This window comes from Peromyscus leucopus, chromosome 8b (genome assembly GCF_004664715.2).
Source record: "Peromyscus leucopus breed LL Stock chromosome 8b, UCI_PerLeu_2.1, whole genome shotgun sequence".
Taxonomy (NCBI): domain Eukaryota; kingdom Metazoa; phylum Chordata; class Mammalia; order Rodentia; family Cricetidae; genus Peromyscus; species Peromyscus leucopus.
Genome location: NC_051086.1, coordinates 40919657 through 40991144, shown reverse-complemented (window position 1 = coordinate 40991144; position 71488 = coordinate 40919657). Strand labels below are relative to the sequence as shown.

The window sequence follows — 71488 nt, the reverse complement described above, 5'->3', positions numbered from 1 at the left end:
AAGGATATGGGTTCACCATTTCCAAAGCTGCCATTTCACAAAGAGCCAGCCTCCACCACCAGATGTCACAATCACACACTGGAAATGCTCACCCAGAAGTGGTCCTGATTGCCTGAGCCTGAGCAGGAGAGAAAAGCCGGTGTTCTCACTTTGAGACAGGAGGAAAGGAGCATGCACAATGAGCACTGGACAGGATGAGCACTGAGGACAGGCTCATTGTTGCTGACTCTTACAACCTACTGGCCATCCTCGCACAAGTCAACATTATACATCGATAGAATCTTAGCGTGAAGCCAAGTGCGCTAAAATGAACTGGCCTGCTAGAGGTAGATACCATGAGAAGAGCTCTTCCTGGACCTCTGGTTGGTGGAGGAAGGAAGGAAGGAAGGAGAGGGATTACAAGGTCCCTGGGCTTCAGTGAGCTATGCCGGGGTCTTCTGGGTTCAAAAGTTATGGAACAGAGTTTGTGCAGCCCACTGGATGTGCCTAGAATCCTCCACATTTCCTCAAGGCAAATCCTAACCTTGCCTCTGTCAGGAGCCATCCCCTCCTTCCTCCGGGGAGTCAAGCTTGCCTCAGGACACATGTGCATCTCTGAGGGTGAGGACTAAGTGCATTTTTCTACATTTTCTTTCTCTTTCTGCCTATTTTTATGCCAAACTCTTGTTAGGGCACAAGTGCTACATTTCTTTGCAATGGAGAGAAAAGGCAAGTTGGAGGGGCTCTCTTCCTCTGTCTTCCTGCAATCATCCAGATCTTGATCACATTCTCTCAAAATCCAGGACTGTGTCATGGAAGTGAGGGCAGGGAGAATCTTCCTGGGAACCCAATATGCTGAATGCTGAAGAAGGCGGGGATGGCAGGAAAAGAGCAGCAGGCATGTCCAGATGCCTCAGAAGTTGGTGTGTAGAGGTATGGGAGGAAGGACACCTTGACGGGTCCGGAGGTCAGGAGACGCCAGCCCACCATCCAGGGAGCAGCATGTCATGGCACACACATAAAGCCATGGAACACGTGGCAACATATAGATTGAGAGAAATGGGCTGAGTTTAAGTATAAGAGCTAGTCAGCAGTTAGCTTGAGCTAATGGCCAAGCAGTTTTAATTAATATAAGCCTCTGTGGGTTTACTTGGGTCTGAGTGGCTGCGGACTGGATGGAACACAGGAAAACTCCAGCTGCAACCCATTCCAAAGAGTGCTAGTTAGAAAGTAACCTGTTGTCAGGGCCTGTAAGATAATGGCCGGGGTTTGCCATACAGATTCCGATGGTTTTTCTAGAGTTATGTCCCCAGAGTCCCTTTGAATATTGCCAGCCTAGCAAGGAATCCCAACTCCCTACCTTGTAGAGAATCCTGAGTTGCCCACACAAGCCAGCCCCAAGCCACCTGCCTTCATATCCTCCCCAGGATCCTCAGTCAGTGTCCACCACTGCACATTCCATTCTTCTCTTACCTGCTCAGATTGTTAAACCTTCTAATCCTGGACGGTGGATTCCTGACCAGCTGAAGGAGCTGGCAATAAGGAAGGATCCCACAAAGAAGATGTGAGGCCAAGAGACCAGCAGAGACTGCAGAGCCTGAGATGAGACCTTGATTAACCTCAGCTGGGCTGTGGCCAGTGGCCTGGATTCTACCCAGCAGGCCAGTCAGAAGTGAGCTCGCTCTGTTGCTATGAACAGCAACCCGAAGCCACTGTGGTAGTGACAGTGAGAGCAAAGTGTGGCACCCCACTGGCCAGGAACCACCCAATTCTGTGCCAACTTCCTGCTCCCAGAGCAAGGCCTCAGTGAAATCTCCATGATGACAAACCATCAGATATGTGCTAATCTGTGGACACTCACCTGTGGTCAAAGAATTTTGGGCGTCATGCTTACTGGGTACCTAGAGGGTTCACTGGGGACCTAGAGGGTTTACTGTCTGATTTATATCCCCTGTACATTTGGCTTCAGAATGGTCCCATAGTCCCCTCAAGGGGCCTCCATTCCCATTCTTGGGACTAGAAACATCATTCTGCAGACTGACAGCAGCCAACAGGGCATCTGTAGAGACCCAGGTGCCCAGAGATGACAGTCTTTTTCATTAGCCATGCTGTGGTGTCATCCTGTGACCTGACAGCCCTGAGTGGCAGAGGAGCCTTTATCCAATTGGGGGTCCTAAGGAGTCCCATCCTGGTAAGGAGTCCTTCTCCTCTCTATGGGTTGCCTATGGTTAGAGGAAGCTGATACATGGGGCTGGAGTCTGTAGAGGCCTGAGCAGGAATAGAAGAGGGCTGTGCCTGATCTTCGGAGCTATCTGACTCCCAGGACACCAGAACTGAGCCTGTGGAGAGGAAGGGTATGAATCGCAGGCTTCAAAGCATATCTCAAGTCATTAAAGGTCAGAGCTTGGCCTTGATAGCTTCAGTCAACCAAGTCTGACACTGATTAACAAAGCCAACTACACAAGGAATTATTAAGAACACACAAAAGAGTTTTTTGTTCATTGTGGCCACACCTGGAAGAGGGACAAACAGGTTTGGTGGCCTACCCTCCAAGTCCATCTTTAGGACCCTGGCATGAGGTTTCTGCTTAAGTACGGTGCCAGTTACATGCCTAGATAAGCAGTCCTGGCCAAAGTGCAGCCCTACCCATCACTGTCTAGGCTCCAGTTTAGCGAGTTGTCAAAACTAAATCTGTTTCCAGGAGATGAGATCCACCTCTGGCTGAGGCCTTTTCTTTCTCTCAGCATCAGATTCCTGGGGGAATTTCATTTACTTGGTTCCTTAGTGGAAGGGAGGGAGCTAAGTGTCTCTTTAGAATATCTTCATTCCTACCCAGCAGACCAGTTATACTGGTATGTGTGGCTGGAGGCTAGAACCCCACTCATCCAAAACTTTACCTGTTCCTAATGGACAGTGGATCCCCAGGGAATGAGGAGAGAGGGCAGGGGATAGAGCAGGGTTTTAGGGATACAGCCCAGTCAGAGGGAGCAGCAAAATCAGAAAAGCCCTCTCTTGGGTTCAGCACCTGCTGCCCCGGGGAAATGCTGAGGATGTATGAGAAGAAAAGCAATAGAAAAGTGGGTCTTCCAGCAAGTCAGGAGCAAGCCGGTGAACTGGGGACAGTGATGGGTTCAGATAAGGATGGGTTCAGAAGACAGGAAATGAGCCAGCCCACCTCCTGGCTTCTAGGTGGTGGCTCTGCATAGCAAAGCCGGAAGGAGCCCTGCAGCCTCAGACCTTGTGATGCCCTTGCCTGCTTTCTTCCTTGGCCACATTTTGATATCTGGTGCCTCAGAAAGTCACCGACGGCAGGGAGCACACTCTGGAGAAAAGCCCCTGGGCCCCACTTTGAAACCCTTCTACGCCTAGCTAGAATCACTCAGGCTCTGGAGGAAAGAAAGAAGTTCTTTGCATGTTTCTCTAAGGGGAGCTTAGTCCCTCGGTGTCCCATGTTAACATTTGGGTACATGGTACCAGCCATGACATCACTCCATACTTGGAGGCCATTACTGCCTCATCAGAATGAAACGCTGCCTTCGGCCTTGGAGTGGTACCCAGCCTCCCTGCTCCTCCTCTTCTCTGATCCTAAAACAAGGGTGTGCTTTGCCACACAAGGACACATAGGAGGGCAACACAGGCTGTGTGGGCAGTGAAGAATCGGCCAGTTAGACTAACCTCAGTGGGCTTCAAGCTGTGGAGTGGTCCCTGGTGGCCTGGTACCTACCTGACCTGTGCCGATTAAGGTGGACAAGTTTCCCCTCTCTGAATGCATAGACCAGAGAGGAGGTGTTGCTCTGCTAGCTTGCTTAGCCCAGGTACTTTCTAATGTGACGCTAATGCTTCGCTGTCTCTAAGAAGTAGTTAAGCCCTCAGAGGGTCAGTGTCTCTCCAGATAAAATGATAATTCTATTTCGCTTCATTTTTAATATGTCAAAGCATGATTATATATGAAATTATGTGTGTACACACACATTCACCTGCGGGTGTGCGAGCACGCACACACACACACACACACACACACACACACACACACACACTACATAGCACCTGTACTGAGTCCCTACAGAAGTGACATCGGTCACCAGCTGCCCTGAGAGTTGCCACAGACTTCACTAACCTCGACAGTCACAGGCAAAAAAGGAGGGAAGGATGCAGGCAAGTTGGTGTCAACAGATATATTTTGAAATAGGAAAAGCTCATGAAACAAGAAAAAAATGATGAAATAATGAGATGGGAAGTGAGGGGGGAAAAAAGAGGAAGACTTCTAATGTTCTTATCACCAAGAAATGACTGATATTTGAGGAGATAAATACTATTATCAAGATTTAAACATAAAATGATGTGTACACTTGTTGAAATACAACATCATACTCCACAAATGTAAGTAATTTTCCTTTATCAAAACCCCCACATTATATATTATATATACATATGTGTGTATGTGAAAGACAGTGGCAAGGGTGTGAAGGCAGAGGGGATGCCATCAAAGGCCACCAGCTGTGTCCAGACAGCATCTTCAGTCCACAGCAGCCACCGTATCAACAAGCTTACCAAAGAAAGGGGAGTGTGCCGGAATGGAGGTAAGTTGGTAGAGTGCATGGGTAGCATGCACAAAGCCCTTGGTTTGATTCTCAGCACTTCATAAATCTGGGCATGGTGTCACACACCCATAATCCCAGCACTCAGGAGGCAGAGGCAGGAGGACCACAAGTCCAAGGTCATCCTCAGATACTCAGCAAGTTTGACCAGGTTGAATTATATGGGGCAAAGTCTCAAGAGAGGAAGAGTAGGCAGAGGATTCTTGACTTTGAATGGGGGCTCTTTTCACCAATGCTTGATGATCAAACCATGTTTGAATAATTCGAAAAGCCACCGAGCTGATCTGCAAGTATCGCAGGTTATACGAGAACATGTCCTGAGGCACCCAAGGTGGTTGTACATGTGTGAGGGGCAGATGCCCTGCCTGCCCTTTGCTCCTCGGGAAAACATCTGGTGTGTTCCTGGGAAAGCGCCACATCTCAGATGATCCTCTAATTTCTGACCTACACGATCACAGAAACCCTCTTCAACTGAATGTGCAGTTCCAGAGTGCTGTGCATCACTAACAAAAATAGAGATGCAGAGGCGGGACCCAATGGACAATGGAAACAGCCATAAGGTGTCACCCCCTCCCTGTGACATCGTCAGAAGACTCGGGTATCAGAAGGTCACGTTCTCCAGGCTTTCACATGTCTGGGATCACTGGGCCATCCAATACATACAGTTCAGCACCACAGCCTGGACTGCTAGCCCACGTCAATAAACGTTCATGTTCAAAACTGTTAAAGTAATTTCAGCCTCAATGCCTGGATGACAGAAATGCTCTCACACTTTGGCCCATGGATGTCCTCTCTCTCCACCTGTATAAAGAGCCGGAGGGAAGTTTGGTCTATTTTCTGCACAAGTGTAGGCAGTTGCTTGCAAAATGGTACCTCAGTTTAACCCCATGCGCACCAGGAACCTGTGTCCCTTCACAGCCTGGTCCACAGACCCTTCATCTACACCCTACATCTAACCCAATCAATCATCGAAGAGGCAGACCAACATCTCGGATTCCTCTTCCATTAACCTGCTCATTAGCTCACAGCCCAGTCCAGAGCCAGTAGCTCATCCTTCTGGAAGCTCACAGCTTTCTGACCACAAACAAATACGGCATTCAGGAAATTTTAGCAGAACTTTAAAAGAAAGCATTTCGAGCAAACTTAAGCTCCCATAAATGAACTGCTTTTTCCATTAGTGAAGAGGCAGACCTTCATAGTACTCAGCCTGCCGTTGGCCTGACTACCAGGCTCCAAACAGTAATGAGGAAATGACTCGCAGCCAGCTCAAGTTCTTGGTTTCAGCTAAATCCACTGAGATGGGCAGACAATGCAGCATCAACCACACTCCTCCTCCCTACAAACACTGCAGCATCTGCTTCCAGTAGTGTCTGTTGGCCTGACTTAAGAGCCTTCCTCCACTCCAGTGGTTCTCAACCTTCCTAATGCTACGACCCTTTAATACACTTCGCCGTATTGTAGTGACCCCCAACCATAAAATTATTTTTGTTGCTACTTCGTAACTGTAATTTTGCTACTGTTGTGAATCTTAATGTAAATATCTGATATGTGACCCCTGTGAAAGGGTCATTTAATACCTCACCCCCGAGGTCATGACCCATAGGTCGAGAACTCATTACTCATTGCCACTGCCCCCATGGAGTCCACAGGTAAAAACTCTCCAGTTCTCCCTCAATTACAGATTCTGAGCTGAAGGTGGAGTGCCCTGTCTTGAACTTTCAAACCTTCTGACTGTTCATAATGGCTGTGGACAGACAGAGCATATTCATTAGCCCATGGGCCAATGTTCTAACATGTTCCCATCCCAATGGTGAGTGTGAATCTGCAGGGTTGGGGCTTCCGAATCTCCATATCCAAAGCAGAATTCAAGGCTCCGAGTTTGTGGAGAGCTCATTGCAATTGTTCGGCCTCTAAGTGGGTGACCACGGCAAGCAGGCTAAGTGTTGAAGGTATTTTGTCACAAAACCCAAACTGTTCTCTGGACACACATCCAAGGTTTAGGAAATTGGCCTGGGAGGGGCGGAAGAGGTAACAGTCAGGGCTGTGCGGTTGCAATATCAGCCCTCGGGGATGTGCACACCTCAGTGTGATTTCAAAAGCACCTAGTGGAAACCTGGCTGACTACCCGGGTTTCAGCACGAAGGTTTGAAGTTAAATCCCGTACGTGCAAAGAAAAAGGGCAAAGTCGTGGTGTTTAAGCTAATGTTCAGGACACCAGCGCACATGGAGAAAGTTCCCGAACCTGTGGAATCCGTGGCCATTCCTGGAGAGGCCTCAGCTCTGTGAAGCTGGTGTCTAAAACACACAGGTGGCAGGAGTGGACTGTGCTGTCTGTTGGGTGTTCAGGGAAGCGGCCCACAACAGGCCAAGCCTTTGATGCCTGCTACGGGCAACGGGTTTTCTTTTTTACTATCATGGTATGTTTCTACATGCACAATGTAATGAGGTTTTGAAACATTCTCACTGATATAATTCACACACTGTATAATTCAATACATTAGGGGGTCCTTACCCATAAGTTCTGCTGTCATTGTCACAGTTGGAAGGAAGACACCTTCATCCTTTGGTAGAGGCTGCCAGCCACCACTCCAGACCAGCTCTTACAAGCAGTATTTTCAAAATGGATGAGACACTATGAAAAGACAAAATCTAGGAATCATGTGTAGAAGAGGAAAAGAATTTCATTCTAAACACAGAAAATATTTTTAGTAAAGCCGTATCATTTAAGTTTCTTAACATTTGGGAAATGATAGTGAAGCAAGAGAGGTAAGAAAACATCAAGCAACACAAAATCTACAAAATTCTAGAAATTAATACATACCTTTCAGTAATTCCTCTTAATACCGGTGCTCATAATTCCCATATTAAAAAAAAAAAAAAGTCTATCCAGTTGGCTTAAGAGCAGGTTTCAGGCCAGGCAGTGGTGGCGCATGCCTTTAATACCAGCACTCGGAAGGCAGAGGCAGGCAGATCTTTGTGAGTTCAAGGCCAGCTTGGTCTACAGAGCGAGATCCAGGAAAGGTGCAAAGCTACACAGAGAAACCCTGTCTTGAAAAACCAAAAAGAAGAGCAGGGTTCATATTTTTATTACCTCAAAGGACATGCTTCTTGATGAAAAATGGATGCTACTTTTAGAGTGAAGTCACAGAAGCGTGGAAAGGGTGTTCCAAGCAAACTGAGCAGCTATGAACCAAGCAAGTGTCTGTCACCATTTTAATATCTGACAAAATAAACCTCAGACACAACTAATCAGAAGAGATCAAAGTCACCTCATTCCAATTAAGAAAATGATCCATCAAGAGGGCCTTAGAATTCTGAAACACATACCGGCAAACATGGACCCCCAATTTTGTAGAACAAATACTACACCCTGATGATCAGAAATAAGGTTTCTTCTTTTCTTCACAACACTCCAACGTTTATTTTCTTGATAACAGCCATTCTAACTAAGGTAGCTCAAAGTAGCATAAGTTCTCATTTCTATGACAGTTAAGGGTGTTGAATACAATTTGCATATCTTCTCTTGAGAAGTCTGTTCAATTCATTAGCCCATTCTTTATTGGTTTGTTTTGTGTTCTCTCTCTCTCTCTCTCTCTCTCTCTCTCTCTCTCTCTCTCTCTCTAGTTCTTTGTAAATTATTGATGTTATTCCTCTTTCAGATATATAGGTATAAAAATATTCTGTAAAGAGGAAGTGTTAGAGGTTCAAAGTCCAGGTAAAGTAATTTGAAAGCTTAACCCCACCTCCACCATGCCAGAGAACAAAACTGCATTTGGAGACTGTCTTCCCAGAAGTCATTAGTGTGGGTCCTTATTCAACACAGCAGGTGGCCTTGTAAGAACAGGCCAGGTATTGATGGCATGCCCTTTAATCCTGGCACTTGGAAGGGAGAGGCAGGTGGATCTCTGTGAGTTTGAGACAGGCCTGGTCTACAGATCAAGTTCTAGGACAGCCAAGCCTACATGGGGGAACCCTGATTTGAACCCTTCACAAAAAAAACAGAGGTTAGTACCCAGATAACAGATACACAACAGGAAGACAATGTAAAGTCATGGAAGAAGATGGTCAGCTAAAACCCGAGGACATAATCCCCAGGGCAACCAGACCTTTCAGTACCAAAGCTCATACGTCGAGCATTCTGAAGTAGGAGAGGATGAGGTCTTGTTTCTGCCCCCCATCTGTGGTACACTGTGGTGACAGTCCTTGCACGCTAGTACTTGGGAAGCTCGGAACACTGACACAGAATAGCTTCAAAAAAAAAAAAATCTCCAGATAGACCCAAGGTTTTCGTCAGGGATATATGACAGATGATCATGTGAGGTCCAGGTCAGTCTGGTCTATGTCTAGTTCTAGGACAGCCAGGACTACATAGAGAGACCGTATCTCCAAAGAAAAGAAAGCAGCATTGGATAACGGTATAGCATATGGTGTGGAGGGATAAAAGGCTGTGGCACTCATGGCTGTGGAAGCAGCAAACTCTGTGAAGTGCCCACTGCTGGCCTGCACTTAACAAGGGTTACTACAGTTGGGACAGAAGTAAGTGTTTGTTACCGGTTTTCTCAGGGAACGGAGAAGGGAAGAGTCGGTGCGTGCACAGAACAATTAGAAGATGAGAGAGGCTGGAAACCTGAGCCTGGGTACAGTAAAAACCAGCCATGGGAGCAGAGCGGCTCCAGTGTTTTCCAGAGTTGGTAGATACTTTATTTTTATGATCAAAGATACGAATGTGTTTAGGGACATTTCATAAGTCATCATAAATCCTGTCCTAATCCCAAGTTAAAATTCACTTAGTGGTGTGTGTGTGTGTGTGTGTGTGTGTGTGTGTGTGTGTGTGTGTTTGTGTGTGCGCGACTTGAGTAAGCAGTTCAAACCAGCGATTTCTAAAATCAAAGATGCTAACATCGTTTATATAACTAGATGCATCTGTGTAGTGGTATTGTGTTTCCCAAAATACTGTGCACCCTAATAAACTTATCTGGGGTCAGAGACAGAACAGTCACAATATTAAACATGAGGATAGGCAGTGGTAGCACACGCCTTTAATCCTAGATATAGAGGCAAGAAAATGGTGGCACTCACGCCTTTAATCCCAGAAAGCAAGCCTTTAATCCCAGGGAGTGATGGTAGAAAGCAGAATGGTATATAAGGCATGAGGACCAGAAACTAGAAGCATTTGGACTGGTTAAGCATTTGGCTGGTTAAGCTTTTAGGTTTTGAGCAGCACAGTTCAGCTGAGATTCATTCTGGATGAGGACTCAGAAGCCTCCAGTCTGAGGAAGTAAGACCAGGTGAGGATCCGGTGAGGTGAGGTAGCTGTGGCTTGTTCTGGTTCTCTGATCTTCCAGTTCACCCCAATACCTGCCTCAGGTTTGATTTTATTAATAAGAACTTTTAAGATTCATGCTACACATCTGTACCATCTAGTGGAAGTCTTATGTCTTAAGGGAATGATCTGGGTCTCATGAAATGACTGTTTCACTTGAGAGGCCAACTTGCTTCTCTTCCCGGGCAACTGCTCCCAGTTATGGGCTGACCTCACTATGTGATGGTCTGCAAGAGTCCTGCAAGGGTTGCAGGGATCTCACGTGATTGCAGAGTCTGGACAGTGATGGAAAAGTGCCTTGGGGGGGGGGGGTGCCTGAATAAGGTGGAAAAGCTGACCAACAGAAGCCTCACTTCTTCTTCATGACAGCAGAGGTCAAGGATGGCAAATTAAGAATTAAAAATGTGCACCACCAGTTCTGAGACCCCCAAATGTGATATGCTGAACTGAGCGAGAATATGACCAGAAGGTTAACATGAGGGACACGGATGCCAACAGAAGGCTGAAAGGCCCAGCTTTATCCTGCTTTTACCTGTGACCTGGGAGTCTGTAAGCTCCGCGAGGGAGCTTTTCAAAGCACTGGGGCCACCGTGATACAAACAAGAGATTGCTTTCCGGCTTCCGGGCAGATGATGTACATGTGGAGAGCAGACCTGAGGAGCTCTGGGATCAGGAGAGGAGAGGAAGGCTAATTAGCTGAAGTGTCAGAAAAGGGACTTACCGTGACACATGTCAGCATATGGGCAGCAGAGAGAGGGGAGAAGCCAGAGCAGGTGAGGAATTGTCTCCCAAAGAACAGAGAGTCGTTCCACGTCTTCACAGATCCAAGGGCTGGTGATCAGGGGTACTCAGAGGAGGGCGTGGCAGCCACAGAGAATGGGCAGGGGCTTCTGGTGTGTCTTAGTTGGGGTTTCTGTGGCTGTGAAGAGACGCCCTGACCATGGCAGCTCTTCTAAAGGAAAACATTTCGCTGGGGCTGGCTTACAGTTTCAGAGGGTTAGTCTATTTTTTTGTCATGGTTGGAAACATGACGGCGTGCAGGCAGACATGATGCTAGAGAGCGGCTGAGAGTTCTACATCTGGATCCACAGGCAGCAGGGAGAGAAGGCCACACCGGGCATGGCTTGAGCATCTGAGACCTCAAAGCCCACCCTCAGTGACTCACTTCCTCCAACCCGGCCACACCTCCTAACAGTGCCACTCCCTCTGAGCCGATGGGGGCCATTTTCCTTTAAACCACCACATGGTGCCAGGCGTGGGTTTGCTGGAGTGGGGCAATGGTCCCAGGCACAAAGGGAGCTTCATGACTGCATGCTTCATGTGTCACTGGACAGATTAGAAGGGTGGGACTGGAGCTGGGAAAACACTAAGCCTTTATTGTAGGAACACACCCAAGCAGGAGCCAGGGGTGGTGACAGAGAGCCCGCTGATTGCCACCACCATGTCCCTCTGTGTGCAGGGAGGAAGGAGTGGCAACCCCCGGAGACAACAGCAAGCAGAGAAACTCCTTCCCTGGTCCTTAGGCCACCAAATCAAACGTGTCTCACCAGCTGCTTGGCGTGACGGTCTATGATGTGTCACACCAGGTTTTGCTGTTTCATCAGGAAATGGAAGCAATGGAAGGGAGCCCTTGTTTTTACCACCATGCGTCATGTCCAGAGTTCCTTGTAGAAAAGCTCCAGCAATAACTCTCTCAAAGGACTGCTCTCCCCATAACCTAACATGCTTTGTGTGTCGGCTGAATTTGCTCCCAAAGATGGCCACAGCCCTTAGTTAGGTTCCCCAGCACAGGACCACCTACAGAACTGCACCCAGTTCCAACCAGCCTCGCTTATGAATACCTTACAGAACGTTGAGACATTTTTTAATTGGTAGGTTGTATGATCGACTGAAGAAGCACACATCCTAACCCCCAACACCAGTTGTGTTATGAGGTGAGAGAGACTTTGCAGAAGTAGATAAGGCTCCTGAGATGGGCACATTCCCTGCATTACACGGGTCAGCTACAAGGGTCCTCAAAGGAAAGGAGGAAGGGCCCCAGAGGAAGAGGCTGTGAGCCAGACTCGGAGCGGAAGGATGTGTGTAGAAGATGCAGAAGAGTGAAGGGATGCGGGTGATCACTGACCACTGTACGGACAGGGAAATGGGTCCCCACGTGCTCAACCACAGAGAAACCGGCTCTGAACACCTGAACTTGAGCTCAGAAGAACTCCTTCCAGACTCGCCTCCAGAACTGTGACTTTGTGCTGTTTCAAATCACCAGTTGTATTGTGATTTGTTATGGCCACAACAGAAATCTCAGTTCACAGAGGTGGACAAAACACCCTGTTCCCAGACTTTAAATTTCTACAGCTCCTAGAGTGGCAACCTGACTCTTTTCCCTAATGGTAGATTAGGCCGAACTCTCAGTTCCATGTCCACTAGCAAAACAAGCCACCTCGCCCCTCTGTGGCTGCTTCCTTTCCTGTTAGCTGGGGATGAGGACAGTACACACATTATTTAAAAAAAAAAAAAAAAAAAAAAACTGTGCAAGCAGGAGCTGAGTTCATGCTTGGAAACTGCAGAGATCAATGGCCAGCTCATTAGAGGTCCCCAAAATACATCAAGAACTTTTACCATTAACAAAATTCAGCTCTCTGGTCATGAGAAAGGGGCAACTGATGGTCAGCGAGCAATGAGTGGGATCCTAGGAGGACCCCACACCGTTCCTGCTTCCTCAACTTTGAGCATGAAACAAGTAAAAGCAATATGCAAATTCTTTTTGTTTGTTTTGTTTTTCAAGACAGTTTCTCTTGAACTCAGAGATCCACCAGCCTTTGCCTCCTGAGTACTAGGATTAAAGAAAGGCCTACACTACCACTTCCAGGCCAATATGCAAATTCTTAAAAGTTTTGTGTCTTTAAAAAAAATTATGTATTTTACATGTATGAGTGTTTCGCTTGCGTGCATGTATATGCACCATATGCATGCCTGATGCCTGTTGCTGGAGGGCTTCTCTCCAGGTTCCCCAAGCCCCGCAGTCCCACAATCCACTTATAAAATAATCACTCAGACGCTTATATCATTTATAAACTGTATGGCCATGGCAGGCTTCTTGCTAACTGTTCTTTTATCTTAAATTAACCCATTTTTATAAATCTATAGCTTGCCACGTGGCTGGTGGCTTACCGGCGTCTCTACATGCTCTTCTCCTGGCGGTGGCTGCAGTCTCTCTCCCTTCTTCCTGTTTCCCCAATTCTCCTCTCTCTTTGTCCCGCCTATACTTCCTGCCTGGTCACTGGCCATCAGTGTTTATTTATATAGAGTGATATCCACAGCACTTCCCCTTTCTTCTTTTTTTAAAAAGGAAGGTTTTAACTTTAACATGGTAAAATTACATATAACAAAACAATTACCAAGCAAGAATTATAGTTACAATATTAAAGAAGATGTCCTATCTATCTTATATTTGTGAGTTTAAGGTTTTATAGCTAACTTATCTTTTATCATAACTGAGGAAATTACGACTATCTAGTCTTCAACCACATCAAAGACCTGAGAAGGAACATAATGGTACTTGAGAAATGGTAGATGGATGCAAGCAACTTTCGGGAATCTTGTAAAAGTAGACCAAGACAGCTGGCAGCCTGGACAGTCACCTAATGTTTTTCAGCATTGTTGGTGCATTCAAATTGGCTACAGGCCTAGAGTATCTGACAGACCATTTTTAGAAGCAGGAATTTTAAGAGACCATCTTACCCTGTCTTGGCAGAGTACAGTGGTCGCTTTTCTTGTGTCCCGCTTGTCCAGAAAGGACAGCATTGCATTTGTACTGTCAGCCATCAAGGCAAGGGCAGTTCTTTGCCCAGTAGGCCATTTTGTGCCAAAAAGACAAACTTCCAAATGGAAATGTCTTAGAAGCCCAACATTCTCTCGGGATCAAATTGGTGCAGCCAGGAGCAATTGTGTCTCACGTCAACAGAATTCTAAGTTATTTAAATGCCATATTCTCCAGGTCTATGAAGTGTTTGAAGATTACCTATCTATCTGAAATATATCTATGTATACCTAGAAGACTTAACTAACATGGCTACAGATATGATTATCATAGATGACTAATTATTAATCTATTTTTTAATTATCCATTACAATTTTAAATGAGTTATATAAACACAACACCTCAAACAAGAATAGAAATATATACATATATAGAGAGAGTATAACAAAATTAACTTCAAGTTTGTATCAATGAACCAAAATTTATACCAATGTAAAACATTTTAAACATAAACTAAAATCTATACCAATGTAAAACATTTTAAACAAGTTATTCTTTAAAAGTAGGTTCATTAATCTACCCTTTTATCTTATCATCTCCATATCCTCCTATATATCATATCCCCTTTTCTTTTTTAGAAAGAGATCACATTTATAATCAACCTGTTTTAAATAAAATATTGGTTTTTCTCTGTCCCACACCAGAGGGCTCTTCTGATTTGGGACACAAGAATCCCTTAACCATTTTTTTTTAAAAGCAATATCTCTGGGTTTAGAGGGGAGTGAGCCAATTCCACCTCTAAAGCCAGCTTGGTATATTTGGGAATTTGGGCGTAGCATCTCTTACTACTTCCTGCTGGAGGGGGGCGCTGTATCTTATGGGGACGCAAAGAAAATTTTAGACCTATGGGGTAGTCCGTGAGGCTGTATTGTGTGAACCAGTTGCCTTGAAACCGATCTGGATGTTGGATCATCTGGGCCATGGTGTCATCGGAGTCCTTTCAGGGGTCTTGGCTGGTGAAACCTGATGTATCTTAATCTGGAACAAGTCCACAGCCTCTGGCTTTCTGTGGAAACAAAAGCAGAACCTCTTTTCCAAAGTAACATATCCTTATATCCAAATTTTGAAGTCAAGGTACCTTTAAAATATACATTTTGGCATAACTCAACAGCTTTTGTAATCAAATGTTTTTCTTTAGTTATGAATATCAAAGAGAACATAATCCAGATTCTCTGTGTGGTAGCCATCTTTATGTGGCTTATGTTTTATAGTACCTTGAGCCTTGAGCCTATTGCTTTAAACTGTACCATTGTAAGCCTGAAACGGTGCTGTGGCTGCTGGCTCCGCCCACTTCAGCTTCCCAAATGGCAGTGGTACGTTTTCCGCCAGCTCTGGGAGTCATCAAGTCTCAGAAATAGTGGGTCTAAGCTTTTATCAAAGCAGTGTGTAGCCCAGAAACCTCTTTTTTTTTTTTTTTTTTTAAATACTAGTAAAGACTGAATCTACCACACAGCTTAATTTGACGCTGGCAGATGCCTCATTTCCGCCATACTGCCGGTCAAACGCACCCGCCAGGAACCCGCCAGTGTCCAAACTTGCATTTTGCCGTATCTAGCTGCCCGTATGAGACAAGAAGCAGGAACCTGGTTTTAGCTCTGTTTAGAATTGGTTATTAAATATTCTCAGGTTTAAGGTGGAAACTCGAGCCGTTGGGCGCCATTTGTTGCTGGAGGGCTTCTCTCCAGGTTCCCCAAGCCCCGCAGTCCCACAATCCACTTATAAAATAATCACTCAGACGCTTATATCATTTATAAACTGTATGGCCATGGCAGGCTTCTTGCTAACTGTTCTTTTATCTTAAATTAACCCATTTTTATAAATCTATAGCTTGCCACGTGGCTGGTGGCTTACCGGCGTCTCTACATGCTCTTCTCCTGGCGGTGGCTGCAGTCTCTCTCCCTTCTTCCTGTTTCCCCAATTCTCCTCTCTCTTTGTCCCGCCTATACTTCCTGCCTGGTCACTGGCCATCAGTGTTTATTTATATAGAGTGATATCCACAGCAGATGCCCAACTAAGGGAAGTCAGAAGGGGAATATGATCCTTTGGAACTGGAGTTTCAGGCGGTTGTGAGCCACTATGTGAAAGCCTGGGTCCTCTGTAAGAGCAACAAGTGCTCTGAACCCCCCGAATCATCCCTCAATCCTCCCTGTGTCTTTTATGTGTATGTGTTGCTTTCTACTTCCAGCAAATAATGAGTGAGTTGCCCTTCCCTGCTTCAGGAAAGATAAGAAAGTTGGGTTTTGTGGCTCTATGGATGTGTAAATTCTGTACTGGGGGAGGAGGATCACTGAAAGGAGTCGAGCACACCCCATGGCAGTATAGGACTTGAGCACCCCCACAATGGTGTAGAAGCCAAGGACTCCCACATCGGTGTAGGAGCTGAGCATACCTCACTGCGGTGTAGAAGTCCAGCACCCCCACAGAGATGCTGGAGCTGAGCACACCCCACAGCAGTGTTCACATAGCCCTGAGGGTAGAGGCTAAGAGAAACTTTCTTCCCTTACCTGGACCAGAACCCAGTGCCTATGTTTGCTCTAGACTCCCCCTGATTTAATCAAACTGTCAGAAATTCCAACTTCCTGGCAAAGGACAAGATTTCTAAGGACATTTAGAGACTGAGGTTTTTTTAGATGAGACCAACTATCTCTGATCCTCCCATTGAAATTAAAATGGGTTAGCCTAGCAAGCTAACGGATATAACCCAAATCCTTCATATCCCACTGGATCAAAGTAAATAGAATTCCCCACCACATACACCATGGTCTATACAGTGGACTTCGTTGGTTGAAACAAGTGAATCGCCTCCAAACAGCAATCTAAGGGCTGGCCTTCTCTCATATTCAGACTCAGCCCCCTCCTGGAGCATGAAATCCACCCCACGCAGATGGATGGAGTGCATCCAGAGTGTGCAGGGCTGTGGACAGGCCTGGGGAAAGGTGCTCCTGTCAGTCCACAGAGGACTGTAGGCAGAGCTTAAAGAAGCCTTGTAACTCATACCAGGAAGGAAAGAGGATATGCAGCAGGAGGACCACAGCCAGGCCTGGTGGGTGCAGAGAGACATTCTCACATATGAAGTAACCACCAGGGCACTCTCTCCTTCAGGAAACCTCAGGAGACATGTTGGGCCCTGTTGGAAACCGAATCCGAGAACTGAGGGGCCTATTTGCGCAGGATTGTTCTATTGGAGGTCAGCACCACAAGAACATGGTAAAGTTTGGGTTCTATGCAAGCCTTTTCTCTCCTGGAGTCCCCTTGCCTCACTGGCATGCAGGAAGTGTGATGGGAGCTAGCAATGGCCCAAACTCTGCCATAAGAGGAGACAGCTTTCTGGGACCTTGGGGAAAATATCTTGATAATTTAAAGCAAGTATTTATAACTTCCTTGACAGACACCCACTGCCTGTACCCTGGGGCCCACCCCTACTATAATATAGAGATATGCAGAGTGAGTAGATGGTGATGATTCCATATTCATGGTTCTGAGGTGAGAGAGTTCTGGAGGTGCCTGACATTTCCTCTTTTATTTGTATCTTATTTTGTTTAATTCTATTTTTTTGAAACAAGGTCTTCTATGTAGTCCTAACTAGCCTGGAACTCACTATAAAGCACATGATGTCCTCAGACACGCAGTAATCCTGCCTCAACATCCTGAGTGCTATGAGCTTATGAACCATCATATCTAGCTCTATTTGAGCTGTGTTATGATAAACTGTGTGAAATGATGCTCCAAGACCCTGAATTATCCATTCAAATTCATTTTTCTTAATAAGAATCAATTACAAATTATGAACAGAAATTAATAATCAGAAAAGATATGTTCCAGGATATGTGACTCAAGGGATGCTTGGAGACAAAAGTAGGACTAAAGAGAATCTCACGAATGCCCTCTCAACATCTTGGACATGCTACGAAGAGTGAAGAGAGAAGCTGTTTCAGAATGGATCATAGGGGGATAGAGAGATGGCTCTGCAATTAAGATCGTGCTCTTACAAAGAGCCAGAGTTCAGTCCCCAGCATGCACATCAGGCATCTCACGACACCTGTAACTCCAGTTGAATGAGATCTGACACCCTCTTCTGAACTCCACCAGCAACACACACACACACACACACACACACACACACACACACACACCCTCACATACAAACACACACGTGTACACACGCGTACACACACATGCATGCACGCACACAATTTTTAAAATTAAGTAAAACTGAAAATGGATTGAGGTTTTTTACGCTGAAATACAATCAAGCCAAGCAATCACCAGCTTTTAATTCTCCTACATTGAAGGAGGCCCTCCGAGTGTGTGTGGAGGACTATGGGACTGCCTGAGCCTGGAAGATCAAAACAAGACTTTCAGCAGGAGGAGAGTAATCAGAATTGGTACTGTTGAGATGGCTGTAGGTTGAAAGCCCATGTTGCCCGCACTGCCCGTGCTATCCGGAACTGATGGTTTGGTTGGAGATACAATGAACTCATCCGAGCAGAAGGTGTGGATGTTTGTGTTGTTAAAGACAGTCACAGACAGGTTGCAGGCGCTTTCTGTCGCACAGCCCATTCCGGCCATCACCAAGGGAAAGAGGTTGCTGCTTCCCACTGCTAAGAAGACCCAAGAGTTAGTTTCCTCTCTCCTCTCTTCTGCCCTCAAACCCACATGCACTGGGAAAGAAAACTGTGGTCAGAATGGTCCAGAGTCCACAACTTCTTCCTCTTGACTGAGATACATGAGCTCATCTCCATTCCATCCATGCAGAGGCCCAGCCGAAGTGTCCTCTGGTCCCCTTGTCTTCTTCCCAGTACAGAAGGAACCTTATAGGGACCGTCACATCTCAGACACAAGGCTAACACTGGGGCCTCTGAATGCCTCACTAGGGGAGATGAGCATGTTGCCCACAGGGAAGAAGGCCAGATGCAGGGCCTCAACTGTTGACGAAACCCCTTCTAAGGTGCCTGTCTTCCCTACCCAGGCTCCCCTTCTTCAGAGGGCTCTGAGTTCTCTATAAGAATAACTATGGAACACACTGGATGTCTATGTTTCCCGGGGTAAACTGAGGTAGAAGCCTGTCCCACTGTGGATGGCTTCAGCTCTCTTCTGTATTCTATGACACCCCATTTTCTTCATTCATCTCAACTCTTCTAGACAAAGGGCCCTTCCCTTGCTCACCCCAGAACCTCTGCCAAAATTCTTTCCAAATAAAAACATATAGCTTGCCTCCAGTCTCATCAAGCTCTCAATCCTCTACTTAACCAGCTCCTAATACACCACTAATTCCATGGAGCTTTTCATGTTTTGATGAGGATTTGCTAGCTCATCCCTGCAGCGTACAGACCAGATCAAAACCCTACAGTTATTTTAGCAGTTAATTCCTGAAATGTATCTGTGTTCCTCACAACAAATACATACTTTTCTCTTACATGGGAAATTATAAATATTTCACTAAAGTCAGTGGCTTTAAGTAAAACTTGAGTGCTTATTGATGGAGTCTGAGTCATCCCAAGAATGATGATGGCTTCTGGAACTCAAGTGTTATCACTCTGTGTACTTCCGAGTCAAGATCCCACTCCAGAATATCACAGTAACACAGGTACCCAAACTTGATTCTTCTGTGGGAAGCAGTTACATTTTTTCCTCTCCTTCCCTCGGTTCCCATCCCCTAGCCCAATCTTCTTCTGTCACCCTTTTTTCTCAGGATAAACGGCTCCATCTGAGGTTTAGAGGGACAAGCAAACACTTGGCCCCTTATTGCCCTTGCTCTATGGAGGGAACAGTTTCTGAGATGATCTGCCCCCATCATGCCCATCTCTTGGCAAAGGTGCCCAAGTGTTGAACCCATGTCACACCCGGGTTAATCTATGTGCCCAAGAGAGCGCATGCTGAAATGATACGTCACTTCTAAGATGAGGGCTTGAAAAATCTCAACTCCACCAATGACTCTATGCCTGCCTCTCATCACTTCTCTGAGAGAGAAGCAGGAGGATATGCTAGGAGAACACTGGCATCCTATGAAGAGACCAGAGGAAGAGAAAGTGTAGTGGGTAGCCATTCCAGCTTGGATCTGGAAGTTCCAACCCCCATTGAGACTCTGGCAACTGTCATGCCTACGAGGCGGGGTGAGGGGAGGCGCTGGAAACCCGAGAGCTGGATGGGCCAGCGCTCTCTTTGTGCGCTCTCTCTGTGCCTGGACCCTGGACGGTGGAGGTTGACTGTGCAGATCTCCAGAGAACACCGCTGGATTGCGATACACCTTCCCCAGACCCCCGCAACCTATCTATTCCTTCATTTGTAAGTCATCCACTAAATAAATCTTCCTTTTAACTACGTGGAGTGGCCTTTATAATTTTCCCCAATAGAAAGTGAGACCCACCAAAAGCAAGAGTGAGCTGGGAAGCATATCCTCCATCTGAAGAACCATGAGACACCCTGGGCATCTGAAGGACCCCAGCTTATACCAACAACAGAACTCAGCTTGATGAGACACCCTAAGATAGCCGCACAGCAATGCCTTTCTCAGTGTATAGTCGTTCAGATCCTGAATGGTGATAACTATGTCCTGTTTTCACCTGTTAGGTTGTGGCACAATTATCTGTATAGTAATAAATGGCTGATACACTGTATGTATCCTGAACAATATGAGCGTCACAATGCTTGAGGAAATAATCATACCTGTGCCGATAACCAAACCGCACTTTGTCTCATTTCCTGTGCAGTTCAGGAGAGTTGGGATATTCAGCATGCCTGGCTCCGTATAGTAGGAGAGACATTGAACACCGTTGGCTTCTGCGGGTGGCGGAGATACTGAATAGAGAGAAAAGGGTATTTATCTTGAGGAATAGGCAGGAAACCATAGCTGAGAAAGAACAACACTACCTCACCCAATCCAATACCATATAGTTCTTTCATGATCGAGGGGGGCGGAGGACCTAAACTGCCATAGGAGGAGGGAGCAGGAGGCAGGAATCTGAGATCCTTTGGAGGTAATTGGGTGCCCATCTATCCTCACCTTTCTTCAGTCACTCGGCTCTCTACTGTGGCAGGAGAAAAATTCCTAGACATTGGATAAGAAGGTGATCTGCCATCTAAAAAGATGCTGACCAAAGGGTGAGGAATTCGCCAGGCGTGACAAGCCCATACATTCCTAGCTACTCTCACTTGAGAGGTTGAGGCAGGAGGATTACTTGAGTCTAGGAATTCAAGACAAGCCTGGGAAACACAGCAAGATCCCATGTCCACAACAAAACAAAGATGAGGAATTAAACAGGTGAGGAAAATCTCTCAGCTGAAGGATGGGGGGTGGGAAGCACATTGAAATCAATAGACTCCACGACAAGAATGAGTACCAACTCACTGTCATTCATTCTCCCATCCAGGCAACAGGCTTGTATCTACCCTTACACTTCCCAAGGACAGGGGCCTCGAGCAAAAGGAAAGACAAGCACGCAGCTCTGAAGCATCCCAGTGCAGGGAGGAGTCCACAGATGGCCAGAGAAGCCATGGTGCAGGTATCAAGGGTGCAGAGACGAGCTGGACTCACATCGTGCCCTCTTGGTCGCACTTAGCAGTGTTACAGCATTGCTGGTTATATCTAAATGTCTGTTGGTCCCCCACTGTTGCCTATATAGTTTGGTCATGCATACCTGTACTCCCAGCTACTTCAACTTTGGAGGCTGAGGCAGGAGGCTTGCTTGATCTCAGTAATATAACACAAGCCTGGATACATGCAAGACCCCATCTCAACCACACAAAAATTCAAGACGAGGAACAAAATAGGGGAGGAAAGTCTCTCAACTGGAGAAGCAGACCAAAGCATTTAAACCTACAGATTCATTGAATCTACTTAGAGAATAGACCCAGGACCAATTACTGCTACCCGGCTGTCAGTCTGTGTATGCAAGTGTGTACACACATACTCAAGAGAGGGGCTTGTATCCAACCCAGACCCTTACAAATGAAAACTTCAAGCAAAAAGGGAAGGCAAGTGTCAGGGCTGCAGCCCATCAGCAGAGAGATGGACTCCTGGAAAGGCAGAGGAGCCCTGAGCAGGCAGGAACTGTACTCACGAGTTATGTCATCTTGGTTGCATGTATCATTTGTGCAGCACCGGTTCACATATGTAAATCTCCGTTGAGCCCCCAGCGTGGCCGAGAATTCCAGTTCTTTGCATGCGTCGTTTTCTTCAAAACACCCTTTATGCTTAAACATTTGGTCTGTATCTGTAGCTGCAGAAAATTGAACCGCCAAGTAAATTTTCCTCCTGAGCTAGAGTTAAAAACTGTCCCTTCATCCCCTCTGCCTTGAGCACTGCTCTTCTCCAAGAGTCCCTCTGCAATGGTCTGTTTCAGAGAAGGAACCAACAGAGGGACCATCTGCTACAAAGGGAGTGACCGTGGTAGAGTACTTGCTTAGCATGCGTGATAGCCCGAGTTTGATCCCCGACACTGTGAAAGTAAGAATGGAGTCACACCCAAATGGTCCTCACCATGTAGAATCTAGGTCCTACAACAAGCGCATGCTCCATCTCCACCACCTCCCAGAAAGAACCCCAGGCTCCCAGTCTCAATCTGGAAAGGAAGGTGTAAGGGTTGACTTACACGGTGTATCAAATTTCTGGATGTGGTTGAAGCAGCCTTTAGTGGCTGTACAAACATCTGGATTCTCAGGACATGTTTCATTTGTACATTGATGTGCTATACACTGGATACTCTCTGCAAGGAGGAAATGTACATCATTTGAAAGGTAATCCCAGAGCCTTGTAGTTGATGTTTCCTAGGAGCCAAGAAGACATGAGGAGCTAGACAGACCACCAGAGTCTCATGTGGTTGGTGACCTCCCCAAGGCTCGACTGCTCACCTCCCCCTTCTTTAGGAGAAAGGAATACCACGTTTCCTCTTACCCACAGAGCCAACAGCGAAGATGGTGAAGACAAAGACTGTGAGGAGGCTCTTCAGGCTGCAGGACCTGGCCATGGTGACTTCTGTGAACACTGCATGAGGTGCAAGAGAGGACAGTGGGGTCAGAGCTATGGGGTTCAGACCTGTAATTCAGCAACCCACACACCAAACTATGTTGTTTGTCCAAGTAGGCATTCATTCAATCATTCCTTTGTTCATTCACTCATTCTTTCTGAAAGCCAAAATTTATCAGACACTGGCTTTATGCTAGATGTGGCCATTTGGAAGGATAAAACCTGGAAAAGACACCATATCCTCTATCAAGGCATGGGAGGTGGGAAGGGGTCTTCCTTCCCGGGATTCTTCTTGAATGAGTTTAGAGAGCACTAGATCTCCTTCCACAGCTGAAATGGCTGAGTCAAGAAACAGCTCCTCTGGAGAGCAGGTGGAGGCTTCTCTATGTTCTAGAAAGTTCTGGGCCATGGTGCTCAAGAGCAATCTGCCCCTTAACTAAGGACATGGATTCACCACTTCCCAAGTCACCTTGCCCCTAACAGCTAGCCTCCATTACCAGGTATCACAGCCCATATTGGAAATGCTCACCAAGAAGTAGTCCTGCTCTTCTGAAAGGACTGCCTTGAGATGGAGAGGACGGCCAGTGATCTCACCAGAGAAAGGAAGAAAGGAATATTTTCTCTGCCCTCACTACCGTTGACTTTTATAGCCCAGCGGACAGTGCCTGACAATTAAGGTTCTGTAATAGTATCTTGGCATGAAGCCAAGTGCACTAAACTTCCTGGTCTTCTAGAGAGAGAAAAAGAGATACGGTGAGAACAGCACTTCCTGACCCCTGGCTGCTTGGGAGGGGCAGGAGGCTATGATGGTCCTGAACCTCCACTGGGCTGACAGAAAAGACTCTAGGCACTTGAAAATTCCAGAGTGTAGGATCTTGGCCCCACACCATCCCCCACTTTTCCTCAGTGAAAATTTCCAGCATTCCCGCTCACAGACTCCATTCTTCCTACCTAGAATCCACGTGCTTCTCTGCTGGAGAGGAAATGAGTATGTTACTCTACAGCATATTCATTATCATTCTTCCTGGTTTTAGACCAAACTCTTGCTAGCTCTATATCAGCCTACTTATTTGCAATGGAGAAATAAACAAGAAATATTTGCAATTCATCCACCCTTCTGCAATTGTCTAGATCTTGATTATATTTTATCAAAATCCAGGACAGTGTGGCAGGCATAGAGATTATGGAGATCCCACCTAGGAACCCACATGTTAAGTGTTGAAGAATGCAGAGCTACAGGAAAGGGATGGCATGGCTGTCCAGACTCCCTGAGGCTAGGGTGTGGAGGTATGGGAGGAGACATTCTGACGGGGAAGGATGAAGTGTGGAGGTATGGGAGGGGACATTTTGACAGACACAGAGATCAGCAGAGCCTTGGCTGTAACTTCTACAAAGACATGAAACCCTGGGGAGGAGGAGAACTGAGCTTTGTCCTTGGGGGTCAAGAGTGTTGTCCACCATGTCCAAGAAAGAAAGAGAGGCGGAGGCAGAACACAAGTGTATGACAGCAATGAGAACAATGGCAAGGCCTGGTCAGTTCCTGACCCAACAAGTGACTCCAGCAAGGACCACAGCAGAGGTTCCTATTCTCTAGGCTTCCAGATGCCTGGGATGGTGGCCCATCTGACCAATGTATCCACTGAGCACCCCAGCTAGGAGTTCACTCAGGCAGGCAAGAGCATCTTGCCCTTCTCAGCAAACTCCCAGATTAAGACTACTCCAATAACCTGAACTCTAAATGTCCTGGCTGGCTGGCATGATCTTACATGATCACACATAGATACTCTCTTTCCATCCCTCTAATGGACTGTGGGAAGGTTTGATCTCTGGTCCACACAACTAGAGTCAGTGTTGTGTTGGCTGGTGCCTCAGTTTAAACCCATGCACACTAAGGACCCTGTCTAACCTCCCTAACCTGGTCCACAGGCTACATCTAACCCAACTATCAAAGAGGGATCAGCAGTACCAGTATTTTCACATCATATGGTCAAGTCAGTAAACATCAGCTCATCCATCTGGAAGCTCAGGGTTTCTGTGCATTAACTAGCAGAACACTTCAGCCAAACTTCAGGGGGCAGAGATGTGTATGACATAATGGCGCACACCTTTAATCCCAGCACTTGGGAGGCAGAGGTAGGTAGTAGATCCTTGTGAGTTCCAGACTGCTCTACATAAAGACTTCCAGACCAGCCAGAGCTACATAATAAAACCCTATCTGAGAGAGAGAGAGAGAGAGACAGAGAGAGACAGAGAGCGCAAACTTCAACTTCCATAAAAGGAGAATTATTTCTACAGGTACTTCCTGGACTTTCAATATCAACACATATTCTTTGTGCAACAGCTAGAACTTGACGGAATTCAGCCCACTATTTACACAACAAAAAGAGTCCCCAAAATTAACATATAGAAGACAGAATCACTGCACCCCAGAATGTAACTTTATTTAAAAGCACAATCTTCCTAGAAACGGGTCAAGACAAGGTCATTCCTGTGGGTCCTTATCCAACAAGAGGTCAGGACACAACATATGCCAACTTCAGGCCATATAAAGGGGAAGATGCTCGCTACAGTCCACAAACAGAGCCTCAGAGAAAGCAGACCTACTGACCCTGGATGTCACACTTCCAGCCTCCAGGATCACGGGAGCAGGCTGTGTTGTGTGTCATCCCGCAGTGGTGTGTTGCTGTGACAGTGCTTTCAAGCTCATGCTTGGGTAGACTAGAAGATGAAGAGAACAGCCTTAAAGAAACACTGGCTTTCTTAAAGAGAATTCTGGATACGCTACCATGTGGGATCCATAGCCACAGGCTAGCTCACACGGTCTGGATAAACTCCTATGTCATGAACAGAGTCCTCACACAAGACTGTCTTTGAGAAGCTGAAAGTTAGGGCCTCGTCAAAGAAACTGGACTTTTTCAAGTCTGAGAGTCAACGTTCTCATCCCAACAGTGAGTGTGAGTCTGTAAGTCTGTGTCCCAAGATCTCACCATCCAAGCAGCAGAACTCCAAGTGCAAAGTTCATCAAGAGCTCTCACAACTGCTCTGCCTCCTCACAGCAACCACTGTGAGCCCTGTAACCGGTGAAGGTGTTTTGAACCATAAAATCTCATATGTTCTTGAGAAACACACCCAAGATTTAGGAAACTGGGCTGGGAAGGCAGGTTGCCTAGCTGGAAAAAAAAAAAAATGACAGACAGGACTCTGCAGTAGCAGCCTCAGCCCTCGGGAAGGCACACACCCCATTGTGATTTTAAGGGTGTCTAGTGGAGACTTGACTGACTTGGCAGAATCTAGCAAGGAAACTTTAAACTCTATCCACACAAAGAAACTACATTGAGATGCCATCACACCCCAGTCAGAATGCTAGTCATCAAGAAAATAGTATCTAATGATAGCTAGTATATGGACCAAAAGGAATCCTTCTAGAGTGCTGAGGGGAATATAAACTAGTCTAGCCACTGTGGACATCAGTGCAGATATTCCTCAAAAAGCTAAAACTAGATCTATCATATGGCCTGGCTATGGAACTCCTTTGGGGCACAGAGGTATCTACACATCAATTTTCGTTGCAGTACTGTTCACAGTAGCTAAGTCATAGAACCAACCTGGATTTCCCAAAACAAAAGAAAGGATAAAAAAATGTGGCTGGAATTTTTTTCAGTCAGCAAGAAGAATGACATTATATTACCTGCAGGAAAAATGCATTTTCTGGAGATGATCACACTCAATGAGATAGCAGCCTCAGAATGACAAATGTCACATATTTTCTTTTGTGGGCCACAGATTTTATAGATACTGAAAAAGCCCAATCTCTTTGGCTGGGCCTCAGCTCTCACTCTGGAAGAGACTCACAAAGCTTCAACCAAGGCAGACAAGGCCAAGAATTGGAGTTTATGGTGTAGAACTGGACTCATCAGGAAGCTGTGAGCTAGCCTATGGCTCTTTCGTTGACGTCATACTTTTCCAGAACTCCTAAGAACTCTGGCTTTTGTTTAGGTCTACTCTAGTCTTCTGGTCCATCAAAGTATGAGTTTGCAAGAACTATCACAACCATGTACTACAGAGGGATGGTGAAAAGAAGGGGGCTTATAGTCTCACAACCCCGGAAGCTGGAACTCTAAGATCTCGAGTTGACTGATTCTGCAACACCTGTTCAATTGTCAATGGCTTTGGCTAAATTGAAGAACTTGAGTTCACTAGGAAGCATCACCTCAACACTATTTGAGGACTGGTATCTGTGTTAGCAGCAGGCTGAGCTCTAGAAAGATCTGGTTAAAGAGGAGATGCTGGAGGTTCTAAGTCCAGATGCCGTTTGAATCAATCGGCTTGATTGGTCAGGCTGATTGGTTGGTTAGTTTGTTGGTTGGTTTAATGCTGTTTAGCACTGGTTAATGGATTGTGGGCTGCCAGATAAAATGAGATGGTGTCTATGGTTCAGGCCATGGGGTGATGGACAGATAGATGTGGGCAGAATGTTGGATGCTGACTGCTAGGTTAGGTGTAGGACAAGGAGGCTGTGGACCAGGTTGGGAAGGTAGACAGGCTCACTGCAATGAATGGGGTTAAACTGAGGTGCCAGCCAGCCCCATCACTCTCTACAGTTGTGCAGAATAGGTATCCAAGTTCCCCGCAGTCCCTTAAACAGGTGGAAGGAGAGCATCTATGTACAAACATATAAGAGTATTTGAGCCCACCCTGAGCATTTAGGTCTAAAGCTACTGTAGTAACCTTGAACTTGTGAATTTGGCTGCTGAAATAAACTCCAGGCTGTGGCTCTGAACTGTATGTATTAGATGGATGGACCACCATCCAAGACATCTGAAGACCTGGAGATAAGAACTTCTGATGTCTGTGGCTCCAGTCATTTTCTAGGAGCTAAGAGCTGACTTTCAACCCCATTACTTTTTCACATTTCACATTCAGGTCCTGCCTCCATTTCTCTCTTCCTTTCTTGGCCATGGGAGACATCATTGGAATTACACATGCAGCTGCAGATGGCTCATAAGACTGTGTAGAGCAAAAACTCCTGTCAGCTGAGATAAGGAATCTTTTCCAGGCACATGCCAGATGTTCTCCTAAGGAGCCAAAGGACAGTCAGCACACTGTCACCTATCACATGTTCCTGATTACAATAGCCTCAGGACTTCAGGGCACGTTCTTGTTTAACCTGTAGGAACTGAAGATGAAGTTTGTGACTGCTGAGATGATTTGCATATTGCCTCATTGAACCTGTTTTTATGGTGGGCACTTAGCTTTGGTGGGACCAGTGTCACCTTTTGCTATGTGTACTACAGCAATTTCATGGGCACCTAGTAGAAACCTCTGACTAAGTTGGCAGGTCTCTGCCTGGGAAGAACAGACAAAGTCCCACTGTTTAAATTGCTGCTGCAGGTACCATCAGGCACAAGGAACTTCCTGAATCTGTGAAGGGGCCGGGGAGGGAGAAGGTATTGTGTCATAAGGAAATAGGTCCAAAGTCAGATGACTTTATCCACTAGATTAAGAGACATTTATGTTTTCTCGTAGTTCTGATTAATGTCCGTGTTCAAAAAGTCCCAAAGACAAGGGCATCTGGAAGAATAAAAGGCCTAGTTAGTGTGAGATATGACAGTGGTCACTCGTGTTACCTGTCACCTTTCCCCACTTAGGGTTTTCCATCTGGAAGAACAAGTGGGGAGAACACATTGGCCCTGTGGGAGGAGATAGAGGCTACAGCTGGAGGGTCTGGGTTCTAACAATGAATTTGTTTATTTTTTATATAAAAAAATTAAATAAGGCTGGCAAGATGTTCGTGGGATAAAAGTGAGTGTCACACAAGCCTGACAACTTGAGTTCAATCCCCAGAACCCATTTGAAAAATGAAAATTGCCAGATATGGTGATTTGTATCTATAATCCCAGCACTCTGAAAAGCAAGATGGGAGACAGAGATAAGAGAGTCACCCAGAACCTCATGGAGGTTCAGCATAGCATCAAAAACAAGAGAGACCCTGATTCAATGTGATGGAACTTTCAAAAGTTACCCCCTGACTTTGTCTTAGTGTTTATTGCTGTGAAGAGACACCATGACCAAGGCAACTCTTATAAAAGAAAGCATTTAACTGGGGCTGGCTTATAGTTTCAGAGAGTTAGTCCATGGTCATTACGGCAGGGAGCATGATAACATCAGGCAGATGTGATGCTGGAGAAGCAGCTGAGAGTTCTACATCTGGATCCGCTGTCAGCAGGAAGAGAGAGACATGGGGCCTGACTTGGGCTTTTGAAACCTCAAAGCCCACCCCAAGCAACACACTTCTCCAACAAGGCCACACCTCCTAATCCTTCTCAAATAGTGCCACTAACTAAGCATTCAAATGCAGGAGCCTATGGGGGCCATTCTTATTCAAACCACCACAGAACCCCATACAAGCATCATGGCATACATGCACTCACATGAACATGCATACAATAATAATTTTTTGTTTTGTTTTTAAGAATTAGATCTTCAATGGATAGTGCAGGACAAATAACATCTTCAATATATATAGACAGATTTTGTAATCACAAATTCTGAGAAGACTGCTTCTTACATAAATACATATGTTTAGAGGCATTTCAGAAATTATTGGAAATTCTGCCCTACTCCAAACCAAAGTTCATTTGATATTCTTTTTTTCCCTATGAAGCCACCAACTCAGTGATTTTTTTAATTCAAGCATTATAATACAGTATAGCCAACAACTGACTAGCTTAGTAGTTATATGCTTATGAATGATGCTAGAAAATAAAGTCTCATTTCTGTAATTAAATAATTATGTTTCTCTAAAAGTGGGGAAGTTGATGTGTATAAAGAAAACATTGCAATTCATAACATGCAGTAGTCTCAAATCTGAGCTGATGTGTTTCAGGCAGAGTGTGTTAGAGTCATAGCATGACAGCAGGAGCAGAGCACATATGTGTTCAGAACCAAGGCGGCAGTGATGATGTGGGGTGCGACACAGGCAAGTTCTCCTACAAACAGCTCAGATTCATAGTGTCTTAGATTTGGAATTAGCTTTTGGTCATTATATAATGAGACGCCTTTACAGTCGTCAATATGTTTGTGTGTTGTTTGTTTTTACAGCCCTCACATTCAGTTACACAGCTCCATTGGGGTCATGACTAATGGCTTAAGAAGTTACGGTTTAGACTAATTTCCAATCTCCCAGCAGGAATTCACATCATACCATAAAAGCCAGCTTTAGTTGACAAAAATGTCATGATTAATAATAGGCTATGCACTCTAAAGAGACACTCACTTCAGTGAAAAAAATAACCACAAGGTCTGTGTTATACAGACTGGAGCTGTTCCCAACCTATACCTGAGATTGTTCATGTACCTGAAAACACAGCACAGAAATGATGGCCTTAGATTAAACTGTTCCGAATTATAAAGCCAGAATATGTCTATTGAGGGGGGGAATCATTATAAAGTGTAAGTTACATCATCCACAAACAGAATGATTGGCATATCCATACATTAAAATCACACTGGCCCACCAAGGGGTGGGAGTGAAGAAGGAGCCCACCGGCCTGCAGCTGTTGCCCCCGCCCACCCTTGTTGCCTGTCACCACAGCTCACTGGTTAGGTCAGTTCTCAGCACTCTGTCCCAAGATCCTCCAAGAAGCAGGCAGGCTTTCCCTGAGAGCTGGAGAGCTTACAGGCCTGTAAGGAACTATCTAATCAGATAATTACGATTGACACTTTACTAAGACTTAGAAATCTCTTGTCTAGCTATTTTCAAATTATTTGAAATCTACTTCATATAGTTTCGTGTCCTGGTTCCTAACTTTGTTCCCTGAGCATCGCTGCACACTGAGGGTATCCTAGGCCACCAATCTCCTGTGAGCACAGAGTAATTCTGTCACTAGCTGAGGTCATCTGCTTCTGGGAGAACATGCAGATGTTTCTGTTAATTTACATTTGGGCTAAAGCTGCCACTTTAGGTAGTGAACTTTCTCCTACATTATTGTATAAATAAATTCCAACTAGACCAAGGGCATATTCTTTTATTTGTTCAGATTTTGTTTAAACTGATTTTTAGGTCAACACACAAGGTAATGGGTTTTATCATGGCATCTTTTTTCTGGTTTTGTTGTTGTTGTTTGTTTTTTGAGACAGGGTTTCTCTGTGTAGTTTTGGTACCTGTCCTGGATCTGACTCTGTAGACCAGGCTGGCCTCAAACTCACAGAGATCCTCCTGGCTCTGCCTTCCAAGTGCTGGGATGAAAGGCGTGTGCCACCACCGCCTGGTTTTATCATGGCATCTTTATACTTACGTGTCATTATACTTTGTTCTCATCTATTTCCTCCCCACCGCCCTTCTCTGTGACTCTCTTGCTCCCTCCAGCTAGTTCCCTTTCTTCCTGGTTAGTGTTCTCATCTGCTTTCCTACTACACATATCTCATAACCATCTCTGTTTCCCACTTTCTTAAGATCTCTTCCTTCCCACTCATGATCCTCTTTCTAACGACCTACATGGCCACACACATATAAAAACATGCGCATGAACACACACATGGTGTTGATCCCGTGTTTTACGTAGAAGAGAAGACTTGCATTTGCCCGAGTCTGGCTCATTGCACTTAACACTGTTTCCAACTGTAACCCTATTCCTGAAAGTGGCCTTGCTTGATGACTGAATAAAATTCCATTGTGTGTATGCACCTCATTCTCATTGGCTGCTCCTCTGTTTATGGTTATATGGGACTGTTTCAATTTCATGGCTATTGTGAGTACAGCATGGACAAGCACAGGTGTACAAGTGTTTTTGCAATAAGGTAACTTGGAGTCCTTTGGGTAAGTACCTAGGTTTGATACAGCTGACTCACATGGTAGCACTAGTTTCATTTCTTTTTGAGGGCCTTCATGTTGGTTTCCCTGTGCTCTACATTAGTTTCCGTTTCCACCAACAGAAAGTCAGGATTCTCCTTTCTGGACAGCAGGATTTGTTGTCTCTATGAGGGCCATTCTGACTGGGGTAAGATGGCCCCTCAAAGCAGCTTGACTTTTCATTTTCCTGATGGCTAAGAATGTTGAATACTTTTTAAAGTATTTATTGGCCATTTCAATTTGTTAGTCTAGAACTATTGTATTTTTGGCCCACTTGTTGGTTGGAGGAGTTTCTGGTTTTTGCAGTTTTTCACATAGTAATCCCCTGCCTGATATGCAGCTGGCAAAGCTTCCCAGGTCCTTCAGCCATCTCTTCCATCTGGTGTTGCTTCCTGTAAGAGGCCTTCTTTGGGGCCACCACCCGGCTCCCAAATCATGACATGGAGGCTTATTATTAGTTATGAATGCCCAGCCTTAGCTTAATCCTGTCTCTGGCCAGCTTTCCTAACTTAAATTAACCTGTTTCTCTTCATCTACGTTTTACCTTGGGGCTTTTTACCTTTCTTTTTTTCCTTCTGTATGTCTTACTTTTCTGCTTCCTCCGTGGCTGGGTAAATGGGTGGTTCTGTGGCTGGCTCCTCATGTCCTTCTCTCCCTCCTCCTCCTCTCCTCTTACTTATTCTCTCTGCCCACCAGCCCCATCTGTCCCTCTCCTCCCTAGCTATTGGCCATTTGGCTTTTTATTAGACCAATCAGGTGCCTTAGGCAGGCAAAGTAAAAAAAAAAAAAACATCTTTATTAAACAAATGCAGCATAAACAGATATAACACACCTTCACATAGTTAAACTAATCTTCCACAACAGTTTCCTTTGCTATGTATAAGCTTCTTAATGGCATGCCATCCCATTTGTTAAATCTTTGGGTTCGTTCCTGGGCTGTTAGAGTTTTTTCCAGAAACTGCCTATGTCTGTATCTTGGAAAGTTTTTCCTGTGTTTTTCTCTATCAGTTTCAAGGTTTCGGGTTTTTAATCTTAATGTCTTTCACCAATTTTGAAGTGTGTATGTGTGTGTGTGTGTGTGTGTGTGTGTGTGTGTGTATTTGTGTGTGTGTGCATGAGCACATGCATGTGCATGTGTATGATCAGAGATATGGATCAAGTTTCATTCATCTACACGTGTGTGATAGTTTGAATAAGAATGAACCCCATAGACTCATAGATTTGAATGTTTGGTTACCAGGGAGTGGCACTATTAGGAGGTATGGCCTTGTTGGAAGAAGTGTGTTGCTAGAGGTGGGTTTTGAGGTTTCAGAAGCCCAAGCCAGGATCAGTGGCTTTCTGTCTCTTCCTGTGGCCTGTAGATCAGGATGTAGAGCTCTCAGCTACTTCTCCAGCACCATGTCTGTCTACATGCCACCATGCTTCCTTCTGTGATGATAATGAATTAAAAACCTCTGAATGCAAACAAGCCCTAGTTAAATGCTTTGCTGTGGTCATGGCGTCTCTTCACAGCATCAGAACATTGACTGAGACAACATGGAAATCCATGTTCCCCCAAAACATTTGTCAAAGAGTCTGTCTTTCTTCAATATGTGCTTTTGAGGATTTGTGAAAAATTATGTGGTTGAGTCAGGCTATGGTGGCACACATCTTTAATCTTAAGAGGCAGAGGCATGAGGATCTCTGTGAGTTCAAGGTCAGCCTGATCTACAGAGCTAGTTTCAGGACATCCAAGGCTGTTACACAGTGAGACCCTGCCTTGGGAAAAAAAATTATGTGGTTGTAAGTACGTGCATTTACTCCAGGCTTTCTATTCTATTCCATTAGTTGACATGTCTGTTTTGTGACAGTACCATGTTGATTTCATTTCGATGGAGACTGGGTGTTCTGATATCCAATATTGCTTTCTACTCAGGATGCTTTGGCTGTTCGGGTCATTTGTGCTTCCATATCTGTGTTAGGAGTCTTCGTTAGTTCTATGAAGAATGTTAAAATGTTATATTCAGTAATCTCATCCTCTTCACAATATCAGTTCTGCCCTACCCATGCAAGGGTGGGTTTTTCAGCCATGCAGCTGCCTTTAAGTCACCCATATTGGTGTAAACCAGTGGTTCTCAATCTGTGGGTCACATATCTGACATCCTGCATATCAGATATTTACATCACAATTCATAATAGTAGGAAAGTTACAATTATAAATTAGTAACTAAAGTAATATTTTAGATGAGGGTCACCACAACATGAGAAACTGTATTAAAGGGTCACAGCAATAGGAAGGTTGAAAACCAGTGGTATAAGCAATCCCTCATTCAGGTGCCTGGAAGCAACCCAAATAAACTCACTGGTTCAACAAGGCAGATTTGTGTGGAATCATTTCTTTCATCTGTCATTATTTTCTGTCTAGGATGAATGGACTCCCTAGACATGAATTGTTCACATCTCCCCAGGGAAAGTCAGATAACACTCGACTGTTAGGAATCATCTTGACTGAGCACAGGAGGGAAGGTTTCTCTCTGAGACCCTGATTTTGAATCTTTTGCAAGATGAATGTGTTCTGGAGATCTGATAGACAATGCAGTGTCCATTGTTGATAATCCTGCATGTACACCTGAGAATTTGTTGAGGAGAGATTCCATGCTAAATATTTTTACAATTTAGCAATGGAATTTGAAGTAAGAAAAATGGATTTGAGCAGAGTCTCATTTTCATATTGTGATTTGAGATATATTTTACTTTTTCTTTAAGCATTGTGGTAATGATGAGTGCTGTATGTGAGCATATTTGTATACCATAAAATTCAAAATCAATGATATTGCTAATCATTAGCTTGCAGTGAAGTAAATGAATCTTTGCTGAATAGATTAAAATATATATTGAGCCAAGTGGTGGTGATATAATTAAAGGTGTATGCCTTGAATCCCAGAACTTGGGAGGCAGAGGCAGGTGGATCTCTGTGAGTTCAAGGCTAGCCTGGTCTACAGAGTGAGTTTCAGCACAGGCTCCAAAGCTACACAGAGAAACCCTGTCTTGAGAAACCAAATACAGACAGACAGACAGACAGACAGACAGATAGATAGATAGAGAATATGCAGGCATACATGTGCCATACATGTCCTGCTTTTATGTAGGTTCTGGGGATTCAGACTCAGGTCCTTATGCTTGTGAAGCAAGTACTTTTCTCCAACAAGCCATTTCCTCAACCCCAGATCTGGTCTACTTCACCATAGATAAATAGAATACCTTTTGCTCTCTCTCTCTCTCTCTCTCTCTCTCTCTCTCTCTCTCTCTCTCTCTCACACACACACACACACACACACACACACACACACACACACACACACGCTCTACAGGCTCTAACACAAATGCTCATGGGCATCTTTGTCACCCTGTGAACCCACAGCAGACATTTTCAGTGAGGACACTCTGCTTTGCTCTCATTCTGTGACTACTTCTGCAGTGAAGTTTTCAGTGACGTCTTTGAGTCACCCATGTTCCACATTGAGCAATCCCAATCAACTCATTGGTTCACCCAGGTAGACTTGGTGGGTCTGTTTCTTTAGTCTGTCATCACTGTACTCTCGAGATGAACAGACATTGTTCAGGTCTCCTCAGGAAAAGTCATGAACCACACTCCCAGTGTCTCCAGCTGGTATTTTCCGAGAAGTTATACCTCAGGGTATATGTGTGATCTGTTAGAAGCTATCATGTGACGATGATGGGGTTCTTCACACTCTGTTTTATAGGGGCACATTGGTACTTTGCTCTTCAGGAAGAATTCTACACAAACTGGAGTCATCTAAGAAGAGGGAACCTCAATTGAGAAAATACTTTCATTAGACTCACCTGTAGTCAAGACTGTGGTACATTTTCTTGATATACAATTTGTATGGGAGGGCCCAGCCACTGTGAGCAATGCCACCTGGGTTGTGTACAAAAGCAGGCAGAGCAAGCCACGAGGAGCAAGCCAGTAAGCAGCATTCCTCCACAAGTTCTGCTTCAAGTCTTGCTCTGCTGTAACTCCTACCTGATTTCCCTCAATAATAGACTCTAACCTGTAAGAGGAAACAAACCCTTTTTCCCCAAGTTGCTTTTGGTCACAGTGTTCATCACGGAAATAGAAGGCAAGTTAGAGCAATGTCCGATAAACCTTGTGTGGTCCTCCCTCTTGTGGTGATGGTTTTGTCCTTAGGTTGTCAGAGCCAGGGGTGTGTCTGGCACCTAAAGAGGAAAGGTCTGGGATGTTGCCCACGTCCTAAAACACACCAGATAGTGTGCACCTCAGGGATGCATCCAGCCTCCAGTGCCAATAGCTCAAGGCTGTACCCTCTAATATACAGTGTCCACAAAAAAAAAAATCAAGACTATCTTAGTTGATTATTCACTGAAGAGCATATGAAAACATTATCTAAGGTGTCCAGAAACACTTTACATCTTGGCGTATGGTATTTAAAGCCCACTGAAGAGTGGCTATGGTAGAGCACATTCGTGATCCCAGCACTCAGGAAGTAAAGGTAGGAGGATCAAGAGTTCAAGGTCATCCCCCTGATCTACATAAGTCTGAGGCTAGCCTGTGTAGCATGAATCTTAACAGGTCTTATTAATAAAATCAAACCTGAGGCCAGTTATTGGGGTGAATGCTGGAAGATCAGAGAAGCAGAACAAGCCACAGCTTCCTCACCTCACCAATTTCTCAACTGATCCTGTTTCCTCATACTGGAAGCCTCTGAGTCCTCATCCAAATGGATCTCAGCTGAACTGCTGCTCAAAAGCCTAAAAGCTTAACCAGCTCTAGTTCCTGGTCCTCATATCTTAAATACCTTTCTGCTTTCTGCTATCACTTCCTGGGATTAAAGGTGTGTGTCACCATGCCTGGCTGTTTCCAGTATGGCTTTAAACTCACAGAAATCCGAATGGATCTCTGCCTCCCAAACGATAGGATTAAAGGCGTGTGTGCCACCATTTTCTGTTTTCTGTGTCTATCTAGTGACTGTTCTGTTCTCTGACCCCAGACAAGTTTATTAGGGTGCACAATATTTTGGGGAACACAATACCACCACAAGCCTGAGCTATATGAGACCTTGTCTCAGAAAGTACACACACACACACACACAAAGAACCATGGGACTGGATATCTTGATTTCTCATATGGAAAATACGGCTTTAATGTTAACATTAAAAAACAAATGGAGGAGTTGGGGGTTTAGCTCAGTGGTAGAGCACTTGCCTAGCAAGCGCAAGGCCCTGGGTTCGGTCCTCAGCTCTGACAAAAATAAATAAATAAATAAATAAATAAATAAATAAATAAATAAATAAATAAATAAATAAAAAACAAATGGAAGACAAAAGGGAAACAGAACAAAACTGCATCCTGGCACTGATATGTTCAATAGCTCCCCCTAGAGGCAGGACTCCCAGTGACTCGTCCATACCCATGTAAGAACAAGAAAAACTTGCGTTTACAGGGTGATGACCGCAGCATGACTTGAAGGCAGGTGGAGCCAGGGCTGCAGACAACTGTAAACTAAAACAGAAAACCATCATATCTCAGGACAAAATCTGCTATTGCCTTGTCCCTGACCCACTCCATCCTTTGTGACGTGCTTTGTGACAGGCAAAGCTCGTGGGGGAAAGCAAGGGAGACTGGGATTGTGCTGAAGCCACCGCCCAAAAAGACCAAGTCAGTCCTAAGTGTGAAAATGTCCAAGTCCAGGTAGGTCTGTTGGATCTCATATTGATGTTTCACTCAGTGTGATCAACAGAAGGGTATAGTTGTGGAGGTGTGTTTTGAAAAACACAATCCAGAAAGAAGGTATTAGGGAAGAGAGACAAGGTGAGAGGAGGGAGGGAGGGAGGGAGGGAGGGAGGGAGGGAGGGAGGGAGGGAGGGAGGAAGGATGAAGGAAGAGGAGGAGAGGAGGAAGGATACTCATCTTCAGCTTCTCCAACAGACCAAGAATGGTTTTTACATACTCCCCACCAACTTACTTTGCTTTTTGAAGCAAAGAGTTAATTAAGAAAAGTTTTATAAGACACACAGTGACCCATAATAGATGTGGGTGCCTAAGGAAGTCGTACTGACTCACCTTAATAGTAGTTATACACATATTACATCATGACTTCTTAAGTACACTGTTTATAGGACTTAGACTATTAAAATGTGTTGGTAGACTTATTCTTAGCTACAGTACATTCTGTTAGTAAATGAGCTCACGGGGTTTATGAGGTGCATTCTATGGATTTATAGACTGGTGATATAAAAACATAGGTCAACAACAGCATTGTTACTGTACATAGGTCACAAGGAAGTAAAGGTACATGTTTTCATGGTAAGTGTGGTCTGTATCTTATATATGAGAGCCTGTTCCAACATCCCCTTAGTTTTCCCTGTCTTTCTATACTGCCTCAGTTTCTCCTTCTGAGACATGGATTCCTAATCTTAAGGTTGATGATGGCTGAAACTCCCTTGTTCTGGGGCTTTTAAAAAAAAGATTTACGTGTATGTGTGTATGTATGCATGTGTGTATGTGTATGTGTATATATGTGTGTTTGTGTGTGTATGTGTTTGTATGTTTATTTGTGTGTATGTTTGTATGTTTATGTGTGTGTGTGTGTGTGTGTGTGTGTGTGTGTGTGTGTGTGTGTGTCATATTTTGCAGGTACCCACAGAGTTCAGAAGAGGGAATCAGATCTCCTGGAACTGGAGTCACAGACAGTTGTGAGCCCCTATATGTGGGTACCAGGAACCTACTCCAGTTACCTACAAAAGCAGCAAGTGCTCTTAACTGCTGAGCCATCTCTCCAGTCCACCAAGGCTTCTTCATGCTTAAGAGAGACATGGATCCTGCTTGTGCAAAGATTGAAAGTCCACCTGCCTGATCTAAAGAGACACAAGAAGGCCTGAGCTTAGATAGTAAAAGATCATGATAATTACATGAGAATTTGAAAAATATTTTATCAGTGAGACATCAAATCACAGAAGCTGTAAAGCTTACAGAAGATTTTCATGTTTGATCCAAGATTAACATAAAAAAATTGGACCTTTTTTCTATCATAAAGACCTGCAGATGATGCTTATGAATCATCAAGACTGTAGTGAAAGTCTGGCAGATTTAACTTAGGTGTGAAAACCTAGAAGAGATGATATATTCCCCAAGTTGTCAGATATACACGCACGGCACTCTCCCTTAATAACGGCAAAGACCCGCTCATGCTGTCAAAACGCCAAGCAATGTTTGCTGCTTCTTAATGAGGAAAGCAGATTTACATCCTAAGAAGTGGATGTGCTTGAGAGTTTTCACATGAAGAATTAAATTTTGGCTGAACATTTGGTACTGAAAGACATGTACCATCTTCAACATTTTTCAGAGTTGATACTTTTGATTTTATAATCACAAATGCTAAGAAAGCCCTTGAGAGGACCAGCTTCCAAATGGCAGTCCTCTGCTAACCACTATCATTGATTCTTTGCCAAGTCCGGTATCCAACACATCACAAGAACCGTCTACACCTCCACTAACCCAGTGCAGCAGGTAAGACCATCGTCCCCACTGCACAGGTGGCAAAGCTAAGACCTGAGGAGGTGATCACCTAAACCAGGCTTGGAATTGGGAACTGTACTTTCAGATTTTAGAGGTTGTCTTAGTTAAAGTTTCTATTGCTGTGAAGAGACACCATGACTGCAGCAACTCTTATAAAGGAAAACATTTAATTAGGGCTGACTTACGGCTTTAGAGGTTTAGTCCGTTATTGTCATGGCAAGAAGCATGGTGGCATGTAGGCAGACATGATGCTGGAGAAGGAGCTGAAAGTTCTGCATCTTGATCCACAGGCAGCAGAAGGAGATTGTATATCACACTGAGGGTAGCTTGAGCATATGGGACCTCAAAGCCTGTCCCCACAGTGACACACTTTCTCCAACAATGCCACACTTACTCCAACAAGGCCATACTGCCTAATAGTGTCACTCTCTACAGGCCAAGCATTCAAACACATGAGTCTATGGAGGCCATACCCATTCAAACCATCACAGAGGTCCTGCCCCTGACCACTGTGTTGTATATTTTGTTTGTGCTCTGACAAATAAAGCTTGCCTGGAGATAAGAGGGCAAGGCCAGCCACTAGTTAACCATAGAGGCCAGGCAGTGGTGGCACACACCTTGATCCCAGCACTAGGGCAGTAGAGACAGGAGCGTAAGGCCGGTGGAGACAGGATCTCGGCGCCCCATTCGGTCTGAGGATTCGTACAGGTAAGAAGTGACTGTGGCTGCTCCTTTGCCTCTCTGATCTTTCAGGTTTCACCCTTGATATCTGACTCTGGGTTTTTATTATTAAGACTAATTAGGATTGTGCTTCACCACTGAGCAAGAGTGCCTCTGACATCGAGCCTGAAGAGAAGCTCGTGGGTAAACTCCCACAGGCCATGAGACTGGGTTCTGCCAATGAGGTATGAGCACACATTATGGATGTTACTGCCCCATGTGACTTGGTTCTGGCCAATGATTTATAAGCACAAATTACAGATGTTATTGCCAACTTTGTCTCCTCAGGCATACTGCATGGTCTCTTAGAGTCCTCTCTCTCTCTCTCTCTCTCTCTCTCTCTCTCTCTCTCTCTCTCTCTCTCTCTTGCTGTGTGTGTGTCTCTCTCTGTATCTCTCTCTTCTCTCTGTCTTTCTGTCTCTTTCTCTCCAGAGAACTACATGCATAACATTTGTTGAGTATTTTAAAAGTCACAGAGGATGATGGGATAAAAAGATCTTGCCCTCTTTAATCTCAGAGAAGAACTGGTCAGGGAAGCTGCCCAACTAGGACCATCCATACAGAGTTTAAGTAACTTAGAAATGAACAAATATTGCATGGTGTTTGTAACTAATATCTATTTGTTATATCAGCGACACTTACCCTATTGTTTAAAATATAGTAGTAACTTCACAAAACACAGGTAGTTAGCACCTTCACCAACTGGCCAAGGATAACATCACCAGCAACACAACTCATTGGCATCAAATGCCTCCTTAAAGGCACAGCATTGCCAAATGCATAACTTCTATAAGAAAATCCAGAGACAAGCTCAAACTGAGAGACAGTCTAGAAAACAGTTGGACAATAACATTCTTAATGTGATGGCTATTCTTGGTTGTCAACTTGACTGTATCTGAAATGAACTATAATTCAGAAATGGAGGACACACTTGTGATCTGGACCTTGAGGCAAGAAGACAACATGCCTTTAATCCAGACCTTGAGGTTGGAAGGCACACATTTAATCCAGGCCATACCTTCTGCTGAAGGACAATGGAAGAAGGAAAGGGGTGTGTTCATCCTTTGCCTGCTTGCCCTGGCCTTGTCAGCACATCCATTTCCTTCACTGCCATTGGAGCCTACTTCTTGGGATTCCAGAATATGCAGAAGACCAGCTGAGATCCCCAGCCTTTTGGGACTGAGAAACTCTAGATTCATGGACTTTCCATTCACAACTAGCCATTGTTGAACTGCAGCCTCTGAGTCATTCCATTAAATTCATATATATACATGTATATATGAAAGAGAGAGGGAGAGACAGACAGACAGACAGAGACAGACAGAGATTCAATACATAGGTTCTGTGACTCTAGAGGACCCCGACTAATACATTTAACTATTAAGGTCTTGAAAGATCTCAGAACTATCATAGATTGGAAGAAACTGAGGAAATATGAGGATTGATTCCGAAGAACTAGAAAGTAGACCAGAGAGGGGATACTAGAGAAACTTCATAAAATACAAATGAAGTATGTTAGCCAATGATGCTGTTTCAATGTTCATTTCCTGCCTTCACTGGCTGTATTGAGGTGATATGAGAGGTGGATTTAAAGAGAACCTAGGCATGATGGTTAACTTTAATTGTCAACTTGAACAACACAGATTCACTTGGAAAGAGAATGTCAGTAAGGGATCATCTATACTGGGTTGGCCTTGGAGTGTGTCTAAGAGAGATTGTCTTGAGTCAATTCATGGGGGAGGACCCATCCCACCATGGGTGTCACCATACCCTAGGAAGGGAGTCCTGAACTGAGAGTGGAGAAATTCAGCTGAGTACAAGCAAGCAAGAAAGTGAGATGTATGCATACATTTCTCCCTGTTCTTGATTGTGCACATGGTGTGACCAGCCGCCTCAAGCTCCTGCCCTGCAATGATGGACTGTAACTTAGAATTGGATCTAAAACTATTTTTTTATCCCCTGAGTTGTTTTTCGTTGGAGTATTTTATCACAGAAATAGAAATTAAGCTAGAACAAAAATTGATACGACGGAAGTGGCATTGTTGTTGTGATAGACATGGCCATATGGCATTTTACACTTTGGACTACATTATAGGAAGGACATGAGAGCATTTGGGCTAGAAAAGCCACTGGATGCTGGAAATGGAGTAGGGGGACATTCCAGTGGGAGCTTGGAAGATAGAAAAATCTGTAAGAAATATAGATTATTGAGACCCAGCTCACGAGGTTTTAGAGAATATCAGACTTTATCAATGGGGTCATTCTGTGTGGCATTTTGGATAAGAATCTATGTGTGCTGATTGGGCTGGGGCAGAAGAAGCAGCTGTGATTGTCAGAGAGATCAACACCCCTGAGATGAAGTTCTAAGCTTCAGTGAGACAAAAGGAAAGTATTTCCTCGGGTCAGCACATAGATCCTGATAGAGCTGTGCTCCAAGAGGGGCAGGCTGCATCTCCAGCTGACAGCAGAGCTTGTAGATAAAAGTATTATCCACATGGTACTGGGTTTGAAAGCATAAAAGATGCAAGATTTAGGGGGTCATGGAGAGGAGCTGAGGGTTGGCATTGTGTGGCAGAGTCAGTCAGTCCCTGTGTGGAGCTGTGAAGGTGGTCCAGTTGCCATGGAGACCCCAGGGTACTGGAGATGCTAAGACCATGTAAAGCTGCAGGTATAGAGTGGAGCAAAGAAGCTATAACTCCTGTTCCAGAGAATCCAGTGACTTCCCCTGACTTTGGGGGCATTCGTATGGTGCACAGACATGCTTGCAGGCAAAACATCTACACACATAAAAATAAAAAAAGTGAAAGATTATGGTTTAAAAGTGTTGTGTCAACAAGTTGACAAGAGGTGGGGTAAGATGATTGGCCTTCACTATCAACTTGACTTAGAACCACCTAGAAAGAGTGTCAGTCAGGGTTTGTCTATATTAGGTTGGCCTGTAGGCATGTCTTGTGGTGGGGGAGATTGTCTTAATTAAGGAATTGATATAGGAAAACCCATTCCACTATGGGTGGTGCCATTCCCTGGGCAGGGGGTCCTGAACTGTATGGGAAGAAATCAAGGTGAGCAAGTGATGCTATGCGCATATGTTTCTCTCCACTCTCAACTGTGGGTGCCGTGTGACCAGCTGTATCATACTCCTGCAGCTGTGACTTCTCCTGGGGGATGAACTGTAACCTGGAACAGCAAGCTGAAAAAAGCCCTTGGTCTCCTAAGCTGTGTTTTTTGTGATTCTGTTATCACAGCAGCAGACATGAAACTGGAGCATTGGGTGAAGGCATTCTCAAACACTCCGGGTTTTGTAACTTTTCAGTAAACCTGAAACAGAAAATTAAGAGCTAAGGGGGGCTGGAGAGATGGCTCAGCGCTTAAGAGTACTTGCCGCTCTTGCAGAGGACCTGGATTCCCTTCCCAGCAGCCACATCAGGCTGTAATATCACCGACAACTCCAGCTTCAGAAGATCTGGCACCCTCTTCTAGCCTCTGTGAGCACTGTACTTGTGTGAACACACACACACACACACACACACACACACACACACACACACACCATGTGCACAGAAACAGTGAGAATAAATGCTTTTTAAAGAGCTAAGGTAAGTCAGAGTGAACACGGTGATACAGTGCACCATCTGAGTCCTTGTAGTGCCTTGCCCTTGCTTCACGGTCAGCAGCCCTTCCCAATAAAGACCCTTGCTGGCTTACACCTTTTGGTTTCTTTATTACAGAAAACCCCAATTATCCAAAACTAGCCCAGTGCCCACCTTACTATTAAACCTGAACCCTGCAAGTTTGGGTCTGACAGGCTGTCTTGCCCCCTTGGTTATCTGATGTGGAATGCATGACCAGGTTCAACTCTCTGAGTGAAGGGACCAGGGCTCTGCAGCCACACCCCATCCTGCACAGTGCTACAGGAGACCTGCTCATCTCAGGCTCTGAGCCCCTCTGTCCTCTCTCTTCCTGGAGACTTGATCATGCAGCCAGCGGGAGCGGTCTGGTCCTTGGCAGTCCTCCTGCGCATGCCTTTCTTGGGCCTTCATAGTGACAGGCCTCTGGGATGACAATTTTTTTCTTCCTTTGCTGTGGGCCTCGGGACAACTGTTGAACAACCAGATGTCAAGATGTCGTAGCAGATTGAAAAGCTGCTGAACTTCTGTGTTGGTACTAGGAGCAGCCCAGGGCTCGGCAGGGCTCGGCTGGGGGACCTCCTGCACGTGACTGTACAAGCAGCAGCAAGTAGAACGCTGGAGGACAGGGATGCTAAGTAGAAGGTGCCAGCCAGGCCACAGGTTCAGCTTCTCAGAAGCAAGATGGACCACGAGAGGGGACATCTTTGAGTCCTGAGGCAAATAAGCTCCTACCTCCAAAGCAAAGACCCACCTACCTCCACCCAGGATGAGAAGGGGTGGGCAGTGACTTGAATCATACCCAGCCCCAAACACATCAGGACAGGCTGTCTAGAAGTCAAACAACACTTTAATAAAGGGCATAATGTGGCTGCTAGCATTGCCTGGAGTCCTGTGACTCCCAACCCACTGAGCAATAAAACTGGAAGGAATGTGAACAGAAAGGGTGTTAACGCCCATGGGACACTGGGTGGGGCAGAGCCCAGGGACCTCAGAACAGCAGCTTCAGAAGCAGGAGGCTGCCGAAGACAGAGGAGGTGAAGGAAGCTTTGATGCCTGTGCTGGTCGGAGGGGTCTTGGTGGTGTCTGTGATTATGGTTGCATTTTTGCATATGACGCTCTTGAAAAAGAATTCTCCCACTGTTGTGTTCTCAGGAGCCAGGGTTTCACAAGTAGACTCGCTGATATCGGAACAGCCTTTCAGCTCCACCGGGTTCCGTTCAGTGCCTGAAGATGCACAGGAGACAGTCAGAACTCTAGGCAACCCTACCGCCCAAGCCCCAGCCCACACAGAGTTATTTATCTGCAGGCAGTTGAGCAGCATACAATAGCCCCTCTGCCTCTGAAAGCCACCTTAAGGAAGAAGTCCAGAATTAAGAGTACCAGACTGTAGCAGCAGTACAAGAGCTATGGAGGTCAGAGGCCGGACCCCTCCTCACCCAACCCCCAAAGCAACTGAGGCTGTGAAAGGTGGGTTATAAACCCAGGCCTAAAGAAAGGATGGGAGCTGTTGTCTTGGACGCCCCATCTCTTGTGTTCCTGTGGAGCTGTCAGATGAAAACGCCAGAAACAAACTGGGTGCGATGGTGCAGCCCTGCAAGCCCAGTGCTTGGGAGACGGTAGCAGGAAGATCCTGAGTTCAAAGCTACCCTCAGCTACATAGCGAGACTCAACCAAGAAAAACACAGAGAGGGAGGAATGGGAAAAGAAGGAACAGGGAGAGAAAGGGGAGGAGGAGGAGAAGAAAAGGGCAAGTGTAGTTAACATCTTTCAACTCTGCATTCAGAAAGGAATAAATCAGTAGGCGCCCTGGGCTCCACCCACCCACCCACCCACTCCCGCCCCATTTTCTTTCACATCTCACTCCTCTGGATCTGACTTCTTCCTGCCTGAATTTTCCTTGAGAAAAAAAAGAGAAAAGCCAACAGAAAGTATACAGGAAATGCTCAGCATCTCTGTCTTGACTCAAAGCTCTGTCTATTTAAACAGTTTCTGATTCCCGTTGTAGGAAAAAAAAAAGGTCCTCAGCACTTTCAAAGATGTAGTTATAATAGCAGCTACTTCTGAGTGGTTGTGCCCCTGTGGGTCTGTCAGCTGCAACTTCAGCATCCCTGGGAAGCAGGGAGCTCCCAGAGGACTGAAGGGACTCGAGGGTGTGAAGGGACTTGGTGCTGTCAGAGCATAATGTGTGAAAGAGACCTCCAGACCCCAGGAAGAAAAGATTGCTCTTGCTTCATCCCAGGTATCAGCGCTGAGAGTCGAACTAACCTGAGTCAGGAAGCGCTTGTACACCTCAATGGGATTTTAAAAGTGACGTTGGACAAAGCAAGCAAGCAAGGGTCCATTTGTGGCCTGACTGGCTTTCGGTGTCAATGAGATGACACCAGGAGACACGGGGATGAGATGAGCAGAGAAGGTCTTGGGCTGCCTTTAAGCACAATTTTAGAATTAAAAACCAGGCCAGTGTGGGCACCTCAACCATTCCCAAAGTGGTACAATGTATGTGTTTGCCTACATTGTATATCCTCCATTAGGTGATAGAGTAGAAAGAGAGACAGAGAAACACAGAGAGACTCAGAAAGGGAGAGGGAGAGAGAGCCGATATACCGGAATAAGAAAATGTGTAGAGGAAGTGTAAAAGACCAGTGGTTGCCAGAGTCTTGTGGGGAAGAAGAAAAGCCCGAGCAGGTGGGACCCAGAAGGCCTCCTCTATGTGACACCGTCCTGCTGGAATGGACTATATCAGGAGTGAACCCTGAGGTGAACTGCGGACTTGGGTGACAACGAGTGCCTGTGTAGGCTTACCACTGTGGTGAGCACTTTGACAGTGGTGACAATTACACTTGACCCAGGCAGCAAGGGTACGTGGGAAATATCTATGTCTCTAACTTCACCTAAAAGAGAAGGTGCTTGGATCCACTGGAAACTCCGGGATTATAGGTAAGCTTTGAAGTTGATGTTAGGCAAAAAGAAGAAGAAGAAGAAGAAGAAGAAGAAGAAGAAGAAGAAGAAGAAGAAGAAGAAGAAGAAGAAGAAGAAGAAGAAGAAGAAGAAGAAGAAGAAAGAAAGAAAGAAAGAAAGAAAGAAAGAAAGAAAGAAAGAAAGAAAGAAAGAAAGAAAAAAAAAGGAAAAAAAAAAAAAAAGAAATGAAATTGTATTTGGGTGCAGGCCTTAAACCCTTTTAGTCTGAGCGATGTATTAGCTGAGACAGGCTGGTTATTCATTTTTGGTTTGTACCTCTTTTTTTCCTACTTAGAAGTCACTAGACCACATTCCCAAGGTTCCCTTAGCAAGGATGGACACATTGGTTCTCCCCAGTGTAGTGTAGGAGGACACTGCACATTTACTTCCAGATCCGACTGCTGAGAAGGCCCTAGCCTCGCCCCACTGCCCTCTGCCACCCACCCACCCCCAACCCCACCTCCCACCACAGTGGACCAGCCGAGGTCTGCTCTGTCCTAGGAAAATAAGGACAGAGCTACAGACAGCAGAGGCCCCAGGGCTGTTCCATTAGCAAGGAGCAAATGTGTTCTGCATGCTGCCATCAGGCAGGGTGGATACTCTGACAAAATGATGGCCACTGTCAGTTTACTTTTGTAGGAAAAAAAGAAATAACCGGATGGCCCCAGCTGCCCCAAGCCAACACCTCTCAAGATGTAGAAGAAACGTGTGTGTATATATAGGTATAAAAACAAGTAAGTCACGCCTCTCCACACTTATAGAGCAATGGCGGCCTAGGACCAAAGCAAGTGCCAGAGGGCCATGAAGTCAAATAAGTGAGACTGGGGTGTAACCACAGGAGGGTAGGAGACAGGCAACCAGAAGTAGCCCTGGACTAAGAGCGGATGTAGCAAGTAGCAACCAGCAGAAGACTCTCTGGAAGTCTCTAGCTGAAAGGCATCCTGAGCTAATCCCCCCTTACTTCCACCCTCCCCAGCCCTTCTGCCCTTCTTAGCTCAGAACTTGGATCAAGACCCGATGTGTTTCCACTCCAGCCTCGTTAAGGAACTGAAGTCCCAGACTTACCGTTTACAAACTCAGCAATGATGTGAACACATCGTTCTCCTTGGAAACACTGCCGGGTTTTCTCCTCGCAGTTTGTTGTGTTGTAGCTATAGCAAGCAGAGCACTGGGTGTTGGTGAGAGCCTGTGTTCCTGGGTAAAGGAAAGCCATTGCTTAGAATCATGTTCTCACACTGCCCTGGGGAAGAGGGGACAGGCAAGCAGAGAAGTGGCTGGAGAGTCTGTGATCAGGGAACCTCAGATCTAGCCCCAAAGACACGTGCTTTGTCCAAAGTTTTCCCATGTACAACCCCTGAGGCCACCCTTATGGGGCAGCCAGTCCACAGTGCCCTGGGGTAGACAGGAGCAAGAAAGGAAAGAATCCAAGCTGTAACCAATGCCAACACCAGCCAGCTGTTTGAAGTATTAGCCATCAGGTATCTGATTGACATTACTTCTCTTTGACGACCTCTCAAATTGTGGTCAGGAACTCCTGGGTCCCTGAGGCCCTGCAGGGATTCCAAGAGGCTAAAACCATTTTTATACAACATCAAGGTCTTATCTGCTCCTGTTTCTCCTATTGCCTTGTGTGCTTGCAGCAGAATTTTCCAGAAGCCCCACATAATGAGTGAGACTGAAACAGACTAAATACACAAGCAAACATGAGATCCCAGCTTCCAGCTAAACCAGAAGTCAAAACACTCTATCAAAGTATATATTTGAGGGTGCGATGCTAGAGAGATGGCTGAGCGATTAAGAGCACAGGCTCGATTCCCAGGTTCAGTTCCCAGCCACCATATGGCAGATCACAATCCTCTGTAACTCCAGTTCCAGAGGATCTGATGCCCTCTTCTGGCCTCTGTGGGCATTGCACATGCATGGTACACATACATGCAAGCACACACACATAAAATAAAAATAAATAAATGTATACATATATGTACATATATACATATATATGGAACAATGCCATTCATTTCATTAAATGTTTTTTGGAAGTTATTTTATATAAAACTCTATTAGTATTAATATGCATAACTTTTTATTTGTTTTTTGTTTCTGAGACAGCATCTCACTATGTAGCCCAGGCTGGCCTCAAACTAATAGAGATCTACCTGTCTCTTCTTCTACATCAAAGTTCTAGGATTTAAAGGCATGTGCCACCATGCCCAGCTAAATATTTTTGCTTTTGAGTAAAAAAATTAAGATTTGTGAATTTGCTTAGCTTTATTTCCCAACCTTGTAAATGTTAGCAAGTAGAGATCATATAAACAAAAGATTTGGGGAGTCATCACTTGTTTTGAGACTTAGAATGTTGCCAGGTGTGGTGGTACACACCTATAATCCCAACACTCAGAAAGCAGAGGCAGGAGGACTGAGTAAAGGTCATCCTTGGCTCCATAGCAAGTTTGAGGTGAGCCTTGAACACAGGAAACATTGTCTAAAAGAAACTCTTAGTTGATGCCCTGAGATCACAAAGTTTAAGAATGACTAGTGAGCACTTGCTTCACTGGCCACACAAACGAACCGTGAGATCCCTATTTTCATTGTAGAAGAGGAAAGAAAGCATGATATTGGGCTGGCTGAACATCTCACATGTTTCTTGTGGGACTACTAACGTCATCCAGCTGTGTGCTGAAGTGCACGGACTTGAGACATCCACCCCCAGCCAAGCAAACCAGACAGAAAATCAAGGGTGGAGCATGGAGGTGTGACACAGGACAGGCTGTTGGACCCAGTACAAACCGTGGTTGGTGTCGTTGCATGCCTCTCCTTGGCAGCACTGGCTTGCAAAATGGAAGCTTTGGTCATCAAACACGTGCACTGTGAAGGCCACTTGGGCGCTGTTCTTGATGCAATTATTTGCCGAGCAGGATCTGTTCTGGTACAAATAGTGGGACCCTCCTACATCAAGGCAAACACAGACTATTAGTGCCTGGAGAGGCTCCAGGGTGAGGAAACAGTGATTCATACAGGGGCAGTTGACTTGAACCTCTGCTCAGCCCAGCTTGGGAGAGACTGGTGTGGAGGCCCAAATTACTCAAGGTCAGACAATCTGAGCTTCCTTTACCCAGCAGGGCTGCATAAGGGAATGGTTTGACCACGGGCGTGGTTACCAGGTGTTTAGAAGGGTCGGTACTTGGCTGTATCTAGCAAGGGGGAGGTCTTTTGCCTCGCCCCTTGTCATTGCTATAAAAAGCCTTTTTGAATAAAGTTCTGGGCCGTTGGGTATTGACTCAGGTCCTTCCGAAGCTATCCTGTCTCTCCATCTTTCTTCTCATCAATGAGGCCTATCATTCTACCTAATATTTCTTATCCCTCTCTCCTCAAGAGAACCTGGGAAAAGTGGGGAAAGGTCCCCCACAGACTGCAGGTTTCTTAAAACAAGAAGAACCCAGCGGGACATAGTGATGCACACCTTTAATTCCAGCACTTGGAACATAGAGGCAGGCAGATATCTGTGAGTTCCAGGCCAGCCTGGTCTACAAAGTGAGTTCCAGGACAGCCAGGCTACATAGTGATAACTTGTCTTGGTGTGGGGGGATGTGAGGGGAGAACAAGAAGAAAACCCTTCCCCATCAGAGAACTCTTTCCTTCATCAGATTAGCAGAGAGATGGGTTAAGCTCTGCCATTAGCTAACCTACACCTTGTGAGCCTCATGTGGTCACATGCAGGCAGGAGAGATGTAAATGAGACCCAGCACAAAGTTGTAAACTTATTTAACATATTATTAAAAGTTTTCATAATCTTTTTGTTGGCTACAGCTCTTGGTTCTTGAACATGAACTTTGTGGGTGACAATGTTGTAAATAATGTCAAAATGTTGGGTACAAATGCCAGGCAGGAGGGATACCAGAAAATGGTGATTTAATCTAACACATATGCAGCCCTCCCAGACCACTAATTTTCTTAGCATCTCAAAATATAATAAAGCAGACACAGTGGGGTTTGGTATATGATACAACATCACAGTACTGGCTGGGGCTCCTTCCTAGAAACTGCATGAGAATCCAGTCAGAGCCACCCAATATGGAGACATCCACATATGTGGCTGTTACATTAAATGTGGATTGGTCAAAATAAATTAAGGGACTGGGAGTGTGGCTCTGTGGTAGAGTGCTTATCTGGTGCATACAAAGCCCTGGATGTAATCCCCAGCACCACAAAAAAAAAAAAAAAAAAAACACCAAAAAGTTAAATAAATTTAGTTGGCCATGTTGGCGTATAATCGTAACCCCAGCATTGAAGAGGCAGAGATCAACACTGGCTTTCCCAATGGCTCTCCGACTTGTTTTTTGATAAAGCGTCTTGAGCTGATCTGGACCTCACAAATTTTAGACTGGCAAGTTCCAGGAATCATCTTGTCTTGGCTGCCACGGTGCTGAGACTGCAGGCATGCATGCCATGCCTGGCCTTTTTACGCAGATGCTGAGGGACAAGCTCAGGTCCTCATGTTGGTGTGTCAAGCATTTTAATGACTGACCATCTCCTGAGGCCCTTGTTGACCAAGGTCACAGTTTAGATGTCAGTTTGTGGTCCTTCATGCTTATATGCATGAAAGAACTCTAAGTGCCCCCAGAGGTTTCTGTCAGTCAGAATGCCTGGGGAGGAGTTCACCAAGGAAAAGATATTTGATCTAGAAGAGAAAGGAGCCAGGAGGCTGAGAGCCAAGACGGTTGAAAAAGCACATGTCCCGGGCAAAATGTTTGCCTCTTATTTAGCTCTGAGATGCTCTTGCTGTTTACATCTACCAAAAAAAAAAATGTATCTACAGTGAGGTTTTAATCAGTGGGATTGATTTCCAAGTCATCACAGGGCTTACCCTCTTGTTTGAGTCTGTACCTGTATTGCCAGGCAGCTCCTGCTCACCTCAGTCACAGGGGAGTCGTCTTCATAACCCACTAGTCTCACTGCGCAGCCCGGCCCCAGCTCAGGGGTCCTTCTTGTGCCCACCCTCTTTAGCTCCCTCCGCCACAAGTCCCAGAGATGGAGGCAGCCCCACTCACCTAGAGTGGAATTGACCAAGGATTCCACACAACTGACGCTCCCTTCCACACACTCAGTGACGCTGTTGCTGCAGCTCTCATTGGGTGAGTAACACTGTCGACAGCTCAGAGAGTCTAAGAGGACAAAGGATTCACGGAAGTCAACAACCAGCAGACGTGAACACCACTTCACAGAGCACCACACCCACCCCGGGAAGCAAAAACAGAGCGGGTGGATGCCCAGCTGTTCTCTAAAGATCCCCAAACTGATGCTGTGACATGGAGCTATGCCCGTTAGTTTCCCCCATTATTCTCCATTCCCCAAGAGGAAGAGCCAACCCTGGCCAGCAGCAGAGTGGTCTCTCTGAAGGGTCTCACGCAACACACCAGGCCAGGTGGTGGGTACCAAGATGCCAAGAGCAAGGACGTTCTGACGGGGTGGAAAAGAAGACTTTATCCAAAAGGGGGCTTCTCTCACCTATAACTGCAATGGCAAATGCCACAAAGACGCCAGCAATGAGGATGCCTTTCATGATGCTGGGCCTGGCTTCTCCCAAGGGTGGGGCCACGGAGCCTCAAACCTGGAAAGACACGAAGAGGGCAGCCCGGAGTCTTGGAGGGATACCTACCATCAAGAGTGTTTTAAAAACACTGAAACATGCTTACTACTGGGTCTGTCCTTGTTTCTGGGGGAGAAAAATCAGTCCTGCATGGGTGGACGGAACTGTGACTCTTCTCTGTCCTGTCCTGATTCAAGGTTAAGTTCAGGTGCAAATGGGCAGACCCAGGTCTGCTGGGGCCAAGGTATGTGTCTGTCAGATTCCTGTCACTATGATAAAATACCTGAGATAACAATTTACAAGGAAAAGAAGATTCATTAATTGTGGCTCATGGATTCGAAGGTGCCAGTCATTTTGACCCTTTGTGGAAGTTCATGATGAAGGAGGTTTGTTCACCTAATGGCAGCCAGAGAACGACAAGGAAAGAGGAGAGTGTCCCAGTGTCTCCCTCTATGAGCTGACTTCCTTTTCCCAGGCCACCCTCCTAAAGGTTCCAGCATCTCACTATAGAGCTGCAGGCTGATGACCAGGCCATGGGCTTTTGTGGCCTATTTGAGATCCAAATCCTAACAGAGTCCCAGATAAAAAGAGTGGCCCAGCCATGCGGTGGTGGCGCACGCCTTTAATCCCAGCACTCGGGAGGCAGAGGCAGGCAGATCTCTGTGAGTTCAAGGCCAGCCTGGTCTACAAAGCTAGTTCCAGGAAAAGGCGCAAAGCTACACAGAGAAACCTTGTCTCGAAAAACAAAACAAACAAAAGAATGGCCCTGGGTTTTGCGTTCTTCTCACCTCCCTCAGGTTCTGTAGTCGCCTCAACTCCCCTGCCACAGGATCTGTGTCCCCCACCCCCACCCCTCCAGAGTGCAATGTCTGCTCTCCCTGCAGGGGTCTCCTCCATTCACTTTGATGCTGGGGGGGGGGAGGGGAGGGCTTTGCTGCCGCCTCCTATGCATTACCCGTGAGCCCTGCTCGGCTCCAAGCCCTTTACATGCACTAATTTGAATAATGTCTTAGCACCTGGACAAAACCGAGCCCTAGAAGGGAGAGATGATGCACTCAAAAATCAAGATCTCACGCCTGAGAGGTGTCGGAGCTGGGATACGATGCCGACCCTTCACTCCCACTCCGTTCGGCCATCCAGCTCACGTGACACACCTCAGAAGCCAGAGCCTGAACACATCAAAGCTCCTGAGTTAGATTAAAGTGGCACCCATTTCTCAGTACCTGGCACTCCTTACCTGCAAACCATCTGACTTAGATCTTTCTTGTAGGTTTTTGCCACATTCGTTAGGATGCTAAGTCAAAACTCAAGGAGTTTCTCTTTGCCTGAGTAGCAATGGAGCACGGGAAGCAAACATTTGCACAGAACCCTCCTTGATCATCACCTTATTTATGGCAGCCATAGCCAAATGGGGCTCCTTGGGTGAGCTCCGTCACGGCAGGTGGTGACACATCTGTCCGTCAGCACGGGGACCACTGTTCAGACGGTCAGCAGCCACATGTGCTGAGCAGCTGCTACTAACCATGGCAGACAGAACATTTACATCCTGTGGAGCCCCCGTGAACAGTGCTGCCTCAAGACAGGCTGGTGCCTCCACTCCACAGACATGCAACTTCTGGCAGAAGCAGAAGCAGCCAGGCTCACCAGTAGGCCCAAAGCAGAACACACTCCAGGTGCTTCCCGCTCTGATGCTTGGCTGCCCCGTGACAGCGGTCACAGACTGAAGCAGAGCTGACCTTTTCTCAGGGAGAACCTCCCTCTTCCTGCTCCACCCCGTACCACAGATCAAACACACCTCCCACCACACAGCACACACAGCTGCATGGCCTCCTGGTTGACTTACTAGGACTAGTAAAAAAAGGAGGGAAACTACCCCAGTCAAGGGACAAAGAACCCATATGCTTTCCCAGTGGCCACATGGTTTAAAAACCCACAGGTCAAATCAAGTATGCCCTGTGCAGGGTATATGGCACAGGGGCTCTGCACTCAACTGTATATTCCTCCATAACAAGACACCTCCTCAGGAACCCCAACTTCTGGGAAAGACTTCTAGAAAATTGTTACTGTGAAGTAAGAAAGGAGAGAGATAAATGTAGGGGAGAAGCTATCACAGAAGGACATTCACTCCACCTCAGGAGATCACCTCAGCTCCCAGCAGCCTGATGGTGAGTCTTAGTCTCAGATGCAGAGAAGTCAGGACCTGGCTAGTAGACAGCAGACAGGCAGAGATGATCCTGAGGTGGGACATGAGGCCTGTTAATCACTTCTTTTTGCAAAAAAAAAAAAAAAAAAAAAAAAAGGTCTCATGTCATGTAGCCCAGGCTGCTAGCCTATACAAATACCATACCAGGTTATGAGGCACTATGGATCGAACCCAGCACTTCCTGCTTCTTAGGCAAGCACTCTGCCAACTGAGCTACATCTCCAGTCTCCTCCCTAACTTGCAACATTCTACTATTAAATCTTTCAGCAGCCTGGCAGCATGCGGCCACAATTGCTGACATCTGCCAGGGAAGCCAGAGCTCAGAGACACAGTACCACATGGACAACAGAATGCCAAGCAAACACACCGCCAGCCTCAACCTCTACTCCAGCCTGGCCATCCTGAGAACAGGGCAGCAGTGGGTGGCATTGGCAGACAAGAACCTCAAGAACATCCTGAACACTAGCCAGAGCAGGCCTGAGTCCCCCCAAGTCCACACCACAGGATTCAGCTTCTCCCAGGATCAGGCTCCAGACTCACAGTCCCCTTACCTTCTGGGTCCAGTCAAGGACACTGTCCTAGGAAGGTGGGTCCTGGCAATGTGTTGGAGAAGGTGTCGGGAGAGGCCTTATATAGCAGGTGGCTGTATGCTCCGAAAGTCCAGTTGCCTTCTGGGGAGGGGCCTCTTTGTTAGCCAGGCCCCAGCTTAGGGCTGTTAAACAGTGCCCTGCCCAACCATAGTGACTAGACTACTTAACCCTTATCCTTATGTAGGTGGTGTTCTCTCCGAGACCTGCAGGAATTGGAAGTACCTGCCTTTCCCACAGTGTATGAGTGAGGGGACACAGTGTGTTCCTGGCATCTCCCAGTGTCTGCCATAGTGCACAGACTCACTTCCATGGCCTGGAAATAGTATTCTGCAATAGTAGCTTGATAAAAACAGTCCACTTCCCAGTTCTGGTAAAGCACCATTTATAGATGAGGACCCCAGCTACAGATGAAAAATGTAACAGGTTTCCCATGGCAGGTCATTGGGCAGAGCCAGATAGATCACAAGAGGACCACGCCACTCTGAGAAGAGGCTCAGGTCTCTCTGGCAAATGGTTTCACCTGGCTAAGTTTCGGAGTCATCCAGCTGAGACAAAGCTAAACTCATTGTGCAGCTGCATGGGATGATGGGTGGGCCGTGAAGGGAAACTTGCCCACAGTGGCTCTACACAGCGGTCAGGGCCCCCATCAGGGATTACTGCCTTCTCTGACAACCAGGGCAGCTTCCTGTGATCAATCTGGGCAGCCAGCATTGACTAGAGCCCAGGTCAGGTGCACTGAGACCCGTCCCACCCCCTGGTGTGATACTGTGGCTCTCCTCATCTTTCTGTTGTCCTACCAACATAATACACACACACACACACACACACACACACACACACACACACACACACACAATTCCCTAGACACTCCCGAAGCACCCTCCATATGTCAAGCTGGTTCTAGGCATTTTGGAGGGTCTGTGACCTTTACTCTCCGGTTCTCTAGAGAGGAAGTCAGAACACAAGCAAATATGATAAACATGCAAAATAGACGAAAAGACCAGGGTCAATGCATCAACCAAACGGGAGTGTAGGACTGATCTTTAAGTAGAAGCATCAGAATCATCTAGCAGAGAAAGCACAACCTGAGGCAAGTTTCTAAGCGGAGACTCTGGCCAGTCTTCTTCTCTCTGCCCCACCCTTCTTCCAGCTGTTTGATGAGGGAGGTTCCCTGAATGAGAGCAGTCCCCTGTCTCACAGAATCCTGTTGTTTCCAGCCACACTCCCACTTATGCAACAAAATTAGCTAGCAGGGTGCAGGAGATGGGGTGGTGGATACAGGAGAATGATCAGGGATGAGGGCAGATGAGGAGTCCCAAGCATGTAGTTGCCCCAACTGCACATAGAAGACCTTGAAGTGCCCATGAATTTGTTTGATAGTACTGGGAAGCCTCATCCAGTATTATAATGAAGATGAGTACAGGAAAACTAGACGGACCAAAGCCAAGTCTCCTCAAGAGACTCAGATACCCAGGCTAGAGAGACAAAAGCAACCAAAAAGATATGGTCTGAATCCAGACTTTGCACCTCATGTCACATAAGTTACTTATTAACCTTGTTCACCATCTGAGCTCACTGTGTGAAATCCCAGCAATAGCCCTAATAAAAGAGCTGCTGGTTATTGTTCCTGAAACTCACATGTCATTCCACCAAGTTCTCCAAGGCCATACATCAGGAATGTTGGAGGGGGTTGAGCCTTTGGAGTTACACAGATGATCTTGACCATGGAACATGCGTCCTCATCGGTGTCAACACTGAAGGCAACAGCAACCCCTAGATTCAGATACAGCTCTGTACCACTCATCACCACCCTGGGTTTAGTGCCTTTGATGTCCTGAATAGTACAGATGGGTACCACATTTCCTTGGACAGATGAGGAAACTGAGGCCCAAAGAGGTCTTTCCTCTAAACCTTAAGCCAGTTTTCCCTGCATCTCACGTAGTTCAAGTAGCACTGGCATACATACATACAGGTCATAGGGGCCACAGAAGCAGTGGCTAGCTCTGTAGCCATGAGCTCACACTGGAGGGACACACAAGGCCACACAGTATAATGATCTGGGTGAAGGCCAGCCTCAGAGTACACCCTGCCATCTACCAGTCAAGCAAGCTTAGAAGCTTGCACACTATTTGAATCTCTGGTTCTTCACCTGAGAGGAAAACGGAAGCTGCAATGTCTGATTGGTTGTAAAGATCAAGAGATTTGGGAGTTATCTTTATCATTTCTACAAGTTGTGCCAAAGTGCTCACTGATGTCAGGTCCTTTGCACCAGTCCAACTTCAAATAAAATAAAGTAGTATCAAAAGCAAAACAAACAAACAAAAGGTAAAGAGAGAAACATGTGATGATCTTTGCACAAGACACAGAAGACTATAAGGCTGGCCCGAGGAAACTGTCACAGTGCTGTCAGTGACCCAGGCAAACCCACCAACGGGGCCCTTTCTGGTGAGCATGTGTCTGGGAGCAAATCAGCCAACGGTTGCAGGAAAATCTCAGTATAATCAAAACCTGTGAACAAGACCGTCGGACTGATGGCTCGGCTATTACGAGCACACACTGATCTTCCAGAAGGCCCAGATCCCAGCACCCATGTTAGGTTAGCTCACAGCCACCCCCAGCCCCAAGGATTTGACAGCATCTTCTGGCCTCTTAGGGCTCCTGCACACATATGCCATACACCCACACAGACACACGCATACGCATAAATAAAAGTTTGCATTTCAGAGGTGGCAGCTCCCTCCCTCCTTCCTTCCTTTCCTCTAACCATTAACCTTTATTTTTTTCCCCACACATCCCCACCACCAAGTTTCAAATTTACTCACTCATTCAACAAGGCACTAACAGAAAGTCAAAGAAGACAAATCAATTCCCTGCCCTCCCTAGCTTTTTAAAAATCTAGTGAAAACAACTACAAGCAGACAGACATGTACAGATCAATGAAAATTACAGCATTGTCATAGAATTAAAATGGAGCAAACACAGGAAGCAACAGGGCCAACTCCGCAGACACACAGCATTCCAGCAAGGAAGACCCTTCCGAGAACTGAGAAGAAACCAGGGAGGGAGTTAGAAAGGCAAGATGGACCCAAAAAGTCTAGTTGGCTTTGGAACAATGTGTCTTGCTTAAGGAATTGAACCAAGTTTACTACAAGATTACCAGTTCACGAAAGAAACCAGTTCATGGAGAATTTACAGGGCTGTGCTCACACCTTCCTCCTGAGCTCATTTTAATATTCTATGTTCTCCCTCCTCGTAAGCACCTTAGATTATGGGCAAAGAGTATCTGAGGTGCTTGCAATATACTAGAGCAATTTATGGTCTGTGAGTCAATGTTCCATTCAAGGTTACAATTTCCTTCTCCATAAAATGGTGTGTTTTAGAATTGGCATCTTTACACACCAATAATAAGCATACACAGAAGAAGACTTAAGAAATTGGATTCTTATGCCACCAAAAAAAATGATAATATACTTAAGGATAAAGTTTACCAAGTGAGTAAAGAACTCTGTGGTGGTTGATATTTGCTGTCAACTTGACAGGTTCTAGAATCATCTAATAGGCAGGCCTCTGGGCATGTCAGTGTGGGAGTTTATAGTCTGAGTTAACTAAGGTGCGAAAGTCAACCCTAAATGTGGGTGGCACCCTCTCTCTCTCTCCCTTTCCCTCTCTTGTCTTCTCTCCCCCTCTCTTTCCCTCTCTCTCCTTCTCTCTCTCTCTCTCTCCTTCTGCTTCCTGACTGCCCCTGCTGATGCTTGAAGGAGTCCCCCCATATTTTCTTCTAGAAGCTTCATGTCTTACATATAGTCCTGTGATCCATTTTCTTCTGAGACATTCCAAGGCCCTGCCAGCATGACTGTCCCATTATGATGGACTGTACCCTCGAACAGTGAGCCGAAAGAGAACCTTTACCTCTTAAGTGGCTTTTGTCAGACATTTGCCACAGTAGTGAAGAAAGTAACTAATCCAGACCCCTATAATACAACTATGAAATACCAATGAAAGAAACTAAAAGAAGCCCGAGGAATGGGTGATCCTGAGTTGGAGGAGCTGATATTGGTAAAATGCCATGATTCAAAACAACTCCAGATGTGATGCAAAATGCAGTCCCCATCAAAATACCAATGCAGCTTCTCAGAGCTCGAGAAGATAATACTAACATTCATATTCAGGCCTAACAGACTCCAAAGAGCCAAGTAAGTCTTGGGCAGAAACAAAGTCTGGAAGAATCAGAGCATTTGATTTTAAAACTTAGGGCAAAGCTATAAAAACCAAAATACCACTAGCATAAACATCAACATACAGATCAATAGAGCATGACTGAAACCTTAGAAATAGCCCATGCATCTACCCCTGAAAACTGATCAATTGCCAAAATATGTACCGGAGAAGGGATGATCTCTTCAGTAAGTAGTGATAGGAAAGCTGGATATCCATAGACAATGAAAGGAGGCCTTGTCTCCACTCAACTCAAAGCTACCAATGGTAGCTCCAGGACGTTAGCAAAGGCAACTTCTTACTGCATTTATGTAGTGTGTGTGTGTGTGTGTGTGTGTGTGTGTGTGTGTGTGTGTGTGTGTGGCATGTGTCTCCCACAAACCTTGTTAGCACATCGGAACAATACCAGTCTGATGTAGAAAAAAAGAAAGAAAGTAAAAATAAATAAATAAAAGTAAAAGAAGAAAATAAAGACAAAAAATAAAGTAAAAATTAAAAGATTGACGAATTATTTCAAACTGGAAAGTGTCTAGTCAGCAAAGAAAAGGAAGAATGAGAAGACAGTTTACACAAGGGAAAGATGTACTTTGTTCATCTGAGAAAGAACTGGTGTCCAGAATACACAGGGACTAAAAGGTCAACAGCTGAAAAACTAATCCAGCCAAAATCAGGCAAACGACCTGAGTGCCCTTTTCCCAAAAATGCTGTATAAACAGCCGTGAAGAATTATTTATAAAACACCATCAGCAGGGGCTGGAGAGATGGCTCAGTGGTTGGGAGCACCAACTGCTCTTCCAGAGGTCCTGAGTTCAATTCCCAGCAACCACATGGTGGCTCACAGCCACTTGTAATGAGATCTGGTGCCCTCTTCTGGCTTGCAGGGACACATGCAGGCAGAACACTGTATACATAATGAATAAAATAAATCTTTAAATAAAAAAAAAAAAAACACCATCAGCATGACCAACTGAGGAAATGCAAATCAAAACCACAATGAGATATCGCCTCACCCCATCTGGCATGGAATGAAAGACAGCAAATGCTAATAACAAGTAACAAAACATGTAAGTAATAAATAAATAATAAGACAGATAGCAAATGCTGCCCACCATGAGGAGCTGGAAAACTCATACATTAATGCGGTAAGTATGGAAAACTGCACGGAGGCTCCTGGGAAAACGAGAAATAAAACCGCCGTGTATCCCCACTGTCTTGCCCCCAGGTACATCTGCCATGGAAACAAAATGCCAGGTCATTCATACTCATTGCAGCACTGTTCAGCCAGTAGACAGAGTCCCCACCAGTGGTCACTCATGGTTGAATGGATTTGGAAAAGGTGGTGTATATACACAATGGAATGATAGTCAGCCATGAAAAAGAACAGAATTCTGGTATTTGTGGCAACCTAGATGGAGGATATTGTACTAAGCAAAAGAAGCACTACATGTTCTCACTCATGCATGCATGGGAGCTTATCAAATTGGTTTCATTGAAACCAGAGTAGCACAAGGCCATACTGATGTCCATGATCCATGCTGCCACTGGGGACCACATTGAGGTTTGTGGTCCTTGCTGCAGCCAGAGGCCATGTGAATGTCTGTGGTCTGTGATGCTACTGGAAACCACGTGGAAGTCCACAATCTGTGCTGCTGCTGGCTTTTGTAGGCAAGGCAGCTTCTTTCACAGTGCTTTCAATGACGGCAGACTCATAGTTGAGAATGAGAGGCATTGAAGACATCTGTGACAATCTCTCCCCATCCCACCCCACCCCGCAAAAAGAAACAGTCTAGACAGGAAGCCATTGAAAAGAAGCCATTTCTTGAAAATCGTGATAGAGATGCTGAAGTGTAGCTCTTCACAGGTGGTGGCTTCTGGTGAGTGGAGGACTCAGTTATCTTTAAGGGGCTGGCCACTGAGAGTCTGGCCGCACTCCAGTGAGTTTATGAGCAAAGGGCAATACAACTCGGACTTGGCAATTTTTTTTTCTCTTTTGGGGGGAAAAGGGTGGAAGGGTGAGCCTGGGAAGATTGGGAAGCAAATGTGGTCAGGGTGCAATTTGTGAAGTTCCCAAATAACCAATAAAAATATTGTGTTGGGCCAGGTGGTGGTGGTGCATGCCTTTAATCCCAGCACTCAGGAGGCAGAGGTAGGCAAATCTCTATAAGTTCAAGGCCAGCCTGAACCTGGTTTACAGAGTGAGTTCCAGGACAGCCAAGGCTACACAGAGAAACCCTGTCTCTAAAAACGAAACAACGACAAAAAATTATGTTGGGGAAATAAATAAATAAATAAAAATAAACATACTGGCTATTTAGGAAAAAATAAAGGAAATACAGAGTAGAATATGTGGTGATATTTTATTTGTGCTTTAATAAAGTTTGCCTGGAGATTTCAGAGGAAATAGCAAGCCATTTTAAGTAAACAAGAAGTCAGGCAGCACACACCCTTAATCTCTTAGCAGGCAGGATCTCTGTGTGTTCAAGGCCATACTAGGGAACAGAGCCAAGCGTGGGGACACATGCTTTTAATTCCAGTACCAACCATAGAGGCCTGGAGGTCTGTACAGACAGACCAAAAGTGACAGAGCTGTATAGGAAGAAGTGAGGTAGCTGGGCTAAGATAGCCAATGAGAGGGCAGAACAGCAAGGCAATAAAGGCATGGGTAGACAGGAAGTAACTCGCATCTGGAAGCTGCAGAGTTGGTGAGGTAAGGCTGGCTGGTGGCTCTCCCTATTTCCCTGATCTAAGGCTTTCACCCCTATATTTGGCTCTGTGCTTTTTATTTTAATAAGACCATTTAGAAATACATCTACAAGAATATGGGTTACTGAGGCTAGAAAGGGGATGAAGGAGGTAAGACTAGAAAAGTCAGTTTGTACCTACAAAACTCCAGCTAGGTATCTAATCAGTCCTGGAGCATGGTGGCATCTGGGAATATTGGAGTTCATAATTATTGTATATCTCAAAATCGCTAAACAAATGAGTTTTAAAGGTTCCCAAAACAAAGAAATGATCAGAGCTGAAGAGGTAGCTTTAGTGCTTAAGAGCACTTGCTGTTCTTCCAGAGAACATGGGTTCAGTTCCCAGTAGTAGTATGGTAATTCACAACCACTTGTAACTCCATCTCCAGGGCATCTGACCACCCTCTTCTTGCCTCTGAGAGTATCACACGGCAGACAGATACTAACAAACACATAAATTAAATAACAATAACGAAATAAATAATAAATGTTTGAGTTAATGGGCATAATAATTGCCTTCCTTTGATTATTACACTTTATATACATACAGCAAAATCTCAATTTGTACCAATAAATATGTATAGCTATTATGTGTCAATTAGCAATAATAAAGAGGAAGAGAAAAAGTAAGATCAAAAAAATGTATCTATGAGAGAAAACATGTAGTAGCTCATCACCCTTTATGAATGAAGTGGATTGGAAAACAATCAGTTGGCCACAGACTCCACCAAACCTCACCAATGGGACATGTGAGCCAGGCCCAGGAGTCTAACATCCTTTCATGGTGTGTCAAGAACAATCTTCCCAGGTGAGGAACTCCTCACTGCCAAGGAGACAGTCTGTATCCAGCTGTTCTCTAACTCACCCTCCACCCTCCAGACGCAGAAGCCAAAGACAGAGGACAGAGGACAGCCTTCACTGGCACCTGGCCATACCCCCAGAGTCAAGGCATCAGAGGCTCCAGAAGGAAGTGATGGACAGAGTTCTGGGTTACTTGGGATGGCATATGGGTTCCTGGGGAAGTGGAAAGAAGGAAGAGAAGAATGAAGGCTTCATAGAATGAGATAGAGGCAAGAAAGCCTGGAATGGGCAAGGAGAGACAGAGGATGAGAAGGAAGAAGGGTGGCTCTGAGCCCTACCCCATCTCACCATGGATGGGAGCCACATGGGTACCACATCAGAGGCAGGTACACAGCCTGATCTGTCTCAGAGCAAGACACTGCCCCAGCCTCTCTGAGGGCGATGACCAATGGTGCTGCTGGTTTTATTAGTCTAGGTATGTTATTCCAGCAGAGCCAGCACCTCCTTTGACATTTCAGTCATTCATTCGTCTCTCTTCTGAACCCAAATATGGCCACTGAATTTGGATATTGGCTTTGTGTAGACCATACATGCATGACACCAGTGTGTAAAGCCTTTCAAAACTGTTTAGTGAGTTTAAAGGTTCTTGAAATGTCCGCAGAGAAAAAACAAAGGTAAAATACATAGATGATAGATAGATAGATAGATAGATAGATAGATAGATAGATAGATAGATAGATAGATAGATAGATAGATAACATTTAATTTGATCATCTCCAGTTGTGTCTGTTTTCCTACAAACAACATAACTTCATTCTTCTTTATGGCTGGAAAAGCCTCAATTGTGTGCATACACACCTTTTCTTTACCCATTCCTTTGCTCTGGACACCTAGGTTGGTTCTGTAACAAAGCTGTTGTGGATAGCGCTACAGTAAATATTGATGTGCAGGTGCCAGTGATGTTGACTTGAGGTCCTTAGGGTAGATACAGCAGCAGTACTGTAGACAGGTCACATACATCTACTTTTAGTTACTTGAAGAACCTCCATACTGATCGAGTTACATCTGTCTCAAAAAAATGAATATCACGTGCATTTTCTCATTTGTGGATCCTAGATTTTACATAAAATCATGTGTGTACACATCACATCAAAGTGGAAAGGAGACTGTCTAGGGAACAGGGGGCCTAAGGAGAGGGGAGAGAAATGAGAGAGGGAGGTAATGGTAAGGGTGTTGTATGCACAAAGTACTTCATATACTTTTGTGAAAATGGCCTATGTGTTGGCTAATCACAGTTGTCAGTTTGACTGGATATGACCAAGCCACTGAGCATGCCTGTGGGGATTTTCTTGGTCAGATTATTTCAAGCAGGAAGAGCCACACTAAATCAGGGCCTCTTGTGCAGGCCAGAATAAAAGACATGGAAACCTTGCTTTTTGCCTGCTTCTCTTCACTCTTGCTGGCAAGTCCATCTACTCTGTTACTGCTGCATTACTCCGCCAATGTTAGAACCATCCTCATCAGCTCCAAAGTAAACTGAAGTCCAGCATCTCTCTGGGAATCCTCCAGTCTCAGTGTCAGATTGGGAGTGTGGAAACATCTGGCCTCGTGAACTGAGCAATTGCCTCTCCAGCATGAGACAGCCATTGTTGGGCTCTCTGGGTCCCATCATATAGCCAACCTAATAAATCCCCTTTTAATATATGTAGCTGAAGTTTTCCTGTGTCCCACCTGGCCTATGATCAGGACAAATCTCTCTCACCCGACCCGCTGGTCCTGCAGGCGCTTGGACCCAAATAAACACACAGAGGCTTATATTATTTACGAACTGTATGGCCATTAGCTCAAGCTTATTACTGACTAGCTCTTACACTTAAATTAACCCATAATTCTTATTTATGTTTAGCCACATGGCTTGGTACCTTTTCTCAGTTCTGCCTTCACATCTTGCTTCCTCTGTGTCTGGCTGACTCCTGACTCAGCCTTCTTCTTTCCAGAATTATGCTTGTCTGCTTACCCTGCCTATACTTCCTACCTGGCTACTGGCCAATCAGCATTTTATTTATCAACCAATCAGAGCAACATGTTCACAGCATACAGAGCAATATCACCCATCAAATATATATGTATTCATTCTATCAGTTCTGTTCCTTTAGATAACTGTGACCAACACACCTTATATAACCCAGTACAATAAAATAATAAAACATTCAATTTCCAAACGAAGCCAATATTTTAGAAAGTGGATTCCCTTTCTGAAGCAGTAGTCTTAGGAATCAATGCACAGACTCCCTGTGAAATAATCAAACTACTGAAAACCATTTTGAAAACCAGCCAAGCAAAATTCTATAATGAACAAGTATTTATTAAGGACAGAGAGATAGCTTAGTGATTAAGAGCACGTATTGCTCTTACAGAGGACTGGGGTTCAGTTCCCAGCATCCACAACTGTTCTTGACTCCAGTTCCAAGGGATTCTGACACCTTCTGGGTATCACAGACAGGCTCCTGCACACAGATGGTACACACACATACACTCAAGCATACACACATACACAATCAATCAATTAATTTTTAAAAAATATTTATTCAAGAAGGTCTGACAAAACATTGTAAGAGCAGCAGTGCCTGCAGCCTTGAGCCCACCCCCACCTCACCCAGGCTCCTTCTCATTCTCTGCATGCTAGAAGCCTGACTCCAGGCGGACACAGCCAAGACAGCTGCTGCTTCGCCAGATCCAACCTAGTTGTGGACCAGAAGATGTAGCCCATCCCACACTGCAGAAGCTGAATTCCAGAGAAGTGCAAACAAGACACTCCCTTCTTCCACGTGCATACCACCTGTGTCCAGAACGATGTGTGGATGAATGAATTAAACACACCAATCAAGAGGCACAGACTAGGGTCAGCAAGACGGCTCAGGGAAGGCCTGGAGAGATGAGTCGGTAGTTAAGAGCACTTGCTACTCTTGCAGAGGACCTGGTTTGGTTCCCAGTACCCATGCTGGGTGGCTCATCCAGTGGAATCAGCTGCATCCAACACCCTCTTCTGCCCTCCAGGCACACACATGGTGCACATACATGCATGCATTGAAAGCATACACTTAGAAATAAATCTTTAAGATGGCTCAGCCAGTAAAGGCGTGGACTGCCAAACCTGACAACCTGAGTTCAATCCCTGAGACCCACATGGCAAAAGGAGAAAACCAACTCTGGCAATTTGTTCTCTGACCTCCATATATGTATTATGAGTGTGTGTGTGGGTGTGTGTGTGTGTGTGTGTGTGTGTGTGTGTGTGCTGCACACACACACACACATGGGCAGGGCATGAGAATAGCAGTAATAAAGAAGAGGTCATAAATTTGAGAGGGAGTAGTAACAATATAACTCCCACACCTACAGATATTTATGTGTTAGTCATGTTTCTATTGCTATGAAAAGACACCATGACCAAGGCAACTCTTATTTTAAAAAGCATTTAACTGGGGGCTTGCTTACAGTGCAGAGATGCCGTCCATTTTCATCACGGTGCTGGAGAAGGACCTGAAAGCTGCATCCTCATCCACAGGCCAAGAGAGAGACAGAGGTGCTGGGGCTGGTGTGAGCTTTTGAAACCTCAAAGCCCAGCTATCCTCTTCCTCCAACAAGGCCACACCTACTCAAACAAGGCCATACCTCCTGATCCTTCTAATCCTCCTCCAATAGGGCCACTCCCTGATGCCTAAGCAATCAAATGCATGAGCCCATGGGCGCCACTCTCATTGAAACCACCACCGAACCCAACCCCATACCTCCTAAAAGGAAACGCACTTGATTCAAACATGAGCATCTCTGTGTACATTGAGGTTGATTCAGCTCTCACCCCATTATGGTTCCTACAGTGTATCAGAGACTAAGAGCTGCCCCTGCAGGCTTCACACCCCAACTCCTGCCAACAACACCCCCCCCACACAGTCGCCGCTGATTGTAACAAACAACTGAAGAGGAGGTTGGGCATTTATACACGGACAGGTCGGGACTCCGGGCTTTGGGATCTAGTTAGACGCCGAATAGCAATATTAGGGAAGATGAAGCTCACGGATCCCACGAGATGGGTGGATTGTGAAGTCTCACGAACTTGTCTAGTAGTGGTCACCTAAAGAAAGGAAGTTTTGAGCCAGCCACCAGGATGCAGGACCGTGGATGGCAGGGTGCTGTGGCCACATGGAAAACTTCACGGAACTACAGAGAAGAGTGAAATTCTAAGACCCAAGGCAGGCAAACCCTAAGAAATGGTAAAACTATAACAAAGACAAAACAGGAAATGGTCATCTATCATGTGTGGGACCTGGGACCTGGTGGAAACATTTCCACCCACACGCTACCAGGCTCTGCTACCAGGCTTAAGGCCTTCCTTCCCTGTGCGCTGTGTGTGGAGGGGGCGGGCTCAGTATCTAATGGGGATTTTCCAGTTTGCCTGGGGATTCTTGGGAGGTATTTGGAGGTGTTTTGTTAATTTTACAACTTATGCTCACATATTTGGGGTCAGTCATTTATTAAATGTATGCACAGGTACTTGGAGGATCCTTGATGCCATACTGGGCCAGTTGTTTGATATGTTAGTGACACAGGTGTCATGTAGCATGAATGAAATTTCACGAATGACAGAACTGCCCCCACTCAGGAACTCCAGAAGGTACGAAGTGTGGCACACAATGTTACACTTTTCCTTCTCTCTGTAAGACAGGGGGATTGGAAGATTCTAGAGTCCCAAGAAGAGGCAGGGTGGGGACAGTCTCTGTGGCATGGGAAACGGAAGGAAAACTAGTTTCATTTCTCTCTCAAGGAAGAACGAGGTGCTCCTCCACCCTGCCACCAGCTTTAAATGGCCCTTGGCAACTCCTCAAAGGCAGGTTCTTCTTGGAGCAGGAAAAGAACAGGCATTGTCAGAGGTCAAAAGGTAATGAGGATGGAGATCTGGGCAGCATGGGTTGGGGCAACAGTGGTCCTTAAAAGCCAGCCTGATTTTCAGACCTACGGGCCATAAGCTTGATGTTTTTTCATGCACCAGCTCCTGGGAATAGAGAGATGACTCACTGGCTGAGTATGTTAGGTGGGTCAAAACTACCTGTAGCTCCAGCCCCAGGGCATCTGACACCTACTTCTGGCCTCTATGAGTACCTGCGCGCGTGCGCGCACACACACACACACACACACACACACACACACACAAAGAGAGAGACAGAGACAGAGACAGAGACAGAGAGAAGCAGAAAGAACAGAGAGAAGCAGAAAGACAGAAAGAGACAGACAGAGATAGAGACAGACAGGCAAGCACACAACACTTAAAAATATATCTTTTTAAAAGTTAAGTCTTTACAAAAATTATCACAACATACGTGGACACTCAATTCCTTTAATTTGTCCTCAAATCTTTGCTCTGCAGCAGGAATCTGGAGAAGGGAAGATGCTGTGTCCTAGGACTCACCACCCCCTCCTCCAAGAGCCTTCATGGTGTCATAGATGCTGGCCAAATCCCATGGCTTCACGTGTCCAGGCTCATCCTCAGGAAGAACCCTCCCCATTCCCTGCCTGAGGGCATCACGCAGTTACCCAGTGCTCATCCGGAAAGACTGTTTGGCGACTGGTAGCCCCAAACCACTGTCCTTTCAAGGATTTTCCTTTGCCCTCTTTGGCTATCTAAGGAGAAGGCGAGTCACTAGCAGCTCTACTGGAGTCACCTGCAGAAGCTCAGTCGGGTTCTCACTCTGGCCACATCTGCTCATGGCCTGACCTGGAAACACAGGCTGAACTTGTGCAGGCAGTATTTCCAGGGTTTACAGCAAGGACGTGAGTATCACTAGGTTAGATGAGAGACCTTCCTTAAACAGTTTATTCCAGACCATCTACCCAGTGAAAGAGGTCATGCTAGACTTTGTACATAAAAAATCAAGAGTAAGAACTTCAAAAACTAATCTTCAAAAACTAATCAAGGATTCTGACTCCAAGCCACCACTGACCTGCACACCACAGCCCTGCACACCACAACCCTGGACACCACAACCTGAACATCACAGCCTGAACATCACAACCTGAACACCACTGACCTGCACACCACAGCCTGAACACCACTGACCTGCACACCACAGCTACACACTACAAACTAAATACCACAGCCCTGCATTCTCCAAGTTGAATGGGGTTCAGACTGTAGTCAACCTGAACATCACAGCCCTGAACATCACAGTCTGCACACAACAGCCTTGCACACCACAACCCTTGCCCACCAACACCCATCAACACTACTACACGATGGACAGACCCAGCTTGGGTCCTCAAGATTTTTTACAGTGGCCCCAACATACGTGCCAACAACTCAGGGCATAGTCCACAGGCTTAAGCTTAAGAAGTATACCATGCTCCCAAGCCCTCCCACCCCTAATTTCTATATGAGTGGCACTTGCTTACAGTCAATTGCAAGGACTGACAGAAGAGGTTAATCACTAACTGTATTTCTCTCTAGATTTATAATGTAGTTACTATAGTAACCAAGGGCTCCAGCATGTGGAGAGCCACCTTTGGAAATTCCCAGCAAGAGCCCTGCAATCTAGTTATGATACCCTAAGTGAAATGGTGTTTCATCATGGAAAGGTGTGGTAATGGGTGAGGGTAGGTAAGAGACTGCCAGCTCTCATGGCATATCAAGGCTGTTCTTGGGTGGGTTTTGTTGTCTGTGTCCTGCAATAAACCATCACATAAACACACACAAGGATGCAGCTAGTCGACTAAGCCCTCTAGGGGGGCATCTCAACCAGCTTGCTACACATTTCCAATAAGCTAAGAGGCAAGTTAAGACAAACACAATAAAAAAAATAACTAAGGACAAAACTGAAGAATCCTTCCACTGAAGGGCTTTCCAAGTCATCTCTTCCTACTGTCTGTGCCTCCACTTGAGACCTCCACATACCTGTTGACTGCTCCATCCTCTTGAATCACTCTCACTGTGTATTGTGGGTCAATGCAGCCCATCACCAAGCCCAGCCTGGAGGAGGGCAAAGATGTGCTGGGGTAAACTCTGACTGCAGTCTAAGAGGTGAGTCAGTCACATGCACCTGTTCCAAGAGGAGGCTTGACCAGGAGGAATGTGGCTGTAGAGTCAAGCATACTGTCGCCAGGGTCTCCAGTTTAGACTTTCTGAAGCCAGTGCTCAAACAGAGCATCAAACCACCACGTAAGGGTTCTCGCGTTGGTAAACAGTACATCAGAGCTCAGGAGTAGCTCCTTGAGAAGTGACTGGATCATGAGAGCTCTGACCACACCTATGGGTTAACACATTCATGAATTCATAACTGAGCAGATCGATCATTACCTGGTGAGACCTTGGAGGAAGTGGGTCACTAGGGACATGCTTTTGAAGGGTACACTTTGTTCCTAGCACCCTGTTCTTGCAGTCCTTCTGATTATGTCCTCAATGGAGTGAGCTTTGCTCAACCACAGCTTTCACTCCAATGCTCCCCCTCCATAGGCCCAAAACAACAGAGCCAAGTGACTGTGTCTCTGAGACCTTGAGCCAGAGTGCACCTATTCTGCTTCTTGTTAATTATTTCTCTTGGGTATTTTGTCATAGTGGCAGAAAGCTGATGAGCAGAGTTTTCAGCATTCCTGTCCCCTGTCCACAAAATGTCATGGCTCACCACTGCCACGGTCAATACTTATAAGGACTTTGAAATACATTTATCAACCCCTAAAGCCTTCCTGGGGAGTGCTCAGACCAGAAGGGTTTCATATTTTGGATTTCTTCCTTTTTTGAAGATTCACAAATATAATGAGACACCTTAGAAATGGGGCCTGATTCTAAATACAAAATGTCCTTATGTTTCGTACACATTTTGTACAATTAGGTACATTAGGTACACTTAGGCAGCATTCTGCATTTTTTCATAATTCTGCGTGAAACAGAGATTCATGAACACTGACCCCTGAGAGATCAAATGTGGAATTGAATTTACCACTTGAGGTATCATGTCAATGTTTATTGATCACTCCATGCCCATACTAAATGTTTGGTGTTCTATTGGATTGACAGAAAACCTATGAAACAGATGTTATCTTGGGAGATACAGTATCTAATTTAATGAGAAGGTATTTGAGTAGTGGTTGTTGCTTTCAGTCTGCAATTGAGCTAGACTTTATGGTAGGAGGTGGGAAGAAACAGGGTAGGTAACTTAAGAAACCCCTTGAAAATGTAGACACAACTTTCAGGAAGGTCACTGGTGATGGGGAAGTCAAGTTTGAACTCTAAGATACTACTCCTGATATGGGAAATCTGAGGAAAATAAAATCAGGTTTCCAGGAAGCAGAGAACAAGGGGACAACATTGGAGGGGGCAGAGCCAAATTTAAAACAATACAAGGAAATTGAAATTGCAGATTCTAGGGATTGGGTCTCCAAGTCATGTCTGGTGAGAGCCTGGAGAAAAGACTTGCATCTCCTCTGTGATATTCTGGTCTTGGGACACATGCATGACTCACTTTCCTTACAGGTCAAGGGTGTCCACGGAGCTATCATCACCTCCAGCCAGTACCAACCTCATCCCTTGTATAGTTCAAGCCCCTCTTTGAGGATAAGGAGTCAGAGGTTCAGAGAAGATGCAAAGCTTGACTGAAGCAAAGTGAGAATCTACTTGAAGGCATGAAGATAGCACGAAAGAGTTGTGTGGTGGTATTGTGTTCCCCAAAATATTGTGTACCCTAATAAACTTATCTGGGGTCAGAGAACAGAACAGCCGCTAGATACTTAGTGAGGCAGTGGTAGCACACGCCTTTAATCCTAGCATTCCAGAGGCAGAAATCCATGTGTTCAAGAATACAGCCAAGCATGGTGACTCACGCCTTTAATCCCAGGGAGTGTTGGTAGAAAGCAGAAAGGTATATAAGGCGTGAGGACCAGAAACTAGAAGCATTTGGTTGGTTAAGCTTTTAGGTTTTGAGCAGCACAG

The 71488-nt window shown here is 45.5% G+C and overlaps 3 protein-coding genes across 5 annotated transcripts in view; all 3 read right to left on the bottom strand.

The window, feature by feature from the left end:
• Nucleotides 1–1826, bottom strand: part of LOC114686457 (protein RoBo-1-like) — a 6161-nt gene extending 4335 nt beyond the window's left edge. For 2 of the 3 annotated variants that reach the window (XM_037201212.1, XM_037201213.1), the window contains exon 1: nucleotides 1453–1826. In XM_037201212.1, coding sequence (XP_037057107.1) covers nucleotides 1453–1811 — 359 coding nt within the window. In that variant the 5' untranslated portion in view covers nucleotides 1812–1826. The remainder of the gene's footprint in view (nucleotides 1–1452) is intronic. The other variant, XM_037201214.1, reaches the window with a different exon arrangement.
• A 16041-nt stretch (nucleotides 1827–17867) lies between these two features.
• On the bottom strand, nucleotides 17868–23346 carry LOC114686458 (protein RoBo-1-like). The gene is made up of 6 exons (XM_037201354.1): nucleotides 23212–23346; nucleotides 22611–22700; nucleotides 22309–22422; nucleotides 21778–21936; nucleotides 20384–20515; nucleotides 17868–18318 (listed from the first exon to the last, which is right to left on the bottom strand). Exons 2-6 carry the CDS (start codon nucleotides 22681–22683, stop codon nucleotides 18062–18064), a joined length of 735 nt encoding a protein of 244 aa, XP_037057249.1. The 5' UTR covers nucleotides 22684–22700; nucleotides 23212–23346; the 3' UTR covers nucleotides 17868–18061.
• A 20900-nt stretch (nucleotides 23347–44246) lies between these two features.
• Nucleotides 44247–54906, bottom strand: LOC114686473 (ly6/PLAUR domain-containing protein 8-like). Its single transcript, XM_037200971.1, has 6 exons — nucleotides 54719–54906; nucleotides 51883–51985; nucleotides 51426–51539; nucleotides 49165–49323; nucleotides 47443–47571; nucleotides 44247–44643 (listed from the first exon to the last, which is right to left on the bottom strand). The coding sequence occupies exons 2-6, from the start codon at nucleotides 51935–51937 to the stop codon at nucleotides 44408–44410; spliced, it is 693 nt and encodes a 230-aa protein (XP_037056866.1). The 5' UTR covers nucleotides 51938–51985; nucleotides 54719–54906; the 3' UTR covers nucleotides 44247–44407.
• Nucleotides 54907–71488: the final 16582 nt, after the last annotated feature.

Bases quoted from the DNA above. Each gene is read 5' to 3' on its own strand.
- LOC114686458 (XM_037201354.1), bottom strand. From the start codon at position 22,683: ATGGCCAGGTCCTGCAGCCTGAAGAGCCTCCTCACAGTCTTTGTCTTC. The intron at 22,423-22,610 runs GTAAGAGGAAAC...TCCTCCTTGCAG, and splicing joins CTTCGCTGTTGGCTCTGTGG to AGAGTATCCAGTGTATAGCA. The intron at 20,516-21,777 runs GTGAGTACAGTT...CTCTCTATTCAG, and splicing joins CAACCAAGATGACATAACTC to TATCTCCGCCACCCGCAGAA.
- LOC114686473 (XM_037200971.1), bottom strand. From the start codon at position 51,937: ATGAAAGGCATCCTCATTGCTGGCGTCTTTGTGGCATTTGCCATTGCA. The intron at 47,572-49,164 runs GTTTGTACTGGG...TCCTTTACCCAG, and splicing joins ATGCAACGACACCAACCACG to GAACACAGGCTCTCACCAAC. The intron at 44,644-47,442 runs GTAAGTCTGGGA...GTGCATCTTCAG, and splicing joins CATTGCTGAGTTTGTAAACG to GCACTGAACGGAACCCGGTG.